This window comes from Leuciscus leuciscus, assembly GCF_965113295.1.
Source record: "Leuciscus leuciscus genome assembly, chromosome: 21".
NCBI classification, from domain to species: Eukaryota; Metazoa; Chordata; class Actinopteri; order Cypriniformes; family Leuciscidae; genus Leuciscus; species Leuciscus leuciscus.
This window is the reverse complement of record NC_138745.1, coordinates 27,265,755-27,326,702: the sequence shown is the minus strand read 5'-3', so window position 1 is coordinate 27,326,702 and position 60,948 is coordinate 27,265,755. Positions and strand designations below refer to the sequence as shown.

At 37.8% G+C, this 60,948-nt stretch overlaps 1 protein-coding gene across 1 annotated transcript; it reads left to right on the top strand.

The window, feature by feature from the left end:
• Positions 1 to 310: 310 nt before the first annotated feature.
• grin2cb (glutamate receptor, ionotropic, N-methyl D-aspartate 2Cb) lies at positions 311 to 47,453 on the top strand. The gene is made up of 13 exons (XM_082152973.1): positions 311 to 1,483; positions 11,253 to 11,691; positions 18,012 to 18,607; positions 21,443 to 21,557; positions 28,578 to 28,789; positions 35,051 to 35,219; positions 36,861 to 37,014; positions 37,378 to 37,503; positions 38,412 to 38,641; positions 40,808 to 40,968; positions 41,382 to 41,569; positions 42,061 to 42,293; positions 42,676 to 47,453. Exons 2-13 carry the CDS (start codon positions 11,269 to 11,271, stop codon positions 44,053 to 44,055), a joined length of 3,987 nt encoding a protein of 1,328 aa, XP_082009099.1. The 5' UTR covers positions 311 to 1,483; positions 11,253 to 11,268; the 3' UTR covers positions 44,056 to 47,453.
• The last annotated feature ends 13,495 nt before the right edge of the window (positions 47,454 to 60,948 follow it).

Here is a 60,948-nt window from a genome sequence, read left to right as displayed (position 1 = left end):
AGGTTGAAGGATGTGGAGGGACAACTGTAAGAGACAGAGAGAGAGAATCAACAGGAAACTTGCCTGTTGGACCTGCTCATCTCTGAGCGACAGAAAAGCAGGAAAGCTTGAAATGAAAGAGAATTTAGATTGCGGCAGGAGGATAGTGGCAAAGACGGTGGGAAAGACAGACAAAAGCAGGAGTAATAGAGGTAGAGGGAACAAACAGGACAGGGAAGTAAGAACAGACATGGCGAAAAGGGACTCAGGATGGAGAGAGAGAGAGAGAGAGAGAGAATAAAAGCATGAGAGTATGAGGAGGGGGGAGGCAGGATAAATCTGTACAGCATCATGATTAGGTATCAGAAGCTTGTTCTGTGGTCTGGAGAGCAGAAGGCAGATCACATCAAACAGATGAGACGCTCAGCACATCTGCTCTACAAACTGGACAAACATCATTTGTGAATTTGTATTTATTCATGTATTTATTCTGGAATGCTTTCGTGCTTTTCTCAGCTAGCACTACAAGAGCTGCAAACTTTTTGGAAACCGGACTAAAACCAAAAGCGGCACCTGCGGATATAAAAGATTCGGAAGATAAGCGACACATTTCGACTAATTAAGAAGCATCTTCATGGACTTCCTTCTCAAAATCAGCAGACTACAACTCCAGAGACGGAAAAGGTCACATACACAGCTCCAATCTTTCATTCCAATCTATTTTAATCAGCTGTGCTCTCTTCCCAGCATCCTTCTCATTTCATCATGATTATTCCCCAAGGTTGGAGAACTAGGTTGGTCGCAATGGAGCGGACGGAGGCTATGGATGAGCGGTTTGATTGAGGATGAAGGGTTAGTCCATGCCAAAAACTCTCCTTTTTTTTGACTGACGCACTTTTAAACGTACTTTTCAGCTTCCAGTTCACATGCTACAGGCATATCACAACTTTAGGCGTAGGTAAACAAGATCCACGTGAGATTTATTCAAGATTTATAGAGTAAGACACCACCTCTCGCATTCGCACGCCAATCCGTGAGCACAGGGAGTCACCGCCACGCGGCTCCCCACCTGCTCTCACACCTTTCCTCAGTCAGAGATCACAACTGCAACTCTCCAGCTGTCTCTCATCTGCGTCACGAGCCGGCGAAGCTGCCAACAGCTGTTTCTACTCTTTTTTTGGAGACTTGTCTCTCTATTTCTCGCTAATTCTCTCCATCTCTTTCCTCACCGTGTCACTGACACCCTCTTCAGTTTGACCCTCTTTGCCAGGAAGAGCGAGGGAGAGGGAGAGAAATGCCATCACCACAGCAGGGTCTTCAGCTGCCACACAAGTAGACTCACACAAGTGTTGAGAGAAGGAGAGAGAGACAGTGCGAAAGATAGAAAAGGCCAAAAGGAGGTGAGAGGAAGCAAAGGCGAGAAGAGGAAACAAGAGGAGGCGGAGACGCACAGCTGAAGAATGTACAGCTTGGGGTCGGGCTCGGATGCATCCGGACGGCACAGGTAAGGAAACTCCCTTTTATTCAGTCCACTGTTGACAGATAGTGTACAGCTTCGCTCGACCTTTGTGCATGAAGAGCGGCTTTCCGTCTCTGGGTCTTGTGTGCGTAGCAGGGGGAATGCCTGCGGGGCTAAATCTGCCATAGTTAACAGGTGGAGCGCCGCTCTTTCTTGTGGCTGCTCGCTCGCGGAGTGCAGAAACAGTCCTCGAAAGCGTAACCGGGAGAGTGAATGAGGCTCTGGAGAACTGAATGCTTTCTGACACCCATACCTGCACTGGCAATTGGGAATGTCAGAGGCGTGCATATATCAGCTTGCAGTCTGTGTCAGTGACGTTGGACTTATTTACACACAGTTAACATGGGAGAAAGAGGGAAACTGGGTCATTCATGACAAATTGGGTTAAAAAACACCTGTTTTTAATCTTAAACTCTTTATATTTGTAGTAAAATTATAGCAAAGGTGGGTCGAAGGCTTTTTTTAAACTCAGTAATCATATTTACATATTATAGATATAAACATACAGTAACTCTGTTCCATCATACATGAAGATCATGGTAACCCTCTAGTAATGACTCAAATGTTGTTACATCCTTCTACAGGAATGACTAATTATTTGGATAAGTATTCTAAAGTGAAGAATATGGTAACCCACTAGTAATGACTCAAGTGTTACCAAATCTATCAGAATGAATTACTATCCAATACTTTACAAATGCCTCAAAAGCTTACAATGACATCAATCATTGTTAGTGGGTTACCATGATCTTTACTTTAGAGTTATTTATATATTATGCCTTATTCATGTTAATTATGAAGCTGTATATAGTAGTTCTTAGTAGTCTTCTGGGAGGTATGAAAGAAATAGTAGTTATTGATTAGATAATAGTTAACTACCTCATTCAACTGAGCGCTATTACTTACTATTTCATTAATCAGAGTTTCTTGGTAGTTAATAGCAGTTTCTAGAATGTTAATATTGCGTTACTCAGTTTTTCCTGTATAGTTATTCATTAATAACGAAACATTATTCTAACGGGTTACCAAATATACATATTGGAGACAGGAGATTGGCCAAGGTCAAAGAAGGGAAATTGATTTTCTGGCTGTCTTGATGTTTTTCTTATGATTTATTTTCCTCACAAATGGAATGTGACGTCCTGTAAAGTGTGTGTATGACAGTGAGAAAATGAGGCTCACCGTTGACATATGTACAGTATGTGCGTATTTATTTATTCATATATTTCAATTTGTCGTCATAATGCAAAATAGATTAGAAGTGATAGAAAGTGAGAGATAGAGTCAAAGTATGTACATTCATAAACATTCTGAGTCATTTATCACTCAGGTATCATCTGTTGGTGTGTGTGGTTTTGTCTCAAGAGAAAACGAGAGCCTACTCGAAAGGTCTGACATCTTATTGTGATTTATATATTACAGACACTTCGGCCCCTCTTAGCATTCATAAGACTGAACCAGTGATTGTTGCCGAAAAGCACATCCGTTAGTGTCCAATCACAACTGTTTGGAGTGTGACTAATACATCACTATTAACATCCGATTCTGTCTGCGCCGCCACACAGGTTACAAATGCTGGCAATGGCGATACTACCATCTGTATTTCAATGTCAGAATCTGACTCACTGAAACCTGTATGATTATGGCTGAACAGGTGAGATCACAGAGGTTTGGAAAAGTCAGCTGATATGTGATACATGCAGATTCGGGGAACACTAATGTCTGCTCCGACCGTGACATTTTGAGCTCTCTCACCTTGGATCACTGTTAAAAATGTATACAGCATGGGATGGATTTGTGTGGAATACTAAATAAGCATGTGATCTGTTTTTAAAAGAGTTGCTGTACGCTTCACTGCTAACAAGTAATGGTGTACCTGTGTAGTTTATAATGAGTTTTATTAGTGACAAATATGAGGTTTGTGAAGGCAAGATATGGAACTTAGCTGCTTCTTAAATACTTACCTCATAATGTTTGTGTGTGTGCGTCTGCTGTCCATTGAGTTTGTCTCTTGGCGGAAGCAGACGGTAACATCTGGACAGGAGGGATTCTGTCGTAACCTTTGTGACCACAGCTTAAAAGGGAATCTTTCCATGATCCCACTCTTCTCCTGTGTAATTGAAGACCAATACAATAGCAGGTAGCCTGTGTCCCACATTACAGAAAGCAGGCATATCGAAAGCCACGTTGAGACTAGGAATTAGCTTTGTGTGAGTTAACATCACTCAAGTGAGAATGTGTTTGGGATCGTTGCTAGAAATAGCAGCAATAGTGTAACTCCAAATGTAATTCAGCTTTAAACTTACTAACACTCTTGTTTGTGGTGGAATTTTACCTCGGAGACACATACGTCGACAGAACACACAAGATGTTACTTCGGTGCTAATATAACACACCATCTGGCTGCTGTGTATGACAGTCTGTGTATGTTTTATGGCTCTTTGATTGTGTTTTTGACGGTTGCAGATGTCAGTTTAACCACAATGCGATTAGTTCAGCAAAATGTCTAGTTTGTAGTTGGAGTGATGCCCACTCTACAACCATTTGAAGTTGTGCCGGATGGGACATAAACCTATATTTGTTTTACTTTACCAGATGCGAGCAGTTTTTTTTTCAGTCCTTTGAATATTTTCAGATGATTTTTTTATTCAGATGTTTTGCGGTGAGGAAACATTACTGTAACTGTTATTATTTATACTATTCTGTCCAAACAAATAGTTTTGATGCTTTAACATTTTTTAATATTTTTTTTTTATATGCCCATTCTTGTTGTGGAGGTAGTTTAATATTTCTGTTCATTTGACTACCATTTACAGTACAGTTTGGTTTATGGTCTAAACTGAATGGTGGATGTGAAGGTTGTAGTTGTAGAGGTAAAATGTATTAAAAGCCATTGTGCTTTAATCAGCTTCACTCATCAGATGCCGCGTGGCCAGCTGGCACCCACATCTGGTGTTTTACTTTGAAAATATTTCTATCTGCGATTATCTACATGGAAGGTGCAGATTAAATTTTGCGATGAGTCGTGTTTATGTGTAATGCTGTGAATCCAGTGAAGTGCCTTACAGTAACACAGACCCCCCTGCGCATTTATCACAGACCTGCACGATCTCTATCATAAGAAATATACTTTCTGCCTTTATATTATTTCATAACAAAATAACTTTATGTATATGTATATATATGTGTGTATATATATGTGTGTGTATAAATATATATATATATATATATATATATATATATATACACTCACCTAAAGGATTATTAGGAACACCATACTAATACTGTGTTTGACCCCCTTTCACCTTCAGAACTGCCTTAATTCTATGTGGCATTGATTCAACAAGGTGCTGAAATCATTCTTTAGAAATGTTGGCCCATATAGATAGGATAGCATCTTGCAGTTGATGGAGATTTGTGGGATGCACATCCAGGGCATGAAGCTCCCGTTCCACCACATCCCAAAGATGCTCTATTGGGTTGAGATCTGGTGACTGTGGGGGCCATTTTAGTACAGTGAACTCATTGTCATGTTCAAGAAACCAATTTGAAATGATTCGAGCTTTGTGACATGGTGCATTATCCTGCTGGAAGTAGCCATCAGAGGATGGGTACATGGTGGTCATAAAGGGATGGACATGGTCAGAAACAATGCTCAGGTAGGCCGTGGCATTTAAACGATGCCCAATTGGCACTAAGGAGCCTAAAGTGTGCCAAGAAAACATCCCCCACACCATTACACCACCACCACCAGCCTGCACAGTGGTAACAAGGCATGATGGATCCATGTTCTCATTCTGTTTACGCCAAATTCTGACTACCATCTGAATGTCTCAACAGAAATCGAGACTCATCAGACCAGGCAACATTTTTCCAGTCTTCAACTGTCCAATTTTGGTGAGCTCGTGCAAATTGTAGCCTCTTTTTCCAATTTGTAGTGGAGATGAGTGGTACCCGATGGGGTCTTCTGCTGCTGTAGCCCATCCGCCTCAAGGTTGTGCATGTTGTGGCTTCACAAATGCTTTGCTGCATACCTCGGTTGTAACGAGTGGTTATTTCAGTCAAAGTTGCTCTTCTATCAGCTTGAATCAGTCGGCCCATTCTCCTCTGACCTCTAGCATCAACAAGGCATTTTCGCCCACAGGACCGCCGCATACTGGATGTTTTTCCCTTTTCACACTATTCTTTGTAAACCCTAGAAATGGTTGTGCGTGAAAATCCCAGTAACTGAGCAGATTGTGAAATACTCAGACCGGCCCGTCTGGCACCAACAACCATGCCATGCTCAAAATTGCTTAAATCACCTTTCTTTCCCATTCTGACATTCAGTTTGGAGTTCAGGAGATTGTCTTGACCAGGGCCGGGTTTCCCGATAACGATGTATCTTAGCTCTTAAGAGCGCTTTCTACGTGCAAGGTTACGAACGCTCGCAGCAATTCCACGAGCGTTTCCCAAAAGTGCACTTAACATGAACGCGCGAGAACGCGTTTTACGTGCTACTTAAGAGTCGCTGTCCATTCGCGAAGTGCTGAAATACAACCTTATATGGAATCGTATTCTGAACGTTTAGCCTTAATTATTAGGTTTAACCTAATAATCATCATCTGTGGATTAGCAATCAAGACAAGTCTAAAGTCTACATTCAGGCAGAGATAGCCTACTGACAAAATGTATGAACAAAAAGACAAACAAGAAAAGATACCTTTCAAAAAAGATTAAATTAATGTAGGCCTAATTTTAGAGGCGAAACAAAGATGTTATTTTTAACAGATTTAAAGGACACCATACAAATAAGGAAAAACAAAACATCTGGGTGGACATTGCAAACTAACTGCAACCCGGGGTGTTCAAAGATCAAGGAAGGAGGTCCGCAAGAAATGCCCAATACATGGCTGGTTTTCGTGCACGTCAGCAAGTCATTGACCGATTTTTTTATTTATTATTCATCCATATTTTGCCCAGTCTTTGAAGTATATTTCCCACATTGCTTCGTTCTTTTATGATTTTATTTTGTTCATTAATTTAATTTAGATGTGTATTTTTTCTTCCCTTTTTTATTATTTAATTTATACATTCATTAAAAAAAAAAGTACAATAAAGTGTACAATAAAAAAGTACAATCAAAACCTTATATTTGTACTCACTTTGCAGTGTAATCTGTTAAATCTAGATAAAAGTGTAATCTGCCGGTTGTCCTGCAGGTGTCCTCATAAATCTGTCTTCTTACGATGCACTTGGGGATGTACGATTACTCCAGAGCACTCGTAGTTCTACGAAGATTTTCAAGTGCTACTTAAGCTACGATGCTTTTGGGAAACAGACCGTAATATTAAGATCAGTCGTACGATCGTTTTTACGATCAACTTAGGCTTACGATGCTTTTGGGAAACGCAGCCCAGGACCACACCCCTAAATGCATTGAAGCAACTGCCATGTGATTGGTTGATTAGATAATTGCATTAATGAGAAATTGAACAGGTGTTCCTAATAATCCTTTAGGTGAGTGTATATATATATATATATATATATATATATATATATATATACGCAAATACTAAGAATGGGACACCAATCCAGTCCAATGATGGCATAAAATAGAATGGATGACAGCTGTTGTTGTTGTTGTTGATTTTTTTGTCTGACATTGATGAACTCTTTCATTTTCTTTCTTTTGTTGATTTGTTTGAAATAAGAACACGTGCTCTTACTGTGTGATGTGATTGTCCATGGGATCTATGGTCAAACACATATCAAAGTGGCCATTTTAAAAGAGATCTGAAGACTTGAAAAGGACATGAGAAGATCACTCCAACAGCAGATCTAACAGACTCAAAACAGGAGGGTGAATATATTATCGTGCAGAAGCCTGACTGTGTGTGTGTGTGTGTGTGTGTGTGTGTGCGTGTGTGTGTGTGTGTGTTCCATTTGCTGTCATCAAAGCAAGGCTGCAGGTGTCTCACTGCTGTTCACAGTGTCACGTGCAACAGGCCAACGAACACACACACTCTGAAGACATCCAATATAGGGGTGTTTCTTCATCTATTGGCACTTATGTCCCAGAGGTTGATTGTTATTAAAACTTACAGATTTCCACTTTTTTTCTTTCTTATATTAAGGTCAATTAAAAGTGTCTGGGAAACTTTTCACCAGGCATTAATTTAGTTTTGCTACTTTTTAGTTACCCCCCCCCACACACACACTTTTTTATAGATTTTATTTCTCTCGATCCAAGACCTAGATTTTCTTTTCATATCATAACATATTATAATTTTATATAACTATAAAAAGTCAAATAATGATTAACCAGTGTTATTTTAGTATTATTGAGATATTATTTAGTTTTTTTTTTATATATTTAGAATTTTCCATTTTAATTTTAGTTAAAGTTTTGGTAGTTTTTTTAAGTTTTATAGTAACGTTTTTTTTTTTTTTGATATCTATATAGTTTTTATAATGTTTTACTTTAGTTTTAATAATTTTTGTACATCAAGTTAAACTAGCAACTAGCTGAAATTAAAGTTTTTATTATTATTTTAGTTTCAGTCAACATTTTTCATGTTTTTTTTTCTATATGTCATAATCATTTGTTAACAAACAAGTATTCATTACTTGTAATGTGCTCATTGTTTCTGCCTTAAATTATTACATTGTTTAAATTAGTAACTTTTTAGCTAACTGTGATTGTATATGTACATTTCTTAAATACATAACTTAGACAGTTACAGTTCTCTGATAACAGATCACTCTAAGTTGTAATGTGGACTAATTTTCTGTACAGCTGCTTGTGAAAATACAAATAAATGTGAATTAAATTGAATTAAATTTTATTTTTAGTAACCTCTAATAACCCTTTAATAACTTAACTATAATTACCCTGGATGAAATATCAAAGCAAAGTAAATCTAAGGTAATTATGGACTGAACTTCTTTTCTTTCTTTTTTTTTCATTTTTTTTTCAGGCAGGCTGTAATTTTGTCAAATGAAGTATGAAAAATATACTTTATTTAGGATACATAATATGTTTTGTTTAAATGTTTAAATTAGTCTTTTACACCATAGAATGCTATTGCTATTAAACACAATGGGAAATGACATTGTGGTGAACCTCATGATATCAACTTTTGAACATGGTTAGAAGACAAATAAACTAGTGAGAGTTTGCAAAGTTTTACCAAACTCCACAAGACCTGAAGTGTCTAGTTGAAGAAACACCCTATGGATATTTTTGAAATGAAAGACACTCTTCTTTTTTTTTTTTTACCTTACTCCTCTCTGTCGTGTTCCCTAGAAACTCGTACAGCTGTTGCTATGTTAACTCCTCTGCTTGAGTAAGTGTGAGGATTTCATTGAGTTACAAGCATACAAATATGCTCATTTATGCTTTGCCAGTATTAAGTGGAGTTTGAACAGTGTCTTTTTAATGAGGATTTTTAAAAAAGCAGACAGAGAGAGGACAGAGACCATGACGGGTTTAACTCTTTCTGAGTGTCTGGGGTTTCTCATGGCAAGTCTTGTGTTTGGTTTTTGTTGCTTTTACACTCGGAATGCATATCTCCTTTCTTACTTAACCATCTGTCTTCCACTTGTGCAGAAAGTCCCACATTGGGTGAGGAGCACTACTAATAGTGTCGGTAGCAAAACAATGCAGTACAAATCATAAAAGCGGACGAGCGAATCCTCACGCATTATATACCCTTAACGTAGCAATTAGGTTTATTAGCAGCCACATGTATTCATGGGAGCATTTTAAGGAACTTGATAGCTATCACAGTGTGAGTTATGCATTTTTCATGCATAGTAATTACAGTCCATGGTCCAACAGCAAGCTCTGATAGTTTAATAGGCTGCGGTGTCACATTCGTAAGATGCTGGCATGGATGGATGGGCCTAACCTTTAAGATTCTAATTCAAGTGCATCTCATCAGATTCTGGTTTAGTTTGCTGTTGAAAAGAAAGTCCTTGCTCTTTCCTACAAGCCAGTTTAATTTGTGTGTACTGTAACACACTGAAGTGTAGCGGCCGGCAACCTAATGGTTAAAGTTCAGCACTGGCATCCCAAAGGTTGCTGGTTCATTTCCAAGTAGCTACGACCCAGGAACCGGAGAGTTACTGAGATCACTATCATGGTCTATCACCATGGTTACCAGTAATGCACTTGACCCGAGGTCGCTCGACTCGCTCCGAGGGGCCTGTCCTGGAATTACTAGACTTTAAGGTCTATATGGTCACTTAAGATTAAGACAAACAACATATGCTATAGACCTTTGCACTGTAAAGAAATCAGTGGTTCACAAACTTGCAGTGGTGTGAATTGAAATCGTTAAACAAGCATTCGTCAGGGTTTTTTTTCTCACTAAAGGTGAGCTTTCAATGACCCACACCATCTGCGGGTTGGGAGATCAGGGACCGGCCCCTGTGAAGTGTTGAGAGCTGAGTTTAGATGTGATTCCCTGCTGGATATATTGTAAACCTCCCACTCAGCCTGCTAATGGCCTGTTGTTTCACGAAGGCGCATGCACACTGCGACCAGAACACATGCGATCCGAGATTATGAGTGACAGAAATAGACATTCAGACCACATGAGTGGTCTTTAAACACAGGATTACTATACATTAAAGCACACTTGTTCTTTAGTTATGCTACACGAAGAAACATTTTCGTATTGTGTGCCTGTCATTTGTCAATTTAAATTTAATAAATTACATTGTTTGTGTTAAAATTGAACCTGTCAATCCACAAGGATTTAATCAAGATTATTCTCATAATTTAAAGGGTTAGTTCACCCAAAAATGAAAATTATCCCATAATTTACTCACCCTCAAGCCATCCTAGGTAGGCTATATGACTTTCTTCTTTCAGCCAAACATAATCGGAGTTATATCTAAAAAAAATTCTGTCTCTTCCAAGCTTTACAATGGGAGTGCATAGTAACTGAGATTTTGAAGAACTATCTTGTGAACTCGCGGATGGACATTACCGGAAGCTAGTGATTACAGTTTATGAAGTTATAATTATGGTTATTTTTCTTACAAAACCGCATCACTTCGATTCAGAAGGCCTTTATTAACCCCCAGAACCATATGGATTACTTTTATGTTGGATGGATGCACATTTTTGGATGCACTATTCACTCCAATTATAAAGTGTGGAAGAGCCAGGATATTTCTTAATATAACTCTGATCGTGTTTGGCTGAAAGAAGAAAGTAATATACACCTAGGATGGCTTGAGGGTGAGTAAATTATGGGATAGTTTTCATTTTTGGGTGAACTAAACCCTTAAGTGTAGTGATTACAGTTCCTTTTTAACAACAACATTTTTTTTGTGTGTGTAATTATTAAGTTTGGATTTTGTGTGGATGGCACTTGTAGGATATTATTTGTGTGCGCATAATATAGATTTCTGCTGCAGTGCTTTTTATTTGTCACTCTTCTTCACAACAATGCAACGCTTTGTCCTATTTTCATCTCATGATGAATGCACAGAAATCAATATCGCTGAATAAATGAATCACTGCTGTCTCCCCTAAGTCTCCACTTATAAAAATGTAAATGTACACTGTGATTCAACAGTTGTGCTGCTTAATATTTTTTGAATAAACTGTGATATATATATATATATATATATATACTTATAAATAAATTATACACACTTAGAGAGAACACAAGTCTGACAATTTATAAACTGGCAAACAAGTAACAATTCTGAAATGCTAAGTGTTTGCTCTCTTTCTTTATCTCTGTCTGTCTCTCAGGCTCTAGGAGGCTGAAATGGCCACTCCTCAAGGGTGTTGGGGTCCCTCTCTTCAACTCCTCTTCTTCTTTCATCTGTTACTCAATGTAGTGCCTCCCTGCCGGGGACGTCCATTCTTTGGCCCTCCTTCGGTCAACGTGGCTGTGGTTTTCAGTGGTATGGCTCACCACAGTGAGATCAAGGGCCGTCTGAGTCCAGAAAACTTCCTAGACATGCCCCTGGAAGTGAACCCCATCACCGTGCTTGTGAATGACACTAACCCCAAGGCATTATTCACACGTCTCTGTCAGACTATGGCAGCAGAGAGCCTCCACGGAGTGGTGTTTGAAGATGACGTGGACTCAGAAGCTGTGGCACAAATCTTAGACTTTATCTCCTCTCAGACGTCCATCCCCATAGTAGGCATCAGTGGAGGTTCTGCAGTTGTCATCCCACATAAAGTAAGTGTTTGCAAAGGTGGCTGTGGTAGATCTTAGGGATCTGTCAGCTTAAAGGAAGCAGGTTTAATAAGAAATGGGAATTACCTGAGATCACAATCCATTCAACATTTAAGTTACTACGAAAGGATTGTCCTTGCAACTAGATAAAGGACCTTTGGATAACCTAAAATTACATTTTAATTAAGTTGTTTCCCATTATTATTTAACCAACTACAGAAAAGTGTATTCATTGGGTCATATATATGAAACACAAGCAGAACAAATATCTGTACAAATTATTCATAAAGCTTTTTATATATAAAACATTAAAAATTGTCACATTAAGTTGAATGCGATGGAAAATTACTTTTTTTTACACAGGAAAATTACACAGAGAATCATTCATAAAACTTTTCGGCCTCAAGTATTGTCTTTAAAAAAAACTTTTTGTATATACATTTTCACATTGAAATGAATGCAACAACTTTCACTAGAAATTTTTTACAAATAATTGTCTTTGTGACAAACACATTTCTATGTAAATCATTTATAAAACGGAATCATTTGTTGTTGCATTCCGACAGTGTATTAAAATTAATTAAAATTGTAACATTGAACTGAATTACACCAATTTACCCACACAAATGTAATGATTAACACTGAAATGTGTTTGTTACACAGAACATCGTGATGAAAATGTAATTAAATGCATTAAGTGCAATTAATTATGCATACAAAACAACATTTTGATTATGTTTCATGAATTAGGTTCAATGTGTGGCCAGCATATGACTTAAGTTTCAATAACATTAGCCTTCATTCATGACCATAAACAGTACATTTATTAGAATTATGACAATGTAACAGAGTCCCCTGTGCTTTACTAGGAGTACAGTTAAGACTCAGCATGAAAGAAAAACATAGAACATTTATTTCAAATATCAAATCAAGATTTAATCAGGGGTATCTGTGAAGTAATTTCAGGGACGCTGTTCTCACAGCTCATATTAGACACAGCGAGTATAAAATAACTGCTGTGAGGTCGACAAACGTTAGCATGTGCATGTGGTTTGTGTGTGTATTTTCCAGTGAGCCCCCTGCACTGATATGCTATTGAACAGATGCGTGGAAAAGGGATTTTGTGAGGTGTGAAAATCAATATGTGTTATGATGTATAACCATCACCGAACAGTTGTGTCTCATTTTCCACTGATTACTGAGGTGTGGAAACTTCTGAATAACATCAAAAAATGATATAAAATTACAGCCGTTCAATGCACATTTTTAAGGCAACTGCGTATAAGACTTCCATGACTGTAACTTTACATACCACGTGTGTAGTGAAGGCATTTTGTGTCTCGTCGCAGCTACAAATTACTGTCTTATCTATTGGAAAAAACACAATGCAGTCTTAACGGTCACATCGATTTTTTGGGTTTAACTTTTGAAAAACCTTCACCAACACAACTTTATGCACAAAAATTATGACAAAATGTTCATTTCTGGCTTAACCAATCCTCTCAATTTGAACAAGCATTACTAAAGGCACGTGCAGTTGTGTCGCTTTTTCTCTATTAGTGCACGCTGTGCGGATTTTGCAGCATCTGATATCTGAAATCCACAAAAGAAAAAAGTAAACTTTTAAGACAGTAAAACAATCATTATGCGTTCAGACTGGCAAAAGATTTATATCTTTAAATGAGAAACACAATAGCCCTTGATTTAATGGGACAGATGAGTATCTTCAATACCAGCTATAGAGTGGATGACTCCTTCCTGCACAGCTGTCATTTTCAAATGCCTTTCAGACTTGCACGGATTGCAGAAAAAAAAAGGTTTATAAGATGTATAAAGTGGAACAGAAAGCCAAAAATATGCGTTTGTCTCCAATGTCAGATAATTTTGTAAGAACTGGATTAAAATGAAGCGTCCTGGCAGGGAATAATTTTTCAGGAGTTTAACCATAGAGCATTAAATATGAAGAACCTGAATATTTTGCCAAATCTTTTGAACAACCCAATGACCATGTTCCTATTTTTATTAAAGAGCACTGAGGGAAAACCTGAAAAGAATCTCTTGCATCCTTCATATTTATAATTTCCAATTCTCTTTCATGTAATAAAGTCATAATATTTCGGACAGCACACTGACTTCAGAGATAGACTTCAAAGTAAGGGTTAAACATAAAATATCAATCAAATTACAAATTGCATAAAGCTATGAACCATATTTCATACCACATTTCCAGATTGTGGATTAGGCATTTAATCTCCTTTGAGAAATGCTTGCATATCATATCATAGATTTGATGTGATTATACAATTCCTGTTGTATAGGCTTGCGGTGAACGGAGGCAGAGATATGCGACATCCTGTTCTACTTTGTTCGAATCTGGTCATGCTATAGCAAGACAAACCAATGTATATTACTCATGTAAATCCCATGCAATTGAATTAGCTGTGGCTGATTATTTTTTCTAGTTTTAGGGATTGGACTGTAGGTCACAAACATCTGCTATGGGATTTTTTCATGAAATCCCAGTAGCATCGGACACTGTCAATGGCCAAGTGCCTTCCAAATAAATAAAGTGAGCTTAAAATATCACTTTGGCTCTTGATGTTACAATCTGGGTGGAGCTTCCCTTTTTGGTAAGTGGGTGCCAGCTCCAGACATTAGATTAAGCCTGTATGAAAAAGAACATGGCCTGAAATGTAATGTATTAATTTAATACAGGAAATATTAAATATCATTATATATTTTAAAGGGTTAGGTCAGCCAAAATGTATACTTCTGTCATCATTTACTTGTTCCAAACCTATAGGACTTTCTTTCTTCTGCAGAACACTATAGAAGATTTTTGGAAGAATGTTGACTTTTTAAGAATTTGCTTTCATTGTAAGGATAAAAAATACTGAGACATTCTTCAGAATATTGTCTTCTGTGTTTCACGGATGATAGTCAAACATGTTTGGAAAGAAAGAGGGTGAGAAAATGATTACTTAATTTTAATTATTGAGTGAACTATACAGTAGGCTACCTTTGAAGACAGGGGCTATTATCTCTGGCCCTCGAGGTCCACTTATACCTGCAGAGTTTATCTTCAACCTTTATCAAACTAACCTGCCTAAAACTTTATAGCAGAGATGGTATTATTATTGGGAGACATTGGGATCCATGGCTCTACCATTGGAGAAAGCGTAACGGCTAATTTGGATCACGTGTGCCTTGAGACACATTACAGCCTTGACGTCATTTAATTTTGTACAACAGTCAATCACTGTTTGCGAATACCATAGAAATTATTTTTTTTTCTTTTTCAGTTAAATGAATGTTGAATGGCAAACATTTTGGAGATTAGCTGACAGGTTGTCAAATCATTAAATTCTAAGCTGTTTTCCTACAAAAGCAGTGTATAAAGTGTAAGCCTCTCCTCCATTAACATTCATTAAAAAAACAAGTACTTTTTTTTTTCTAAACATGGAGGCTTGCCTTAAATCGGCTTTGCTTTCTAGAAATCCTTAAGACCTTGATTAGCATGTTCAGGTGTGTTTGATAACGGTTGGAGCAAAACCCTGCAGGAAAGTGAACCTTGAGGGCCAGAGTCAAGAATGCCTGGTTTAACGTCATGTCTGAATTAGTGACTGAGGGTGCATGGCACCTATCGAAACACATGGGACTAAGTTCATGCCCAAAGTGCACATATAGGGAAAGTCCATGAGGGATAATCCCATTTTTCTGCGAATGCAAGTTTTTTCCAGAAGTTTTGACGGCTATGGCATAACTTCCAACTGGTCTTGCTGAGGCTCTTGAGTGCTAATCGCAGGAGAGCTGAGTCTGGGTGAGTGTATAACTTTTTAAAGAAAGAAAACTGGTGGAGAAGGAGGACCGGTGAGTCCCAGGGCACCTGATCTCTCTCTCTCCTAGAGGTAGCCTACTTTAACCACAGAAGTTATTTGAAGGACACCGGATCAGTGTGTCAGGGAAGGGGAAAGCTCTTAGTCAGAGAGGAGTCTTGGGAGAATGTCTCTCGGCTCCTGACACTCCCAGACCTCCACACCCATTTTTCTCACTTTGAAACTTAATTGGACACCACCTCCTCCGGTACCTTTGAGTCATCTCATGCTGTGCGGTGGAAGGAAATGCGGTTGGCAGTGTAGGGCATTAGGAGGACGCTCGCTTGTTTGAAGTTAACTAAGTGCAAGTGAAATTAAAACAGCACTAATAGATCATTTTGGGTTTTTTACACGCACAACTGTGGCTTGATATTGACGCTAAGTGATTTTTTTACATGCAAATATAATATTGCAATTTTTTTTCAAACAGCACATCACACCGGCATGATATTGAACAGCTGCGTGGATAAACGAGTATTAGGTGTCAAGTGTAAATCTATTCAATAGGATTACAGAAAGAGGAATAATGGTTGAAAGTCAGGCAATAAATCAAGTCCCTACGTGTGGCTGTGGTACAGATAGGATCAATAGTCTAGTGAATTGTCTTTGCGTTGTAAATCCAATCCTCGTATCTCATGCTTTGGAACGTGTTGAAGGTTAATGTTGCTCAGTAATACGTTATTTCAATGGTATGAGAAAGTCCCATGTACCATGATTGAGTTACTATGGATCTCCTGTAAATGTGTGCAACCTGTAAAACTGAAATGCAGAACAATTATAGTCCAACGTGAGTTATGGGTCCCATCAGAAGCTCATTCATTGGTCAATCTAAAACATACTGTACATACACTACAGTTTAAATGTTTTTTATCTTTTTGAAAAAAGTCTCTTTTGCTTACCAATGTTCCATTTATCTGGGAAAAAAAAGCCAGTTATTTTCTGCAATATTTTTACAATTTAAAATAATGGGAGTAAGCCATTATTCCAATCTTCATAGTCATATTCAGAATGCAGTATTGGGGAGCTACTTTGAAAGTGAACACTAGCTTGTGTAGCTACTTTTAAATCGCTCGTAATTTAAAGTAGTTAAGCTAGCCTTTTGAAATAGTAGTTAGTTACACTACAAGTAATTTTTTAAATCAATCACAACCATGTTTGTCTGGCTCAACAGCTCTTGCAGAGACTTGAAATGGTGAATCATTTCTTTTTGACCTGACTGAATTAGTTTAAAAAATGACTTTAAAACGTCCTCTCTATTTTGGAAAGTCTGATTCCTTATAAAATCAGTTAGTTCAAAATGAATCACAGTAATGAATCAAATTTTCCAACGATATATATATATGACAGAGGATGTATTAAAAGCTTAAAGCAGTATAATGTGAATAGAAAAACACTTGTTTGAAAAACCCTACTGTTAGAAAAAGTAGCTTGTTTCACTTTGGAAACAGCTGAGCTAATGGCACATCAGTAAACAAGAGCTAAAGGCAAGTTGCTACTTTTAATTCTTCCACAGCACTGCCAAAATGCTTAAATTACTTGGCATTGGGGTAGAAACTATTCCTGAATCTTGTAGTGCATTTTCGTTTGCCAGATGGCAGAAAAGAGGAAAGTGCCTGTGGCGGGTGACTAGTCGTTCATGATGCGCTTTGTCTTCTTGAGGCAGCGTGTAATGTAGATGTCATCAACTGCTGGTAGTTGTGTGGCAATTATTTTCTGAGACTTTTTAGCAACCATTTGTAGGGCTTACCTTTCATGTGTGGAGCAGCTGTCATACCTGGATGCAATACACCCTGTAAGGACAGAAAAGTGAAAAAAGCTTTCTTCAGACGCCTGAGGAAATAAAGGCATTGATGAGCCTTTTTAATGATGGATGCTGTGTACTCAGTCCATGTGAGTTTAGAAGTGAGGGTGACCCCTAAGAATCTAATGTTGTTGACTCTCTCTACTTTGTCCCCTCTGAAATAAATGGGTGCATGTACCTTATTATGCTTCCTAAAGTAGATCACCAGCATCTTAGTTTTACTGACATTGAGAGACAGGTTGTTGTTCTGGCACCATTGTCCCAAAAGCCTCACCTCTTCTCTGTAAGCTGCCTCGTCATCGTTGGTGATCAGACCCACAATGGTGGTATCGTCAGCAAATTTAATAATGGTATTGGAGCTGTGAACAGCCACACAATCATGTGTAAACAAGGACTACAGCACAGGGCTCAATGCGCTTCCCTGTGGTGTGCCAGTGTTGAGAGTCAATGAATGTATAGTTTTACAATTTTACTTCAGATATTAGCATGTTAATTGTAACATGTCTTCAGGTTTGGTTATTTTGGTAGGTCCATTCCTTGGAATGATTGCATATATCTCGTAAAACGTCTTAGTGTCCTTAAGTAATAATTTCATGGTACCCACACAAATGATTGTAGTTCCTTTATCTTCTGTCTTGATTCTGCAGGCTGAAGGCTCTACCTTTCTCCAGATGGGATCTTCTATAGAGCAGCAAATAAATGCAATGTTCAAAGTGATGGAGGAGTACAACTGGGGTAACTTTGTGGTGATCACCAGTTTGTATCCCGGCTACGAGACCTTCGTGGACTACATTCGATCCTTCACGGACACCAGCTACTTCCTGTGGGAGCTGAAGGATGTGCTGAGCTTCGAGATGTCCGTGGGGGCCAATGACATCCGCACACGTAGACTACTACAGCAGGTGGACTCGCAGGTATATCTAGTGTACTGTTCCCACGAGGAGGCGCAGTACTTGTTCAGGATGGCCTCTGATGTGGGGCTTCTGGGGCCTGGATACATCTGGGTCATCCCCAGTCTGGCTGTGGGGAACCCTGAAGCGTCCCCTCCTGACAGTTTCCCAGTGGGCGTCATCAGTATTATCACAGACCGCTGGAGGAAAACACTGCGCCAGAGGGTTCGGGAAGGAGTGGCAGTCATTGTAAAAGGGGTGTACAGTTTCCACAAGCACAGAGGATTCATTCCTGAGGGTCACAGTGACTGCAATAGTCCTGCCAAATTGAATGCCAACAATTCTCTATTCAGGTAAGACTTTTTCAGACTGCCAAGTTTAGTAAAGGTATTTTTGAAAAGCACCTTTAGATTATTTATTTAACAAAAAAAGGATTTAAAACCCATGTCTTCCCTTGTGAAAAATAAGTACACTTTAGCATACTTTTAAAAAGAGAACAAAGTACAGAATTAGTATACTTTAAAGGGGTCATCGGATGCAAAATTCACTTGTTTGCATACAAATGTGTCTTTGCAGTGTGTGTACACAACCACCATACAATGAAAAAAATCCATTCACTCCTTTTTTTTTTCATTCTTCAAAAGTTTCAACACATATTTCTGCCCTCAGTCATTCGACACCCCCCATGGAAGAGAGGGGTGGGGTGAGCAGTTGCTCATTATCATTTAAAGAGACATGCACCGAAACAGGTCACTGTGAACAAGGCTGTTTTTGAGGAGGTAAAAAGGGTGTTGTTTTACACAACCATTGAGTAATTTTAACCAAAATATATTACAAACTTTACATGAACACCCTAAAGAATCACACCAACTTGTGGAAAATGGGCATCCGATGACCCCTTTAAAAGAATGTTGAGTGTGAACAGAATGTAATGTTTTCGGACTCTTCATTGAATGTTATTTGTTAATGAAAATGTATTGTTGTGTAAATTTATATTAAATGCAGTTAGCTGAACTTTAGAGTGCTTTTTTGACCCACTTACAGTATAGGACTTAAGTACATCTTTATATGTCATTTCATAATTACTTCTTTTGAAATATGGTTAAACTGTTCTGCCGAGCAGTAAATGTACTGACAAGCATTTATGATCAACTAAAATATATGTTAATGTAATTTAAAATTTAAATATATTTAAATATATACATTTATTTAAATATACTTGTAATTACACATTTCTAATAATGAAGTTTAAGTTGACATTTAAAATATACAGTATTAATGTAATATCGAATAACAAACTACTGTTCAAATAATTTTCAAGTACCTTACATGTGTTTTAGTATGTTAGACCACACATCTACATGTGCACTTCTTTAAAGCATGAGAAAAGATTATTAAAACATAATGATTTAAAATGTACTTTTAAGTAAAACTTTTAATTTGACGGGCACTTTGTATAAATTGTGTTAAGAAACAGTCATGATGAAAGTGTATTCTTTTTTGGACCTTTATATTAATATTATATTATCTCTCATTATTGTGGTTTATTGATCTTTATCAATAGCATGTCTTAAAAGAAAGAGAAAAACAATATCATAGACATCCCTTTGGAATTTCTGGAGTACTCTGACTGCCAGTAATGTTTTATGAAGCTGTCATATATTTAGTCCTCCCTTGGCCAGCATTGCCCTATTTTTTGTCAAAAATGTTGATCACATCAAATTCAACAGGGAAGTGTGGGTGGCAAATTTACAAATACTCAAAGTCCTGACAATTTTAATTCTCACAGCTTAGTTGGCCGCTGGAGATTTCATCATAAACAGCTTTCCAGACAAAACATTGCATTTTTTGCACTTTTTCTTGTGGTCTTTCTCCCTTGTAATGAGACTGGGAGATTCTCCAGATTTCCTTGTTAAATCTGCCATTCACCTGGGAGTCACCGTCCTCATTAAATAGTGTTCCAATTGCCTCTCCGAGCTTTCTGTGATCAAGCGTATCAGAGACACATGAGTGACTGGGTTCTCCATCCGGAATGTTCCCAGGCTTCGGTGCTGTTCAGGTGTCTGCCCGTTTCTCTGGCATAAAAAGAAACGTCTGTCGGAAGACAGTTTTTAAATCTTTAAAGAACTGGCTTTTCAGACGTGTGACTAGTTGGGCAGTATCAAAGGATTCATCAGGCGGCAAAAAGGAATGTATTCTCTTGGGGGGGGGGAAACGGTATATTAGTAGGATGGTCTGAGTTGACATGGTAAGAGAGGAAGGAATGAAAATTACATATTTGCTTACCCTCATGTTATTTCATGTAGCCTATCTTCTTCACATGGTTCTTTTCAATACACAACAAAAACCGACAACGAAAAAATGGCAATAAAAGTAAGTTAACTCAAGAACCACTGTTGCATGTTGTGTACAGTGAGTTGAACTTGAGAACTGGATCATTGAATGAATTGTTCTTTTCAATGAATTGTTCACAAAACTGACTGATTCGTTCACAAATCAGAGTTCAACTCAGTGACTCAATGATCAAATCTCAGCAATTTGAAATGACATGAGGGTACATAAATGGGCTATAAAATGTATTTAAAATCATATTTGGGCATATTTGTCCAATATAATGAATTCTCTTGCATAACTGAGATTGAATAGTTTTTTATAAGCTTTGTTGTTTGCAAAGGAGCTATAAATCTTAGAGAAGGTGGATAAGATGGATATAGAGTGGTGTATTTGAGTTCCTCTGAAGATTTTGTTGTTGATAGTTGCATAGTCATGTCATGATTTTAGCCATTATTGAAATGATGTCTGAATAATGATAACTGCTACTGCACTTTTTATCATTAAAATTGAATGACATTGTTAAATCCTGCCTCATGTTCTGCTCCACCAGTAGCTGGTTCTATAAGTGAGCAATTCGTTTAGTAAAAATGTTCAGGTCTATGAGACAAGGAGGATTAAAAGAGAGAGAATGAATACTGTAAATGTATTAGTGTCTGTACGCTCTGATTTATATTCATTTGACTCGGTGGGGAGAAAATATTATAGGCTTGTATTTGAAATGTCCTCCTTTCTACCTAATAGTCTTCTGTCTCATTTCAGAGATTGATAAAATCCAAGCAATTGTACAATCACTTAAAATTTAAATCGACTATCTTTTTGGTTTACTAATTTAAAGCTACTAATTTGTTCTACAGGCATATGCTAAATGTGTCATGGGAGCATAAGGACCTCTCCTTCAACGCTGATGGCTATCTCACTAATCCTTCCATGGTGATCATTGCTTTGGATCGAGAGAGACACTGGGACAAGGTTAGTCTTATGATTAGATGGAACAATAACAATAATAATGTTCACCACACAAAGCTGGAATATGGAACATAAACAGATCTGGAGATACAGTTTCCTTAAGTGTTTTATCTATTCCTTATAGAAGTAAGTGTTTGGAAGTCATGTCTATATATTTCTGGAACACCCTTTAGCAGTGGTCTCAAACATGGTGCCCGCGGGCACCTGGTAGCCCACATGGAGTCTGGAGTCGCTCGCCAAGCACGTTCTATAAATAGCCAGAAATGTAATCTTTCATTTTCTTTCTTTTCTTCATTTCATTTTTTTTCATGATAATAACATAAAATGAGAAAAATAACTAATGGTAACATTTCATATAACATTAAAACATAATCAAATCATTCAATAATTTTTAATATTTAAAATCTGAGCGTATTGACATACGTTACGTTTGTGCTAAACAAAACCCGTTACATTTATGCTATTATTCTGTGAGTTGTGGCGGTCACGGGCAGACGGCATGAATAAGAAGATTAATTATGGATGATGATGCAGGTCATGCAAAAAAGAAAAAGACTTATTATTTTAACGAGGAGTGGGAGACAGAATTTCTCTTCACTAACGTTAAAGATAAAGCTGTATGCATCATCTGTGGAGCTAGCAATGCGATTGCCAAGAGACACAATGCGGAGAGACATTTCACCACAATCCACAAGACCTTCAATGTCTGTTATCCACCAGTTACATCACTTAGAAAATAAAAAGTTAGTGAGATGAAAGCAACATTAAGCAGGCAGCAATCATTTTTTATAAGACCCGCTAAAAAGTCACTGGCTGCAACCGAAGCTTCATTTAGAGTTGCTCATTTTTTGACAAAACACAAAAAACCTTTCTCGGATGGTGAAATTGTCAAGGGAGCACATGTGTGTTTTGGGAGGAGAGAATCAGTGTAACCCGAATTGGTTTATTTATTTTAGTTTATTTGGTTGAAACATTCAGTAGCATATGTGTGAGAGAGTATATATATATATATATATGCATTTTTATATTTTTTTAGCTTTTATTAATCACAGATTTTCAAATGAATACATAAAGAATCAGAAATTCCTGCCTCATAGGTTCCTCCAACACTGGACATTTATTACCGTCCACACCAGGTCATGATGCAATTACACTTGGCTTTCTGTAACAGCCCTTTCTTCCTCACATGGTCAGCTCTCCAGCACTTTGGCCTCTGTGATAGGGACATGTGTAGGCCGCCTGGCAATGTGTGAACACCACCTGACTACAAAAAGAGATTAGAGGAATAAACAGAGATCAAAATGACATCCAAATTTACATCCGGTCATCACGCCCTCCTCTCGGTGGATTAAAGGATACGGATCTTAGAGGATGTGTGTTGTCATCTAAATCTGCATATAGAAAAAAAAAACGTGCTCAGATTCTCTGTCCTGTTGATGGCTAGTAGATGACAACTAAATTGAAAGAGCTTTTGTAACCTTGTTTCGAAAGTAGAATGTAAATGTTTTCTGTAAATTTCAGGGGCATTTTTTTTTTGCCACTTGTTTGTGTTATTTCAACAATCCAGATGCTGAATGTGCTGCAATTAAAAAGAAATATTTAAATTAGTTAACTCGCTCTTTTTAGCTCAAACAAGCCTCCTTTCTATGGAAATTAGGCTCATACATTGTCCTTATTCACAAAAATCATTGCTTTTTGCCAGGCAGAACTAGCATTGTGCTGTTAACAGTCATGTGTGGGAATTTAATTTAAAAGAGATGTTTGAGTACATTTTTAATTGATCATGACAGCAGTAATTCATCAAATGATAATCAAATGATGGAGAAAACCATTATAATTGGGCCTTTATCCAGCCACACTGTCAACATGCACTTGTGTTGCACGAATCAAGTGTCTGAACCTGTGCAGTTCCAGCATTGTATGCTAGCTTTTGCAAGTGTGCTCTATTTAGCTTGACATGCAAATAATGTTTTTGCAGGTGCGTTTGCTGATTTGCATAATTCCTTTAGTAAATTAAGCACTAACACAATGCAGACAGTGTGTGCAAATAAACCGCACAATTAGTGGGAGTAATTCGTACAAGTACATGACAAGTAGGTTTACGTGTAAAGGAGCCGCTAAGAGCTTGTGTTATTTTCGAAAAGTTTTGATCGATATTTCTTTTAAAGAAAAAGTCTTTAGTTTAAACTCTCGCCTCTGGCCTTCATGGCTCACCTGACCCCCCTCTGTGTGACATAACAGTTTATCTATATCTGGCCACCTTGCTCTGTAGCCCCTCTCACGCTCCCATTGACACTCTCTGCACCACCTCACTTTCCCATGCTGTGCACACCCTGCTCATGTTGTGTGCTGAAGTCATTAGCAAGATGAATCATTGCTTCCCTTTTTTAAAGTACAGGCGCACTGACAGCACCGAGACTGTTTTTCTCTGCTGGTACCATGATAGCATCTCCAAGACAGACAACACCCAAATGACATAGATCCTTCTGGGACAAACACTGCTTTCGAAAAAACATCCTTGTGCATCTGTGCTATTGTGAGATTTGGAAGGAAATGCTTCAGGATCCAGATAATTTGCATTGGACATCAAGTGGCGACCTGAAACAGTATGAGACGTAAAACACAAAAGTAGAAAGTAAACAATGGCATCCTCTGAGAAATCTGTCTAATTTGTTTAGCTTCTGTCAAATATAGAGTTTGATAGAACACTCTGCCTACAAATACAAAGTTCTGTCCTTAACTCAGTCTGCTTGCAATCACATCATCTCTAAAGCCGCGTTTCCACCGAAATTACCCGGAACAATTTGTCCCAGGAACTTTTTTCCCAGGAACTTTTTTTGCCCCAGACCAGTTGCTTTCTGCGTTTACACCGCGGTCTAAAGTACCGGGAAGGTAAACTGCGCGCAACTGCTCCTCCCAGTCTGCGACGGACAGTAATCAGTTTTGAGCGCCACATTTATAATAAGTATGGAGGAGATTCAAACTGTGCTGCAGTTATGTATTAGTTTACTAACGAGGTAATTAACAAAACAAAATAGATGAGCACTGATACTAAAGCGTGTTCAGAAAGCTCGTATGCGTATAAAATTAGACAACGTATGTTATCAGTTATTGTGAGATGCCTGGGACGAACGCGCAAAAATTTCCTCTTTCGCAAATACGCTTAAAAAAAGCCTGAACCCCGTCTATCAATCATAAATAGTGAATAGTCTTGTAAATAGTTGTTTGTTACTGACCTCAAAGCGCTATTTCAATCCTGTTATAGTAAATTTGTAACATGGTTTGGAGTGCCTTGCAATAGATGACAATGTGTAAACACAATGACTTAATAAAAGCTGTGGCAGAAAAGAGACGAGCACTGATAAAGTGTGTTCAGTAAGCTCGTAATGCTAACGTTAGATATAACATTTGTATGTTATCAGCTATTGCGGACTTAATAAAGCCTGAAACTCGTCGCCAGTCCACCAGTTTTTTTTATTAAATTCCATATTTGCAGACAGACAACTCTTACTGCATGAAGCCACGACACGAACCGCAATAGATTTTTTAAAAAGGGAGGTTAAAAATAAATAAATGCTGCGTGGAGTCATCCAACCAAAATGCGGCGTGAACACAACCAGTCAGCTTGTGCAGCGCACAAGTCCCACCCCTGAAAGTTCCTGAACTTTGAAAAAGTACTACCTCATGAGCAGGGACTATCGGAGGGGGAAATATTTACCCCGAACTTCATTTAGACCCTGGTTCCTGCGGTGTAAACACATCGAGTACCAGCCCAAAGTTCCTAGTTCCTGGGGAAAGTTCCTGCGGTGGAAACGCGGCTTAAAGGGCACAGCTGATTGGTTCCTGCTGTATCAGTAGCCAATGAGCTCACTGCTCAAACTTCAAATACTGGTCAGCATTTTGTCTAGCAGTTGCAGCGCGCTTTCAGAAACCCTCCACCTTCCCCAGCTCCACCTGTAGAGATCTGCTACGGGTAATTAATGTACGCTATATTGTACAGCAGCAGCACGTCTTACATGCTCACAGCAGCGTGTCGTGTATGTATTGGCACGGCAGTAGCAAATCCTGTACATTATACCATGGTCTGGGTGAATACTCGATTCTGATTGGCTGCAGGGTGTCCATTAAAATGTGATAGAGGACACCTAGTAAAGGAGTTCTGGTGAAACTGACTGTTTACTGTTCGAAATTAATAAATAAATGCGCTGGCTACATCAGCTGTGAGTAACCATAGCAACAGGCAGTCAAAGTATCCGTTTACAATTTATTGTATCAAAACAAAACTGAAGGGTTCTACGAGCTGAGCGGACTATAAATATCTCCGAAACCAAGTTATTGTTTGTAAAAACTTTAGATTTCGATTGTAAAACTAATTAAAATATAAACAAATTTTTTTAAAAGTTGTTATTTGGCAAGTGACCATGGTATAAGCGGGTTAATGCCCTTCGAGGTGTCCATTGTCAGGTATTAATGGACCTCCGCTGCACGTCGGACGGTTCACGCCTCGCCGTCGTCCATTAATACCTGACAATGGACACCTCGTCGGGCATTAACCCTTACATAACCAACAGCAGCAGCAATAACAGCAGCATCAGTGTAGCAGATCTATTCCGCCAAAACCAAACATATCAACATTCTCAAATCCATTACCATGCCAAACACTCAGAGAGTTGTCTTAACAGAACTAAGTATGTATATATGGGGAGTATTTAATGGTGTTTTCTTCTCATTTAAAGGTAATAAGGTAATTTTACTGTCTTAACTATCCACAATTATATGGTTAGTTGCATTTTATATATGCATTTAAAGCTTTTTTTCCCTTTTTTTCTGCTGTCCACAACCCTTTCAGAACAGACCTGCAACCCATTTTCGGTTGTGAACTGCAATAGACAAAATGCTGTTGTAGTTTAAGTACATGATGACTTGGTTAAGTCTTAGACCACTGATCTGTATGATCAGTGGTTTGGACAGACATTGGCTTTTGAAAATCTCAGCTAAAGAATCTCAGATATGCTAGGCGGCTGTAAAACGAAATAGGCTATTCCAAATAACAGATATCTACTCCGACCGAAATCTGGTTTGCGCCTCAGAACGAGAATAGAATACCCTGTTATTACAGCCATTATAGTCTGCTGAATTACTATACCTCTCACTTTCACTACACAGCCTATTTCAGTTGCTAATCTGAAAGTGCTCACTAAAACAGGTATAGACAGAAATAACTGCTGGGCTTTGTCTGGATTCATTCTTTACACATAAAGAACAGTTTCCACGACGCAGCCCTCATTTAATGTGCAAATAAAATGTTCTTTAGTGCTCTTGTCGTCATTGCTAATGATCAGATGTGATGTGCCACCAGGCTGTCATGTTATCCACACCTGGAGTCTAGAGATTGAATCTATTTGTTCTGCTGAAGTTTATGAATGATTCTTCTATAAATCCCTGTTGCCGAGGCTTATCACGCTCACTTCCCCTCACAGCTAATACCATAACCAAACATGGATTACAATTCCCAAGCTGAAAAGCCTCGGCTGCATTTGGGAAAGGCTGTCAAACAGCTGCTGCACAATTAGTGGCAACACTTTCTTGAGCTTTCCTGTCTTTTGCCTTAAAAGGATATGCAACAGTGCATCCTTCTTTAGCTCTTTTACATTTTTCTTTAAAAAATATGCTGCAAAAAATGGCTGTTTGCTCAAAATCTGTAGCAGGGGTCACACATTCAAGAGGCAGTCAGGTAATAATAACCCCAGCTAATGGACTGCAGCTTTTAGATAGAGGAGTGTATGTTCTTCTCTCGTGTAACTTTAAAACAGGGTCACAGAGACGGACAGCAGGTTCGTACTTCTCCCCCCTTGGTATTTGGGTGTGACGCATTGATTCTTGGGAAATTTCAGTAGAGGCGGCCCTGAGTCAGACTCTCCATAGTCTCTTTTAAGCTGAGCTGGGCCAGTGGGTTGAGCTCTCTCTGGATAATAGGGCTTTTCCACAGTCTACAAACAGCTCTGTAAAGATTCCCCATGAGCCTCTGAGCCCTTGGAGATTTACGGCTTTGTGCAACACCTTCATTACTGGAGTAGTATAAATTCTAACCATTATTACAAATTCATTTTAAGTTCAGAGGAAAACCCCCCCAAAAATAAGAGCAATAAAAGAGAATAACATAAGAAAGCTGTAGGATATTTATTTGATTATACATCACGCTGATGATGTGACAAACGAATAATGCATTGTATTGTACAGTGAATTATAAATACAACATACCCGTGAGGAAGACACCGTGAATTGCACTTCGGAACATTTTCCTTTATCACCTCTGTCGAATGTTTGCTTGTGTGGTTTTGCCTTTCCAAAGACAAGGATACAAGGTGATGGAATCCCCTACATGGATAAAATTAAACCAGAAATTACAAACATTGTCTTATACCATGTATGCACACAATCTACTACATGCCTATCATCTGATGTATTGTTTTTCTTTGTCTTTTGTTTTTTTTTAGCAAGTAAAAGGCCTCTTAATATCATTCTAAAAGCGTCCACCTTCAGGTTGTGGTACATGTGTCTTTTCGCTGTGAAATCTTTACTGTTTTGGTTTTTTAACTAAACGTAAGAATATATTTTATATTGTTAGTAATATTTGAAGATTAACACTTTTTCTTACGTTTCGGCCTCTGAATAAAATTTAGTTTTTTTTTTCTCCTCAAGTATGAGCTCTTTATTATCCTATTTCATACCAAAAATGCCAAATGCATCAAATATGACACTCAACTAAAAAAACGTCTTCTTTCTTTTTAACCTTTTCTGACAGCCATTTAAAATGTCAGGTTTTATGGTTAATGAAAATCTAAAAATGCAAAAGGATTTATGTGAGGGATAGCTTCAGGATTAAGGCATAGAAAATATAATTAGTATTAAAACAGTAGAAGTCAATAAAGAAATGTCTATCTGTGTATGTTTTAACCTTTGGTTTGTTTGCAATTCGTAAGGTTTAATCCACATTTAAACCTCTTCTGAAACCCTCCACAGGTAGGAAACTATGAGGGAGGGATTCTGCAGATGCGTTACCCTGTATGGCCCCGTTATGGCAGCTTCCTGGAGCCCGTATCTGACAACCGCCACCTGACTGTGGCCACGCTGGAGGAGAGGCCTTTCGTCGTCGTGGAGAGTGTTGATCCTGCCACGGGCACTTGTGTGCGCAATACTGTGCCGTGCCGCCGGCAGTCCAACCGGACTGAAAGGTACACCTGTGAATGTGACTTCAAAAGGTCAACATCTGTGGCTGTTGTTTATGAAGATATTCATCAAATGGGGTTGTTTATGAAACCAATATCTAGAAAATTTCATAAAGAGCACAGTCTCCACATTACATCATCCTCTCTCTGCTGCACATTGCAAATGTACTATTTGATTACATTGATCTTTAAAATGAATTGTCTCTTATTAAGGGGAGCAATAAAGAGTGTCCACTGGATGGATTGTACCTAGTACAGGGATAATAGGTACCCATTAATAATTATAAAATAAGCAGCAGCAACCTTTTCACTTTCTAGAATGAGTCATTATACAAACACAAACAAGAACATTTGAAACCGAGAAAGAGTTTTACTAAACTTTAGGTGGAAACGTCTAACATTTAATATTAAGACAATATTCACCGCATTCTGCCTACAGTATGTACCACTGTTTTATATAGTATTTGCCATTTTTTTCTGATGTTAGAAAAAAATAAAACCCAGACTGCTAATTAAAATGAAAAGTCTAATAACGCCTACACAAAACTGGCAAACATCCCCGTTTAGCAATATGCCACGAGAGTCACTTAGCATATGCAACTTGTTACAGTTCAGCAAGCCTATTACACACTTTATTGGGATGTTGCATCTGCAAGCTTGTAGAGAGTTTAAGATGCAGCTAATTACTGAACCTTAGTTCACCTACAAAATGAAAAAAAATGAAAAACATTATTTGTATGACTTACTTTCTTCTGTGTAAGAATCTTCAGAATCTTAGTCCTGTTTAGTTGCTATGTACTCTAACTCTTTTATGAGAACATCACCTTATAGCAAAAGACTGTTAAAAGGACTTACTTACTAATGGAAATGAGACACAACTTAAAGGGATACTTCACCTCTGGAAAGATGAATGTGTATTTAAAATAGGTCATTTATGTAGAAGAAATGTGATATTATTTTTGAATTTGGAGCTTTCTAGACTGAGAAAAGCCAGAAAATGTATTTTTGGCTTATGTGGATGAAAGACAACAACTCCCAGAATGCACTTGCTTTGCTGCCCTAGGAGGCCACTCCCAAGCCCCGCCTCCCGGTTAGAGATTGCAGTTGAAAACAACAAGGCTAGGCTACTAGTGAGTCTCTATGACGAGTTTGCCCGGGATTTCGAGATCGCCCAAAATGTCCGGGATTCGGCTTTTGCGTTCTACAGTCGCCATTCATTATGTTTACTGTGGCGAGCAGGACGAGACTGAGGGCCGCGGGAGAACGGCGCGAGGCCGGTGGCGTCATTACTGAGACGCACCGGTCTCGTATCTCTCACGGAGGAGTGGGAATTTTCTTAGCAATGTTAAAACGCACATATACCGATCACTTGTTTAGCGTTCATGTAAACACTACATTCAGACTCACCAATCGGAATGAATTCAGTTAGATTGAAACAAAAGGTGTGCATGTAAACAATGTATGGCGACTGCAGAAAGCAAAAGCCGAATCCCGGACATTTTGGACGATCTCGACGGCCGGACATGTCCGGGATAAAGAGTATGGTAATGTTAACCCCTACTACTCAGCTTTCTCCACAGAACAAGAGCCTGCAAGCTTAGCTTCGGCTGATACTGTGTACATTCTGTGAGTGAGATCCCACCCTCTATGGGCGGATTGAACACATGCGGGACAGCCCCTACTACTGGCTGTAGTCTCTCGCCTCTGGCCAAAAAATCCTCCCATGACGCAAAATGACAATTTTTGCGTCATCGGAGGATTTTTTCCAGACAAAAAATACATAAATCTCTCATCTCAGGGGGATATGAGGGAGGAAAGCACAGTAATTCGAAAATACTACAGGTTTTCTACTAATACAAAGCTTAATGCTAAATCCTGAAGTATCCCTTTAAGCACCTTGGAGGCTCCCAAACTCGGCTACTAAATTTTGGTGTTCTCATTGAATGCCAACAATTCTTATCTTGATTTACCAGAGGGCTTAATGATTTAAACAGAAGCTCATTGGACTGAAGACCCGAGACCTATTATTAGGAATTGTTTTGCTCATTCCACCAATTAATCCCTCAACCCTCCTTGCCCTAGGCATAAACTTGCTATTTAAAACATGTGACTCCTTGATCACTGTAATTTGCTTTCCTCTGTCGATGGAATTCCTAGACATGAACAATAAAATAGTGTAATTCCAAAAGTTGGATCCTCCTGGTAAATGAAAGCAGATTCAGTGAATTGTGTAGCTCTGGAGGTAACACATACTGAGTGAGGAGTGTGTCATGCCCAGAGAGAGAGAGAGAGAGAGAGAGAGAGAGATGACAGGCTCATTATGGCTCCATGCTGAGGGGAGAGAGTGTAAATAAATCATAAAGCAGAGTAATCACCCCTTGGGGAGCGTGTGATGGCTGAAGGGGAAACAATGATCAATAACTGTAATGGTGACGTTCTGCTCTGGGCCCATCACACACCTTCATGCTAATTGGCACCCATGTTCAGAAAGTTCTGAAAAGTATGACAACTGCTTTTAATTGGACCTGAGGTAACAATGGGCATTTTTGATGTTCGAGTGAATTTATGGATTTATTATACAATGATTCCCAATTCTTGTCAATGTGTTTTACACATGTCAATTAGTCATTTATACAAATGGGAAAACTATTATTCAGGATTTAAAGTAAGTGTATACCAAAATATGGTTGGGGAGAATGGGGTTTGTTGTCACAAACACAAAGGTTTTGAGTCAAAAGTTCAATTACACAAACACACGTTTTCTCTAGCACTGGCTTTGTATATTGGTTTCAAACAGTTAAATAATTTGATAATTCTCTCCTTAAAGGGATAGTTCACGCAAAATTAAAAATGTTTGTCATCATTTACTCACCCTCCAGTTGTCCCAAACCCTGAAGCTAATATTTCTTCTGTTGAACACAAATGAAGATATTTTGAAGAATGTTGGTAACCAGACAGTTGACAGTAGCCATTGACTTCCATAGTAGGAAAAAAAAATAGTATGGAAGTAAATGGCTACTGTCAATTGTCTGGTTACCAACATTCTTCAAAATATCTTTGTTTGTGTTCAACAGAAGAAACTCAAACAGGTTTGTAACAACTTGAGGTTGAGTAAATGATGACAGAATGTTCATTTTTGGGTGAACTATCCCTTTAAACATAATTTTTTTTACATAATTTTGTCCAAATGTATCACTTCCATGCATTAGGACAAGATTCAGCCCTTAATATTGTCCCACATGTTGCTGTTTTATAGAATTAATCGGTAACACTTTATTTTGATGGTCCCTTTTGAACATTCTGTTGACTATAAGTAACTTTGCAACTACATGTCAACTAACTCTCATTAGAGTATTAGTAGACTGTCTGCTTAATATCTGATAACTCTTTATTGTGATGGTCCTCCAACAGACACTCTACTGACTATAACTTTGCAACTACATATCAACTTATTCTAACCCTAACCCTACCAGTCTACTAATACTCTACTAATACTCTAATGAGAGTTAGTAGACATGTAGGTGCAATGTTACTTCTAGACAACAGAATGTGTTAAAGAGACCATCAAAATAAAGTGAAACCAATTAATCTGGTGGCAAAATCAATAGTTAACGTTTCCATCATTTTTGTTATTACACGAACTACATAATTGTTTTAATATTTAAATATAAACTATAAGTATCATTTATTTATACATTAGAATTTTGGATAATACACAAATATACTGTACAGTACATTACCGTTAAAGAGTTTGTGGTCAGTAAGATTTTTTTAAAAGAAATTTATTATTTTATTTAGCAAGGACACATTAAATTGATCAAAAGTAAAGACTTTTACATTGTGACAAAAATAAATATTGGTCTTTTGAACTTTATATTCATAAAGAATTCTGAAAAAGTAATAACATTTCCACAAAAATATTAAACAGCACCAGATTTTTTCTTGAACACCAAATCAGTATATTGAATGATGATCATGTGACACGGAAGAATGTAGTAATGGCTGCTGAAAATTCAGCTTTTGCCATCAAAGGAATAAATTGCATAAAAAAAAAATAATTTAAATAGAAAAAAAAAAAATCCTGTATTTTTTAAGAAAACAGCAGCCTTGGTGCTTGAGCATAGGAGACTTCTTTCAAAAACATAAAAAAATCTTACAGAACCCATACTTAGTAGTGTAGTGTGATCTAGGTCTCCTCTATATATGGTATACTCTTTCTAAAGTTCAGCAGCACCAGCGGTCACTGGCATTTATGATGCCATGTATATCAAGGTCAGTAGACTGTGGCACTAATGTGGCTCTGTGTTTGGATATGAAATGCATTACTCTTCCACAACCAAATCGATGAGCCATACCCATTTCTGCAATACATAGGTCAAGCCACTGCACATCTCTCATACAGCTGTTTCACAATAACTGACTGTATGCAACGATAACAAAGATCCATATGACTCAATGTACTGTAATTAACTTTGTTTAAAGGAGAAATAATTGATTGACACTCCCTAGGATGCAAGTGTGTCTGTGTCCATTATACCAGTAAACTGATGCACTTTGTCCCTCTGTCCCTTGTGCTTTGTGTGCGTGCGTGCGTGCGTGTGTGTGTGTGTGTGTGTGTGTGTGTGTTTGTTTGACTGATTAAACATCTCATCCTTAATTCACATCCCACTTAACCCAAACCGCCAGCGCCGTTTGCAGGTGGTGAGACAGGCTAGAAAAGAGACAGGCTTGTTTATGTTATGTCCAGATCGCTTGCAGAGGGAGACTCTCATCTTTCCAAACACTTCATTTGTCTTTCTTTGTTATGGCTGCTGCCAGTGCCGCACACCCTGCATTGCCGGCCCTCCGCCCCAAGTCCACTCCCCGTACAGCTCATTACGCAGGAGGTCTGGGGGAGGTTAGAGGTGATGTATCATTATTGCTCTCAGAGTTTCTCTGCTCAGTGCCTCCAGCATCTAACGGTTAATGGAGGCCATCGCTTTTTTCCAAACATTTTATTGTGAATGCTCACAACCAAGCATTCCGTTTCTATAGATTCTGGGCTATGGGTTTTTAAATCGCAGCAGTTTGCTGAAGAGAGCCGTGTTTATTTGCTTTTTGAGCCTGTATTCATCTACTTATATTATTGATATGAGTAAACATTATTATGTAGGCTATTTATTGTTCTTTTCAGGTCAAATAAGAAAGAAAAGCCCTCAGACGTACTATACATTAGTGGCAAAAAGTGATGTCTGGCCTTGGAAAAGTTTCATTCAAATAAATAAGCATATTTGTAAGCATATTGCATAGTTGTGCTTGGAGTAATTTTTTATTTATTTGTGATAACTCATTGAAACATGCCAAATTGCAAATTGTGCAAAATTTTGTCAGATGAATACCATAACCAAGTTCAGTGTTTTGTTCCTCCCTCATATTTATAATATATAAAATATTTTCCTCTTATTTTAATTGTTTAATCAAACTTGTAATTGTTTAAAAACAAATGACCCTTCCGTACATTACCGTAAGGATTTCCACCATAGGCGAGTTGTTGAAGTGACCCTAAATGCAGCTTTATTTACAAAACTTGAACAAATACAAATAAACAAAACACGACATGACTTGAAAATGTTGTTTCAACTTAAAAAAGTAAGTGTTCGTGCTGCCTTAAACATTTTAAGTTTAGGCAACTTGAAATGTGAAGTTGTACTAAGTTACAACTTGGATATTTGAGTTGACTAAACTTAAAATTTAAGGCGGCACTTACTTTTTTAGATTGAAACAAACCCAAAACTAAACGTGACAATCAGTTTTGGCCACTACTGTTGATGCCATTTTACCTCTGTATATGAAGTCTTCTTCATAATCTTTTATGGTAACACATATCATTTCCTCTCTCCATATTCATGTCTGTATTATTCCAGTTATGATTAATTAGTCTTTCTGTCAGTAATCTTTCTTTCAGATGTGTGTCACACCATATGTTTTGCCCTAGAACCATGCGCTTTGATCCTCTTCACCAAATGTTCAATGGGAGCATGTGAATCATAACCTTTTTATATGGTTTCACCCTAATAATAACATAAAAGTGGTCCATATGACCACGATTTTTGACACAAATTCTCGCAATAAGCTATCATTTGGCTTCTGAATGCTTGAAATGTAGCATACAAGTTGCTTGGAACAATGTTTCTTTTTGGGGTGAACTATTACTTGTTTTTAAAGAAAGATGAAAAATTTTACTAAATATTTAATATATAATTATTATTATATATTTTTTTTTTGCAGTATAACTGGTCACACTGAGCCTTACACCAAACTCTGCTGCAAAGGCTTCTGCATAGACATCCTAAAGAAGCTCTCACGCACAATCAAGTTTTCATATGACCTTTATCTGGTCACCAATGGGAAACATGGCAAGATGGTCCGTGGCGTCTGGAATGGGATGATTGGAGAGGTATGAAATGGCACATTTTCTCTCTCTCTCTCTTTCTCACACAAACACACTCACACTTCAAACATGTCAACAGTTCAGTGCTCATGGGAAATGAGCTAAATTAACATCTGAGAATATAAAAATAAAACAGCTTACAGCGTGATACAAGAAATAAATCAGCTTCCTATGACAGTGTCAACACGTTTTTCCTAACATTACTCACACCCTGTTTTCTTTCTGTATTTAACAGATCTCCTTAAACCACCAAATATTGCAGCTAAAGTTGTTAAGAGCATTCATGGAGCATAACTGGCTTTAAAAGCGATCTCGACACATTCCATCCTGTGACCTCCTGCTGCGTGTAGTGTCACTTAATCCGGTGGTTTAGTGTCTTCCACAGCTGCTGATCACTTCATCGGTTTTCATCACCTGCATCTGCTAAAACGTTGATGAGTTTATAGATAGCAAACCCACGCTCCACATACAAAGCTTAAATGCTTTTCGCACTGCGAGAGAAATAGATCATTATATGAGATAAATAATTATTAAATAATAGCAAGACAAAAATTACGGGCTGACATGAGTGTGATATAAGGAATTTTATTCATGAGCCTGATTGCGGGTGACGGAGAAACAGATCTGTCAACAATGATTTGCGATGTTAGCGATTTGCGAAGTTGTGTAATGAGACCTAGTGGTTCATGTCCATTTCCATTCCTTGGAGAAATTGTAATCTGGAAACCAGAGGCTAATAATAACAACAGTTTTAATTGTGATATCCATAAAAAAACGTTCAGACTATGTCAGGTTTATAGTGGGTATTAACCAACTGGTAACACTTTAGTTTAGGGTCCAATTCTCACTATTCACTAGTTGCTTATAGCATGCATATAACTAGGATATTGGCAGTTTATTAGTACTTATAAAGCACAGATTGAAGCCTTATTCTGCATAACCATTTTCTACATCCCTTAATCCTACCCAATACCTAAACTTAACAACTACCTTACTAACTACTAATAAGCAGTAGGAGTTTGAGGCAAAAGTCATAGTTAATAGAGAATTGGACCCTAATCTAATCTAACCAACCTTTGTATTATATTATATTATATTATATTATATTATATTATATTATATTATATTATATTATATTATGTTATATTATTATATTGTGAATAATAGTACATTGCATTTACTTGACTTTAATGTTGTACAGAGACATTCTCCATGTCCAAATATGTGTACTTCTCAAGGATATAGCATATAGCATATGCGAAAAGCATTATGCCAAATGAGTAGTAAGTATAAATAAGCAGTATGCAAAAAATACCCATATGACCTACTCTTTACGCTGAAATCTGAAGTGCACATCCAATGGACACTTTGCTAGCCCACAAGGCCATGGTAGAGTGGTTATAATTGTAACTGGCAAAGGTGTAGGTCACAAGACAACGTCGACATGGCATATAGTATGTCAGGATTGTATTCATGCTACACACATGCATATTATATAGAAATTACTTTCTTAATGGTATGGAAGTTCTTCATTGAGTGTAGAACATAAGTTTGAAATTTCCACCCTGAAATTGCACAGGCCTCCATTATTTTGCGATGTTTTTGATGACTGCTCTAAAGTTTTCACTCACTTTCCCCTTGTTCAAGGTCTTCTACAAGCGTGCAGATATGGCAATTGGCTCTCTTACTATCAATGAGGAGCGGTCAGAGATTGTTGACTTTTCAGTGCCATTTGTGGAGACTGGGATTAGTGTTATGGTGGCCAGAAGCAATGGAACAGTCTCACCTTCTGCCTTCCTGGGTGAGGAGTCATCATTATCCATCCATTTTCAAGGACACACTCACACGGTTTATGAGAGATGCTTGCAGGCGGTGTTAAATATTTCCTACCAGTGGCATTTTGATTAGAATGTGATTAGATTCAAATTTTATGCCTTTGTTGGATTAAATCTAGAATAAATCCTAGATAGGACAAACATTTTCTACTGAATCACCAGCTCTGCACACAAACAAAGGCATTTTGACTCTGCTAAACATCAATTTGTTCGTTATTTTTGCTAATTGCACAGCATTTACATCACAAACAAAAACACCATTATGTGCAAGATCTTAATCAGATAATCAGCTGATTTTTGTATATTTGGTCTTTCTCTCTGTTTTGCAGAGCCTTACAGTCCAGCCGTGTGGGTTATGATGTTCGTAATGTGCCTAACTGTTGTGGCAGTCACCGTGTTCGTCTTTGAGTACTTCAGCCCTGTTGGGTACAACCGGAGCCTTGTCAGTGCCAAAGGTCAGCCTTGGTTTTTCAAACAGTCTTTTCTCCATCAGGCACAAAGCTAGGAGAGGAAGAATAGTTGTGGAAGCAGCCTAATCAATCCACATAAACCGAGCTGACAGGCTGTGTACTTGTCTCCTAGTGTAAAAGGTCATTTTTCTGAGGTTTAATTAACGTTTGTCGCTTTGCTAATTTGACTTTGATTGATTGCTTGGCTTTTCTGTGGCTGTGTGTGAGATACAAGAACCACATTAAGAACTGATGCCAAGGTGGGAAAAGAATTTCTTTGCCCATGTAGACTGATCTATGACTAATTCAATCAAAATGGTCAAGAGAACAGCTGTTATATAGGATGTGCATATGTGTATTATAGAAATAATTAACTCATTAAAATAAATATACACATTAACGTTCAAAAGTTTTTGAGTGAAGTCTCTAATGCCACCTAGGCTGCATTTATTTGATAACAAATTTCAGTAAAAACACTGATATTATAAAAAATGACTTTTAAATGACTTTTCTATTTTATTTATTTAAAATGTACTTTATTCCTGTGATGGCAAAGCTGAATTTTCAGCATCATTTCTCCAGTCTTCAGTGTCACATGATCCTTCAGAAATCATTCTAATAGGCTGATTTGGTGCTCAAGAAACATTTCATATCATTAGTGTTCAAATTTTTTTTTTTTTTTTTATCTTTTAAATGGTGATTTTTTTAAAATGTAAAATTAGCATTTATTAGAAATACTTTTTTTTCTAACATTGCATATGTTTTTATTATTAGCTTTGATCAATTTAATCCATGCTTGCATTAAAGTAGTCATTTCTTTCAAAAAATGTACTGTTCCCAAACACAATTATATAAATTATTAAAATTAAATATTGATTTATTTAATACATACTACAAATGTATCTCTTTTATAGCCCCTGGGGGTCCAACCTTCACCATTGGAAAGTCCGTCTGGCTCCTATGGGGAATCGTCTTCAACAACTCTGTTCCTATTGAAAACCCCAAAGGCACAACCAGCAAAATTATGGTCCTGGTTTGGGCTTTCTTTGCTGTGATCTTCCTCGCCAGCTACACAGCCAATTTAGCTGCCTTCATGATCCAAGAGCAGTACATTGACACCGTGTCTGGGCTTAGTGACAAAAAGGTGAGTTGTATGTAATTGTAAATGAGCTGCTTGACAGTGGTGCTGTATTTGGATGCATTTTGATGTGTTTTTCTTTGTGTAAGAGCATATATGGCAGAAACAAAATGAGTTATGAAAGGCCTTGTCACACCCAATATGTACATTTGGAATATTAAATATTCAAGAAGATTTTAAAATAAAGTAAACTGGCACTTTTCTAAGTTCACTGACTCTCACTAACTCTCATTTCTCAAACACCTCTCATGATTACACACATCTCATGATTACTGATATTTTTGTTCATTTATTTTTATAGTTATACACTATAAGCGACAGAAATCCATAGAATTATGCAAATGAGAAATTAATTGGACCTTAGGAAAGAACAACAACAGATTAATCGTTCATAGATAAAAATAAATAAATAAATAAATAAAAACAAGTGCGTGGAGGCATGGTAATATATAATATGCTAGTAACAACATAATATAGAAGTGTTATAGAATACGCACTTCTGGGTTCTTGAACATACTGACTTTAAAATTGACTCCTAAACCCAAGGATTTGAGAGGCTTTGGAGGAAAATTAGCAGTACTGTATAATACAGGGGTCTTCAATGTTTTTAGGGTAAGGACCCCTTAGGCGACAGAGACATGGAGCAGAGACGCCCGATACAAATGTGTCAAACAAAGATACATATTAAGCATGAAGCCTTCGATATTAATAGAAACCAACCATATTATGATAGTTATATTATGTTAAGACAGTAGATTAGAACTATAAATAGTATTGTTGTAGTACATGCATCATTTTCTGTATATTACTTTTCATTGATAAAATTAACTGTCGCAAAAAAAAAAATATTTTAAAAAGTATTGTATGCAGCATAAACACACAGTACATGTTGCGGTACAAATCACAATTCATTAGTTGTTCAGTTGTTTTAATCACAATTATTTGAATGGTTTACGGAGTCATATATTTTAATTTTACTGTCAGAACTTTAGCTAGACCTATAATTAAAAAAAAAACTTTTTAATTTTACTGTGATATGGACAATTAAGAATCAAAGAAATTAATGAGGGAGCTCTAGTAAAGTGCAGATGTAATATGTAAGCAATGGCTCAACCATAACAAGAATAGCAATGCACAATGAGACATTTAAGATTATTTACAAGTCGTTACTTTTACAAATAATTGGAATAGAATTAAAAAAATATTTTGATACAGATATTTTTCAATGAATATATTAGTCTGCATTTAGATTGCTTAATGTGTATCTACAGAATTTTGACATGCCATATTTTTGTCCCATGCTATGTTATCACTATGTCAACCATTGCAATTTTGTGAGTGAATCCAGCATTTATATGTAGATGTCACTTCCGAAATTTTGCAGCGTGTAATTGGCCCTCGGTCCTCTTAGCCGCATGAAAAACAAAGCTTTTATTCAATGGATTAAGCGCAAATAGCGCTTTCTTTATAATCACTAAAAAGGTATCACTTAGTTCATCGCAATCTCACAACGTTCTGTTATAATCAATAAAGCTGTCTACACTGCACGAGAAATCTTGTTTACACTTTTGTTAATGAGAGGATTCGCAAGCGTGTAGAACTCAGCATTGAACAAAAACTCTGTCGTTTTAAGCGGTGAGTGGATTCTAAATGAAACCTCTTATTGGCCATTGTGTTCAAGAGATCAACAAACAAGTCAACAAACACAAATACGCTCGAGCGCTAGCCAAATCTGTTCAGCCAATATGTTATTATTACAGTATCAACTGAGGGTGCTCTTGCTTTCCTTTGAGGGTGCTTATCATTTGACTGTTTTAATTTTTTAACAAAAAAATATTTATAATCAAACATGAATTGGACTAGGGGTTTCAGACTCCCAGTTGAAAGACCCTTTGTCTAATATGGTCACTCAGAGCTAATTACTTTATCCCCTATGTGCATTGCGTAAAATGAGTCAACTGTTGCCAACTGTTCAAATGCAACAATCAGTAAGGAGAATAAAAATAAAAAAAGCAGTACTTCGATTTACTTTTCCAAGGTCAGTACTACCTGGGCAGTAGGAGATTCTGTGTAAAGTCCATGTAATCTGTGTTGATCTACACTATTAAGGTTAAGACGCAACCTGCCTCAGCTAAACAATTGAAATGTCATTTATTCCTTTTTTTGTTTCAGTTTCAAAAACCCCAGGAACATTATCCTCCTTTTCGCTTCGGGACAGTCCCAAACGGCAGCACCGAGAGGAACATTCGAAGCAATTACCCTGACATGCACACCCACATGATAAAATACAACCAGAAGGGTGTGGAAGAAGCTCTCAACAGCCTTAAGACAGGGTGGGTTTCAGCAATAACATTTTATGTGTGTGTGGTTATGTGGAAGAGCTCTGAACGCTAACAAAACTGTACTATGGTGGTACAATTTACGTGGTATTTTTAAGGTGCTTCAAAGAATATCATGGTACTACCGAAGTACATGTCCAAAAACATGCTACTTTTCTGTTAGTGAAATGTTTTGTTAATAATCTGTAATGAGATTTACTCCATTGGTCATTATATGCATCATTTAAAAGCAATTTTGTTAGATCTAAGGGTCAGTGAAACACAGGTGGGAACCATAAATAATGTATCATCCACCATTTGTCAAGGGAAAGGGGAGTATAAATTAACAAGAGCTAATTATTTACTTGACATAATTACGTGTAATTACTAAGCCATTTGCCTTGGGCTCATTTCTGTCCTCTGTGTAGGAAGTTGGATGCCTTCATATATGATGCAGCAGTTCTTAATTATATGGCTGGCAAGGACGAGGGCTGCAAGCTGGTCACCATTGGTAGTGGGAAGGTGTTTGCTACCACAGGCTACGGCATTGCTCTGCAGAAGGACTCCCGCTGGAAGCGCCCCATAGACCTGGCTCTCCTCCAGTTCCTGGGAGATGGTAAATTGCACTTGGGGGGCCGAAACTGGTCAACACTTAATATCCTCCGCCCCAGCATGGAATCTATAACATTCCCCTCTTACTGTAAAAAAAACTTGATGTGCTGTGAATTAAGAGGTTATGAAATGTCAGAGCAAACTACAGGCTTAAGAAAACCTCACTGAACAGTAGACACTGACTCTGTTCTAAAACTAGTGAGCTACATTTTATTTATTGATTTATTGATTTTTTCATTCTTGACACAATGTATGCTTAACCCTGAAGAATACATGCAATATTTCCCAAACTAAGAAGCTACTTTTCGGAAAAGCCTTCATGTCGGCAGCGCACAAATTATGCCTAAAAATGTTGTCTAGGTAGGAAGCTTACTAGGTTTTGGAGCAGAGCACATTTGTGGTTCTTATAGTATCCGCTTGTTTCTGTCATAGTTGAGTAGACTTTGACTGCCGCTGTTTCTGGCATTGTTCCTGACCCTGTTTCCTTTCATGCAGGGGACACACAGAGACTGGAAACAGTATGGCTGTCTGGAATATGTCAGAATGAGAAAAACGAGGTCATGAGCTCTAAACTAGACATAGACAACATGGCAGGTGTTTTCTACATGTTGCTCGTGGCCATGGGCCTCAGCCTGCTGGTCTTTGCTTGGGAACATCTACTTTACTGGAAACTGAGGCACTCTGTCCACAAGTCTGATCACTTAGACTTTCTACTGGCCATCAGCAGGGTAAGATTGCCTTGTAAATTTACATTTCAATATTAAGTCATGTTTAGACTCAGACTAGGCTAGGTATCATACTATTTTACACTGGTCAAATATTTTTACCCAGCCCAAATCATAATGCACAGTCTGTTGTATTTAGGCTACTTGTTTACTAAAAGGGATATTTGGGTAAATTCAATCAATCAAATAATTCACCATAAGGAGGCACATTAAACTTTGACATGAAACAATGAACTGATCTTTGTCTCTTACAAAAACATAATCTGGTACATTAATCATTATAATGGAGAAAAATACTGCCATGACACAAATGAATCCAGTGAAACGCCCACAAAATAACATTTCTCTGTAGGAATACACAGTCACTATTCACTTTACATTTCAGGGCATATACAGCTGCTTTAATGGTGTTGAAGACTTTGGCAGATCTACCAGCATACAGAATCCAGATCTCACTGCCAATTACGCCCAGGCCAACATGCTGAAAATGCTGCAGACAGCCAAGGACATTGTCTCTTCAGCCAAAGTGGAGAACTCATTGGATAACGCCACCAAGACCATTGAGAACTGGAGCAGACACGGCGGCAGCCTCCCAGCACGTATCCCACTGGTGACCACAACTGAAAAAGTCCCTGGTCACTTCTCATACATCACTAACGTCACGGAGAACCACATACCTCACATGCAGCGTTCCATAACTCCACCTTTCATGCAACACACCAAAACCACTAGCCCACCACCGATGGTAAACCATAGAGTCCTAACACGGCCCACTCCTCTTCGCTACACACTTCCAGCCAGGACCAGGGGTCTCTACGACGGTATGCTTCCTGTATCCAGTCTAAGCACACCTCATCTAGCCATGCATGATCCTCCATCCGACCTGGCCCATCCTGGTTCTTCCTTTGTTCCATATAGAGACATGTACACCGAACACCACAAGTCTTGTCACAATGATTTGTCAGATGCCGTCAGGAGGAAAAAGAGACCCCAAAATCTCATTGTGGAGTCCATGGATCTGAGGGGGCTTCACGATTATAAGGACCAATCAACATGTCATACCGAAGCAAACAGTTTTGCTGAAAACCACTTGTCCTCGTCCTTCAGCGAAAATCCTTTTGTAACAGCGGACACAGCTTGTAATTCCTGTGTCAAAACGTACTTTGACCCTGCGTTCGATGACATACCGTTGATAGGGAAAAGGAAGCTTCATCGCAGACCGTCGTTCCTGAAAGCCACTTGGGGCCCCGACAGAGTCCGGTTCCCGAATGACAGATCCACTGCAGCAGCCTCTTCACGAGTAGCTATACCTGACCTGTTCCCTTGTGTGGACGTACACGGACGGGTGAGGAACACCATGTGTTACGCCCAACCGATGGATCACACCTACCTTCACGCCTTCCGACGAAACACCAGGAAAAGTCAGAAGCTGAGACACAGCCAGTCCACCAGGCTTCCCACCTACAAGGAGGCGATTTTCCACAACGTGGCAGCTGTCAGGAGGGCGTCAAGTTTGGTGCATAGACCCTACTCCTACCCAGAGCTGCCAGTCTACCAGAGCCCCCTGTCATATGGACCAGCTGAATTATGCAACATCTTCCCCTGTATGGGACATCCTAGTGACAGTGTATATGGAGGGTATAGGGTACCCACACACCTACAGGATAACCATCTAGTGCCTGTTCCAGGCAGCAGGGTGGTTCATAGCAGCCCTATTGTGCCCATGACATGGGGCAGAATTTCCAGTTTGGAATCAGAGGTGTGAACTTGTCCTTTCATGTGCCAATTATGAACTATTTGGCCCACAAGCTTCTACTGACCAATAAAATTACTTTGCCTTTAACACAAGCAGAAACACAAACCGGGTTTAATTTGTTTTAATTTTTTATTTTTTTTATTAATTTAATAATATTATTATTATTTTTATTTTTTAAGTGCAATAATGTAATAATTGGGGGAAGTATTTAGGGAAACCATCAAATGCCATCCTAAATTTTGAATGAATGAATTTATGGACATGTAGAACTGTAAATGATTAGCCGTTCTTATCTCTTTAGTCCACAAAATGCAATATATTGCTATATGTATTAGACTGGACGAAAGATATTTTTCTTCAAAGATTGTAGTAGAGAAGTCAAACTGAGACACTAAACTATACGAAGTGTTCATTTTGAAGTACATTTGGTATTATACACTATGTAATTCTCTATGATACTGAATTTTGTAAACACTTAAGACATATTGTCCGATATTTTTTATTTTAAACAGCAGGGCTATATAAGTGGATTTTCAGGCTCTTACATTCCCTTTCTGTCTCACGTTCAATGTCCAATCTCCTCTCTCTCTTACTCTGCTGTGAGCGGGCTTTTGAAGAAGAGCAAATTGAATGGTACTCTAATATTAGCATCATCAAGGATCTTCACACTTTAATAAATTACAAAGGACCATCAGTTAGTCCTTTGTAACTGCTGTCTTCTTTAGATGGCTGACGGATATAACTCTTTGAACACTGCCTTTTATATGCAGAGCCACAGCATATTTTAGACCGCTTTTAACAGGGATTGGCTGTTTGCAGTTGTGACACGACGGAAAGAAGCATTACCTTAATAATGTCCACACACAAAAAAAAAAGTCTGCTGACACCCATAAGATCAGGTTTGGGGTAGAGTTTTGCTGTTGCCATTGGACGACTGCTACCAAGTCTGTTTGACCTGCATACTGAACCTTACATACCCACGAGGAAATCTGTCTGTGCCTCAAAATAAACTTGTGATGCTCCAGAGTGTGAAAGATGGTGCAACGGATGGAAAAGAAGAGAAACTAGGAAATGAGAAACCACACTTCCTTCAGTTGGGATTTAAGCTACAATATCTGAATGTTTATGAGCTCATAAGGCTCATTTGAGGTTGTCATGAGTTTCTCATTAAAGCAACTCTGTGGAGTGATTATACAGGAGGACGTGTTACCAAAAAGTGTCCTTTACTCTAGGATTTCATTATTTCGGCTGTCTCCAACGCACGTTGTTCTCGCGACGCCCAAGGTGACCTAGGCTGGGGTAATTATGCTGTAAGGCTTTTGTTATCTCCCGATAAGGAGCCCTCCTTTCAAGCAGTGAGTGAGGAGCATTTTTAGAATCTAAACATCGAGAAACTTAAAAAAATGTCATCACAAACTTTTCTGTTATTGCCATATTACAGTTCATAGAACTGCAGCAGTGATTTAATCTTCAATACCGCCAGCGTGCACAGATAGATTTATGTACCACAGGATAATTGTACTTTTTTCATAATGTTTCACTCAGTTCACTGACTGACATCAAAAAAGAGGCCTGCTGCAGAACGACCCACATTTCGCTTTCATAAAAAACCAAGCACGAGGACTGAGGAGAGGCAGGCTAAAGCCATCATCATCATCATCATCATCATCCCAGCAAAGTCTTATTTCTCTGTGTTCCTGAAAAGCGTATTATTGAATGATCTCGCGAGTTGATAAATGATTCAATACATGCATATAAAAACATCAAGGGAGGCTGGGGATCGTCCTCTGGAAGAAATAAGCAGCAATATATCAACGCCACAGGTAGCTGTGGTGAAAAATGAAATGCATTTAAGAGTCAAGGGGACCTAGTATCATCCAGCTTTGAGAAAGATGCAGTGGAATGACGAGGCAGACATGTGTTTTCGGGAATATTAATAATTCAACATGTTGATTTGAATCAGTCTGATCGTTTTAAGGATTTGCTTGCAATTTCCACTCAAGTGGTAAAAAGAGCTGTATTTTTGCGCTTTTATCATAGACTTTAACACAGGGAAAAATGTTTAGTACAAACAACTTTTTCACTCAAATAATTACAAAGAAACATTGGATCAAACATAAAATTTCAAAGTAGAAAGAATGAAATAGTATTTTCTTGCAAACATACTTTGTCTTATTTACTGTAAATTCTTAATTGTCACAGTCAATTCCTTTTCTCTTTCTTTCCATAATGGCTCTAAGGAGGAAAGGAAATGCACGCATTTACAGACACGCTCACAATACAATTACTCACATCTCTGCTGTCACGCCTTCATATCATTGCATTTCTCTGAAGCATCATTTCAGGGCTGCAAAATGTCCCAGATGCTGCTGGTCACCTTGAGCCAAGGGCTTCACAGCCTGGCGGGAGAGGGGAAAGGCGATGGAGAAAGACACCACAGAGAGGCTGGCAGTCTGAAATTCCATCAATTAACAACCGAACAGGCTAATAAACGAGAATAACTCGCTGCCCGCAAACAACAATGAACAACTGGAAATATATACTTTTTATACTCTGTGTTCTGTTGGTTCTGTCGGTACGGTATTGAACGTGGTTACAACATGAATGATGTAAGTTAATGTAGGTTACCACACAATCACAAGTACATTGTCTGCACTGAGCTTATCCAAATCAAATGAGGTGATTTTTATCAAGTTGCTAGCACAATGTTAATTAACCTATATGAGTATTACGTGTACTATGCTGTTCTGTGTGTTTTATCTCATCGAAGAGTAGCAGTGATATCAGGAATCCAGGGTCTGTACTAATCTATCAAATCTATAATTAAAGAGCTGTAACTAAACGTTGCACATTAAAGAGAATTATTCAAAAAAAAAATAATAATAATACATTGTTATTAATCTTAATCACTACTTGAAAATGGGTTCCAATGGTATGATCAATAGGTTTTTATTTTATTTAATTTTTTTAACTGGTTGCTGGATATTTCGTTGTTTTGTAAAAGTTTACATCTGTCCATTGGGTTAAGCTCTACAAATGTTTTGTCTTCTGACTGTCATATCATACTCATGGAGAGACCTAGTGCTCACTGTTTTAATTAAAGGAAGTCTGTGCTGTGTGAATTGATAGTTCCCAACCTTTGTACTTATCATCTGTTCTAGCTCTCGTCTCTGCTCAAAGGGATGCCGTGATATGACAGCGGGTCACAAACGTTCATTTCTAACTGACCTGATTCACTGCCTTTTCACCCCAATCCTGCCGAGCCTTCAGACCGGGCTCGTGGGAGAGGTTGTGGGGTTATTAGCTTTGGTTAACCATCCCATTTGAGACGGCTCCGTCGAATCAAAGGCACGTGCACTGTCTAATTATTTAAAAGCGTTGTTTCAAATGACAGCTCTGTGATAATAAAGGGATGTTCTTGTCATTGGAGGCTGGTTATCTTTGTCTCTCCGTAATTAGACTGATCTTAAATGATAGAAACTTTGAGGTAATCTTACCTCGCAGAAAAATGGAAAAGTTTTAGGTGTAGATTGACCCATTTAACTAAAATATGTTATGGCCTGAACAACACAAGGATTGTTTAAAATGAGAATGTTGATAGCGGTGTAAACTGATATTTCAGTTCTACTGTTTGCAACCATTCTGCAATTGCCAGAGGTTTTATCTTTAGATGGAGTTAAAAATGTGTTTGAGATGAACAATTTCACCTTGTGTCAGGAACGGCTTGACTAGGGCCATATATAAGCAATAGATCATCGGTTGTATGGGCAGCAGAGAATGAAGCAATATAGGATGTAAGAAATGGATATACTTGTGTGTTGGCCTCCAGACATGGAATTGAACATATGGATGAACAGCAAAGTCTGAAACTTTTTTCATTTTCTCCCTAAACTTTATACATTTTACTGATGATAGCAGCATCGTACACTCAAAAGTACTGTTTTCAATTTATTTTTTAAATGAGCTAATGCAACTATGCAAAACATTTATTTTTGTCACAATGTTGATTAAATGACATAATTACAAAAACTACATAATTATACTATATATGCTTATGATTTAAATATGTAAATTATATGATACTTGTGTATTTGCCCCTGGATATGGAATTTAACCTATGGATGAAGCGGAAAATCATTTTTCTCAAAACAAGTTTTTAAGTTTTCCTTGTTTTTGTTTTTTTCACATACAACAACAATGTTGTCAATATGATCCCTGTTCACACGGATCTGTGAAAACTACAAAAAACGCATTGTGCATGCCAGGCCAGTAAAGAAACACTATGCGCCTATAGACTGAGCACGTACGTGCATGACGTCACTGTTTTCACAAATTTGCGTTTTTGTAGTTTACAACAATAACGGTTTCGTTTTCTGAAACTTGCATTTTGAATCCGTTTTCAAGTGTTTGTGTATTTCAGGCCCCCAATACGCCATTGTTGTGTAAATGAACGGCCAAAAGTTTTCCGTTTTTAGTTGAAAATGGTGTTGTGTAAACGCCCCCTAAATAACACAAACTAATAATTTTTTTACAATCTAAAAAGTAGAATGTTTTTATTTATTACTCGGAACAAATTATGTTGACCCAATGCAAATCGCTTTAGTAAATTACAGATTTATAGTTAAATTATACACATCAATTAAATATTTAAATCATAAGTACACACATCTAAATATTTTAACTTAAATGTAGATATAATTTAAATATGTAAAAAAGTAGAAGCTTACTCAAGCCATTTGTGTTTGTTCTAAGAAATAAAATAAAATAAAAACAATTATTTTAGTATTCAGCAAAATAAAAAAAGAACAACAACAAAAACATTGTTTCAAATTCTGACAGACAAATGTCAGTGTGTATTCCTGTCAAAAGGTTAAAGTAAAACCGGTCTGAATAAATCCTGTATTGTTTATCATCGTTCATTTTGTCCTTCCAAGGTGACAGCCACAGCAGTTGGCCGTGGCTCATAACATGGCAGCAAATTAACATCCCCTAGGTTGCCATGCCATAGGCCGTGGTTTGAGTGAGACTTCACTTTAGCAGCTTGCCAGTGAGCACTTGGATACATATTCATTTCTAATTAAGAAGGGCTTGAGTTTGAACCACCGACAGAGTTTACAATTAAAGCCTTTATTTAAGCAGCGCATTTACTCACCCTCGTGCAGTTCCAAACCTCATGTGATTATCATTACTCTGTAAAACAAATGATGAGAAATATTGGAAAATATCCTGGCACAACTCTTTTTCCAGCAATCCATGTTTTCACTGTTATGTTAGGGGGTGCTATCACGCTACTTCTGAACTATTTCAGAAGTAGCGTGATAACACCCCCTAACATAACACCCCCTTATCACGCTACTTCTGAAATAGTTCAGAATCAGATCCAAAAGCAAGCAAAGAAGAATCAGAAACAAGCGGTAGAAGATTGTTTACGTAACGTTACATGTAGCGAACGTGAATAAATCAATCATAAATCGGTAGGCTATCTAAGATTCCTGAATGAAATCCGGACTCTTTGGCGGGAAAACACAATTGTCTCAGCTTTCTGTTTAAAATGTTGCTTTTTACTGAAACTTAGCTACAAACATTCAAGTGTTAATAAAAATAAAATAAAAAAATGCATGAAGCTAGAATGAAATGTTTAAAAGCTGAGGCTTTTTTCTTTTGATACAGTGTATTTTCAGATATTCAACAAAATATTCTGGGGGCCATTTTTGTGAAAATGCTGCTGCTGGCTGGCAACTTAAAAAATTAAAAATTAAAAAATGCTGGCAGGGAAAGAGTTAATAGGCTACATTAAATCCCAAGACTTCTGAAGACATACAATAATTTTGTATCATGAACAGACTTAAATTTAAATCATTATTCACTTATAATCTTCCCCCTCCATTCATTTACAATACAAAGGGTGTCACTTTGACATTAATATCCCTTTAAAAAAAAAGAAACTGCAGACAACCCTGTCTAATATGAGGATACATTTCTTTCAGACTTAATTTAAACCTTGTGTCTGGAAGAAGGAATGAGTGACTGAAATACTAAATAATAATACGTGAGACACAAGTGGAAACAAGAAACCCACAGTACATCTATTGAGAGGTCCTTAATTTCTAGAGTCACAGAGACGAGACGGCTGTCCTAAAGGAAATCAGTTTTGGGGGCTGGATCCATTATAGTGTCCAGCACCGCCTATTGTAGAAATTATCTATGAAATCAAGGCAGGTCATCCATGTCCTTGACAGAACAAAGGCAGTATAACCCTTGGTCCATACAAATCCATCTCTCTGATAACAGAAGGCTATAATGGATTATAGGCTATGCTTTTTTAAATTAGGATCATATAATGTCCTGTTGTATGTGGCCTGAATGAGTCATATTAATATATAGGGTAATTTCCTCGCCATAGCAAAATGCATTAAATCTTGACACTTATATGTATTACACTCAGAACAAAAAATATAGCACTATTACAAAGTCCAAGCAATAAATCGTAGATTTTTTTAACTAACATACAGTATGTGTAGTAGCCTAACTGTTTCTGGCTATAGATTTAGAGCTATTAAAGTCAAGTTTTCCCACTGAAATTTGTTGCTGAATGCGAGATAATACAAAGGATTTGTTTATGTTTGTTTACATGTGCCTGCATCAAGCTCTACACCAAAATACAACATTCTAATGCTATAATTTGTCAAGAATTATCGTCTTATGGTCTGATAAAAGAGTTAGTCTACCACTAAGAAACATGCAGTTCCTGTAAAATAAATTCAATTTATTATTCAAAGCATGGAAATGGGTTGCCGCTGTCCCATCTTATCAGCTGGTCAGGATGATGTTTCTAATGAACTAGGTCTTGAATGAGCACTTAATTGAATATATGGTGCATAAAATCGCCCAAAGATGTCCCGCTACAGTGATATTTCATTCATCTTAATAAATTAGTAGACCATGGGGAATGGATCCATATGACACATGTTGGCCCCAGTATCTTACAATTCATAAGCTGTTCTGTTGGATTTATGTTTGACATTGTGTGTAATCTGATCTTTTCTATTACTAATAGAAGGAAGCATGCTGGGTAAATAGATGGTGCAGGGATGACGTCAGAATCTGGAAGTCTAATTCGCCGCTGGTTCCTTCGAGATTTTCCCATGGGGTTTTATTTTTCAATTTATGAGTAAAATAAAGCCTATGGCAAACATAACTTGACCATACTTTGACGTTTTGTTCTACAACACTGCACACATTCACACCCCAACTGTCTTATGTACTTACTTAAAGGGATACTCCACTTTTTTACAACTCCCCCAGAGTTAAACAGTTGAGTTTTACCGTTTTCGAATCCACTGGACTCATGGTACGGCAGCAAAGTTTCTTGATTAGAGAGTCCAGCAGGCGTAAGGATATGACGCAGCGCCTGAAAATAGTCCCCAGCTCGGTAACTTCCAACGTGACCGGGACTAAGTTTGTCTAACCTATTAGACCTATTTTCATATCATTACGCCTGCTGCACCCATACGGGAGCAAAGTTTCTTGATTATTACTCAGGAATGAGAGTATAGTTCCTAGCCATATCAGCCTAGAAAATCGCAACTTTACATTTTCCGTCGGTCTTAGTACACGATGTAACTACAGAAGAGTCAAGTTTTAAATAGGAAAAATATCGAAACTCTTTGGTCATTTTTTTGAGAGAGATGCTAATGGTCCTGTCCGATTCAATGATCTATGCTAAGCTATGCTAAAAGTGGTATCACCAGACCCAGAGATCGGCTGAATGGATTCGAAAACGGTGAAACTCCACTGTTTAACTCTGGGGGGAGTTGTAAAATGAGCCTATTTCCCCAAAAAGTGGAGTATCCCTTTAATTAGAAACATATGTTTTCAAAAATAAACATAAATTCTTCATAATTTGCGTGTTTGGTACAGGTGTGTGTAATTTACAAGGAAAATGCTTCTGTTGCATTTTTTTTATTTTAATCAAAATGTTTTTCATTACAAATTATCAGCATAAAAACCGAATGAACAATTAAATAAAAAATAACTGAAATTGAATAAACAGTAGCCTATCATTTTCAGAAACTTGACCGTTTTGAAAGGTTTGCTTTTTTAGGTCCCCAAAATGCTGTTGTAGTGTAAATGATTGGCCAAAACGCATAAAAAGTTTTCCATTTTTAGTTGAAAACGGAGTCGTGTTAACGGCCCCTCAGGTACTGAGAAACCCAGTATCAACTCTAAGTCAACTTATTTTGCATGGTGCAAATCGTGTTTCATCTTCGCGCTGTAGTACATCAGGGTTAATGTATTTCTGTAAGGTTAATGAAAAGATTTGTCCTGTAGCACCGTCCCATGTGTCTCAAGTTGTCTAGATCTGTTTCTGTTTTAATTATTACCCATTCACTTGCTCTTTGTGTTGACGTGGACTACAGAGGCTTCCATTCATCTTGGCCGGCTATTGATAGACTTCCTTTGATTAGCGTTCAGCTGAGATATGGAACGGGGAGGTGGAGGCGAACAGAAAATACACACAGAGCAGCCGTTTTTCAGTCCATAACTCTCTTTCTCACTCACCCAATTTCATTCACTATTTCACTCTGTTTCTTTTTCATATCTGCTCAATTAATCATTCTCTCTCTCTCTCTCTTTTAATGTCCCATTTCTCTTCTTCAGTTTTGTAAAATCAGTCTGTGCAAACAGACAATTCAACTCTATTAATGTAGTTTAAGAACTGTTCCATTACTCCCGCTATTGTGCCATTGTTTGTGGTTCTGTATGAGTCAGTGTGCTGCAGTCTAAGACTTTTTTGTTTTTACAATAGTTACATTAATTATGATGTTATCAATGACTTTGATTTATTTTGTGATTCCACAACTGCTCTTCTTCTCATTAAATTTTGAAAAAGAGCAATTATAGAGATGAAATGAATGCTGTGTAATTCTCTCTAATTAAATCACTTTTTCCACTGCAACCGTGGAATTCTGTCTGAAATGAAAAAGCCCATTTCAGCATGATATTTTCTTTGCCAATAAAACATCCACATTTTCAAGTCCAGGTGGGCTAGCAAATGCACAGAAGTCTGTCCCTCTCAGTGCCTTAATAACACATATGTACACTGTTTTCCTGAATGGACTGAACAATTACGTATATGGCCACAGCGGATTCAGAGACAGCCCAACCGGCACTGTTTTCCTGCAACATAGTCATAAATGATAATTTAGAGTCCAGGAACAATTTTGATCCAGTCATGCTCCACAAATCTGACCCATTTTCCGGCGCTGTGAAACCCTGTGGAACTAAATGTAGATGAACAATCCCAGGTCATGAGAGAAAAAAAAAATCCATCTGATCACTGACAGAAATGCATGTAGGGATAGGTGGATTAAAGTAGGCTAATACAATACAAATATATGTCAGTGATAGTTTGGAGTTCGTAAAGCAAATTTGGGAACAGTTATTTAACAACTGCACACGGATTATAACAGTGTAGATTTAGTTGAAATTATCTAAATTGTAACCATCAAAAAGTTACATCCTAATGTCCATTTATGCATTTTATCTAAAGATAAAGAACTTTTATCAATGCATTTTATCAGTCCATGCATTCCCTGATAATCAAATCCATGACTGTGGCATTACTAGCATCATACTCTTGTTGAGCTATACATGAGCACATACCATAGTAGTATAAAGAGCATGCAATTGTAATATTCCCTTTCTCTGGATATTTTAAAGAATAGTGTCCGTGTGGTATCATAACTTGTTTTATGTTTCATTCTCATTAGAGAGCACTGCTTCCTACTGTATCGTTAATGCAAGAACAGCTTGACTCTGAAGCCCTGTCCTGAATATAAGTTTGCACACTGGCAGCCTGAGGCAGGACCATTTAATAGTGTTTAAATTCATTTCAGCGCTCTTAAAAGGCACAAAGGGCTATTAACACTTGTCTCCCAAGTTTTAAAGATATGTGCATTAATGGAATTTTTATTCTCCTTAAGCAAATACTTGCAAGTATTTTGGAAGGAACATGAGCTGCAATATCTCAGCAAGCTCGACAAATCTTGGTTAATTGATGCAAATACCTTATCTCTATTTTTGCAAAGAGAAATGGAGGCTTCAGTCAACAAATGCAGTCCCCCTGTAGTCAGTAATATCCCTTAAAACTCATCTTTGATCACCAAAATCATATATTGCAACTTTTTTTCCTTAAAAAAAAAAAAATGTATTCATGCCTTAAAATAGCTTGAATGTAACTCTTGTTTCATTTAGTATACGTGGGTCTATGAATATGCAAATTAACCTCATCTCCACTCACTCACACCAGCTCAGAGATCCACTCTTGACGATCACAGGTTGGCATGATTGGTTACAAGGTGTAAAACACCAGCGATTTCAAACCGGGTTTTTGAGACTGTCTTTGGCTCACTCACTGCAGTTTTAAGGAAAAAATACTCAGCAATGGTGCTGGAATTTACACATGGTTTGTCTTAAAGCATATTAAAAACACCAAATAGACAATAAAAGATTGATTTTCACCAGGGGGACTTTAAGCCTATCGAAGACATAATAGAAGACATTAGCATAGGCTATATTATTGTTATTAATAACAACATAAAAAAAATAACAATAATTTTATTTTAACCTAGTGGTAAACTTTTACAATAAGGTTCCATTTGTTAATATTAGTTAACTACATTAAACTAATAATGAAAAAATACTTCTAAACCATTTATTAATCATAGATCATTTTCACGTCAATACATTAAAATCAAAAGTTGTATCTGTTGATATTATTTAATGGACCTGAGCTAACATGACCTAACAATGTACAGTCGTATTGTTATTAACATTAACAAAGATTAATAAATACTGTAGGCAAACTAATGTATTGCTCATTTTGTTAATGTTAGTTAATGCATTAACAAACGTTACCTAATACGACCTTATTGTAAAGTGTTATTATCATCATCATTATTGTTATTTATTTACTTATTTATTTATTATTCATAATAATAATAAATCGATGTTGTTGTTGTTGTTAATAGAATAGACTAAAACAAAATTGAATTGATACAAAAACATCTGAAATGTGATTTCCAGGACATGCCGAATCAAGTTCAATGTCTTATTCCTACATATTACTTTAAGATTGTTTTACTGCACACTCATGCACATGGCTCTGCATCCTGGATGGACCATGTGCTATTCCATTCTGGGAAATTCAGGAGATGTGCAAAAAGCAAGGTGCGGTCCAAAGCCTCTCAGCAAATTTTTCATTATCGTGATAAAGTGCACAAGGCTCTGATGGTCCGAGCTCTTGCCAGGCCTAATACACTATGTAATAGACTGTGCAGCTTAAGATCCATTCACTTCTGCCATACGGATATATATCCCAGGGAAAATTGCAGCACCCCCAACACAATATTAGATTGCATTTTGTGGCAAGGAGGCATTCCCAAAGAGGACCTGGGTAATGTATATCTGGGGGTCCAATCAGCAATACTGTCCCCCAATAGAGCAAGGTGGTCAGGTGAGACTGGACGAGATATACAAAGATACAAGGCAAAGGAATATAGTGTGTATGGTATAGTGAGAATGGTGAGGGAAATCATGCCCACTGCTGCTGTTGTTTATTTGCACACGCTGTCTAAAGGAATTACACCCAATTCACTAAATTAATTATGCAAACAGTGCAGCCACGCCCACTTAGTGAAAATGTTTATGTTGTAACACAATTTGCACTGCATATACTGTGTATATCTAGGCCCTGTTTGTGTGCAAGCATAGGACCCTTTCCATTGTGTTGTGGCTTATTTCTGTGGTGTTGTGCCGATTTCATTCGGTTATGCCGAGGCGATTTCATTGTGTTGTGGCTTGTTTCTGCTGTGTTGTTTAAATTTTGTGTTGTGCACTACTGGGCGACCTTACTTTAACACTGTTACACCAGGGCTGTGTCCGAAATTTCCCCCACACCCTTAAATAGGGCACTATTTGAGGGGACAGCCATTTGTAGTGGTGTCTGAAACCATGGTGGACGTTATCGAGTGCACTCATTCAGTCCCACAATGGACGCTCAACAGCTAGAGAATACCCATAATGCACTGTGAGAGTCGTGTATCGAATGAATTCCCGCATCTGACCAGAAGAAGGGCGACCGCAGCTGAATCATCCATCAATCCATTTTCCAAACCGCTGGTCCAATTTGGATACAGCGTAATATCATACAGGTGTACATTTCCTTTTAATTGATTATTAAATTGTTTAATTAAGGTTTATATGTATAGTGTCCATGACAGGGTTCAAGATAAATATTTTCATCTTACTACTGGAGTTGCCAGTTTTCTAAGTTTCAAATGATTGTTAAACAGCAAGCACAAACTATGCAAAGCGGCAACTCTTCCGGCACACTCAGTGTCCGAATTCACTCCCTCAAGTGGACCCTTAGGGCGCTTTCACACTGGCAGTTTAGTGCGGACCGGGGCACGGTTCGCATGAAAAATCGCTAATGTGAACGCTGTCATCGGACCCGGGTGCGCACTAGAGTACCGAACCCGAGACTACCTGGAGGAGGTGGTCTGAGCTCGGTTGCTCCCGAACCGTGGCGCGGTTCGCGTTAATGTGCAAGCAACACGGACTCGGGTGCGTGCTTGTTCAGGAAGTATACTATCCCGCGCATGCGTATCACTGTCGCATCAGTGAAAAATCTTCTGCGAGCAGCAGAAACACGGCGTCCCCTGGATATGTGCTGAATTACACCATGTAATGAACATAAACGTAGTTGTCTCTCACTATGTTGTGCATAATAGCACCAAAAAAACAGACAAATTACAGCTATGCTCAGTCGAGTTGTATTCTCCATGCGTTTTCCGTGTGCGTTTGCGATGACGTAAGATCACTGCAAACGCACCTGGGTTCGATACAACTAATTGAGTGTGAAACCAGACCAACGCTGCGGGGGGCGCCGGGAACTAGCGCACTCGGGTTCGGACCGCAGCAAACGAACCCAGTGGAAAAACGCCCTCAGTGGACTAATGTAGAGAATAGTGGATGAGGGTATAGGGGCGATTTCGAACAAAGTACAGCTTTTAAATTACAAGTACATTTTTCTACCCGGTGTTAAAAGCAGCGTTTAGAACAACGATAACCCTTCTGTGTCTTAATTGTCTAATTGGGAAAGATAACTTTAAATTGATGACAAATGCATGTAATCAGTTACAGAGGTGGACAAAGTACACTTCCTAACTTGAGTGAAAGTACAGATACTACTGGTGAAATATTACTCCGTTACAAGTAAAAGTTGTAAAGACCAATTTTTAAGTAAAAGTAAAGAATTACTTGTTATGAAAAGTACTTAAGTATCAAAAGTAAAAAGTAAATGTTATTGCATTGTTGCATTGTTGTATGCAATACTTATACAGTACCTTATGTCTCTGAATCTATGCCTGGCTACCTACCCTCATATCAATATCAAATTTATTTCTAGAACACAGTTCCAGTAGTGGGAGTGAATGTGAGATTGAATAAGTGCACTCAATAACGTTCACAATGGTTTTGGACCATAGACTGTAAAAAAAGATGGACAACGCCCCTTCGCTCTCTTCCATTGATGAGAACTGAAGCCGCCAGTGTCCCGAATCCCGATATGGCGCTGACATATTGGAACTTGAGTCTGCGCAGTAGCGAATTCGGGACCAGAGCTGCGCAGTAGTGAGCAGGAAGTAAAGCCGCGAAATCAGCGCTCCGCCCTCACTCTCGCAGAATGCCCTCAGGGAGAGTGGATTCTGCACACTTTTTAAAAAATTGATTGCAGTACGACAAGAGGCTTGTTAAAATAAAGTAAATACAATCTCCTCAGTCCTCCGAAGATCCTGAAAAAAATGTCCGTTGGTGCTTCAGTGACTACTTCGCTCAGAGAACCTGTCAATCACAGCTGTCAATCATGACGTTACACCACCGCATCACGTAACTAACTAAAAACCAACTTATTTTTGAAACAAACACTTGAACTTACATCAGCGTGATAAAAACGACAGCAAATGAAAGAAACCACCTTTGGAAAAAAGATATTTGAAGTGTAATTTAATTGTTTAGTTGGTCTCACGTCCCGTTGAATAACACGGGGAGGCGGGACTTATGACCTATACTAGGACCAGTCACCGGGGGGCGATCGAGACGTTTTGACTTCACTTTTCAGGGCTTGTGCGGCACGCTTGTTTCGGACAAAATTCACATTTAGAAGACCAAACCCAACGTTGAAAATGAAAATCAGGTTGATGTCAGAATCCAACGCCAGATTTACATTAATCTTCAATGTTTGACGTCGGGTTCTGACGTCAAACCGACATCGGGTTCTTCATTTTCTTTATTTTCCAACCAAAACGCAACCAAAATCATCCCCTGACTGACGTTACTACTTTCTACTCAAGGACCTTAACAGAATTGTAGTGGAGTAAAAAGTACGATATTTGTCTTTCAAATGTATGAAGTTAAAGTAAAAAGTTTCCTGAAAAAATAATACTCAAGTAAAGTAGATACTCAAAAAGTGTACTTAAGTACAGTACTCAAGTAAATGTACTTTGTTACTGTCCACCTCTGATCAGTTATTTCTGACAGCTTTATGCACTTTGTAGTCTGAAATAGTGAAGCATGACTGATATAAGCAGTTTAGTAAATAGCCACTAGAATTAACTAAGGAGAAGTCAGTCATCCTCTTATAAATGGATAGGGTATTATTTCTAATTGTGCTGAAGGACCAAGAGCGTCTTGCTTGATATTCATTTATTCAGTTACTTGCAAAAATAATGAGCCATTACATTATGAACAGAATAGATTTATTACTTGTAACTGAGACCGGAGGATTAGTGTGGGCTTTCAATTAATGCAATGTAATGCAAAGTACCAGTTTTTGTTGATGTGAAAATCTTGAATGCTCTTACCCTGACAGACAAGACAAGATTAGACTGCAATAAATTAGTGTTTTACCCAAGCTATGGTGGGTGAAACGACGTGTTCTAAGCCTTCGGCAAATAATTTTTTTTTTTTTTTTTTTTTTTTTTTTGAGCTTGGAAGGCTGGATTCTGACTGAGCTCATTTAGCATTTTTGGCTTTGCCCTCTGCCATCTCTCTTTTCAGAAGGAGCTTGCTTTACTCAGAGTCTTTGAACATCAAGACAAATCATGCTGAGACTTTTCTCAGCCACCAAGGGAGATAGCCACATAGTGAGTGCTAATGAGGTAACAATAAATGTATTAGATCTGTACTGTCAAAAGGGCAGAAATGCTGAGATTGAAACCGTGACCATTAAGAACAATAGCTGGGTGTTTCTTCAAGCATGGGCACTTTTGATCTTGTGGGCTCACTTAAACTCACTGGGATAGTTCACCGAAAAATGAAAATGATGTCATCATTTACTCACCCTCAAGTTCTTCAAAACCTTTATGAATTTCTTTCTTCTGCTGAACACAAAAGAAGATATTTTGAAGAATGTCGGTAAAACATTGACTTCCATAATATGAAAAGAAAAAGAAAAAAAACTATGGAAGTCAATGTTTAGTTTAACCGACATTCTTCAAAATATCTTATTTTGTTAAAATTAGTTAATGCACTGTGAACATTACATTTTTTATATCATTAACAAAGATTAATACATGCTGTATGCTCACTGTTAGTTCATGTTAATGCATGTACTAATGTTAACAAATGAGACCCTATTTTAAAGTGTTACCAAAATATTGTTAAAAAGTGATAGTTACAGTACCTTGATTTTTCTTTCTCCATATTATTCACAGTTCACATCTTGTGTTTCATCTCAAGCTCTTTGCTGACACTGTTGTCTTCTTGGTAACCATGTACACAAACATTAAAAAACTTTATTATTGCCAATTTTGTGGGGAAAAAATGATGGCAAATGTGTGAGAGTCATAATTTCTGAAAAATGTATATAAATCAATTTCACTCTGCATTGGCTTATATTTATTTCACTATTTGCTTAAATGAACAATTTAAGAAATACATAAATGGTGGAATATATTTACAATAGCCAACAATATTTGTAAATAATTAATATATTTAAACTGAAATATTTTAAGATTAAAAGTCAATAAAACAATAAAATGAATATATAAAAGACATTTGAAAGGTATCTAACGTAACGTAACATAAGTTATTTTAATGAATCCAGCTCCAGAGAGCCAAAATGAACTAAAAAAAAAAAAAAAAAAATTGGGATGGTGAGTTACACCACAAACATTGGCCGTTTCAGGATGAAAGACAACATTTGTTTTAGCAGCTTAACACTCCTCTAACCCAGTTACTCAGAAGGTGGAAATGAACTGTGTTGTTTGTACTGGACCTCTGAACTGTGATGCCAGTCACACACACACACAGACTGTCTAAATAGGCTGAAATGACTGTGTCACCTGACAGACAGACAGCAGACTGTAGATGTAGGGGGCTATTATAATATTTATGAAGAATTTGAGGTGCCCTTCCTGCGGCAGCTTTGTGTCTCCTCTTTGCCATCGTTGCACGGAGGGTAATGTGTGGTGGACATGGTTGTGTCACACAGGAACTAATTAAATGTGAAAACATCAGTTGGCAATCAATTTTCGAATTTGACACGAGAGGACAGCGAACAAGACGGTGGAAGCACTGTGAATGACAGAGACGGACAAGAACTAAGAGTCCACTAGACTGCAACCTCTAGCCTAACCTGAAGGAGACTGCAGTGGAAGAGATTAAAGTAAATGATGCCACATCAGTGTAGATGTAACTCTGTGAATGAATGCCCCTCTGAGGCGAATTGATCTTAAAGGAATGGTTCGCTCACAAATGATTCACTCACTCGTGTCCTTCAAATCCCATATGACTTTTCCGTCCTCCATGGAACACAAAAGGAGTTATTTATATTTATTG

Bases quoted from the DNA above. Each gene is read 5' to 3' on its own strand.
- grin2cb (XM_082152973.1), top strand. From the start codon at position 11,269: ATGGCCACTCCTCAAGGGTGTTGGGGTCCCTCTCTTCAACTCCTCTTC. The intron at 28,790-35,050 runs GTACACCTGTGA...TTTTTTTTGCAG, and splicing joins CAGTCCAACCGGACTGAAAG to TATAACTGGTCACACTGAGC. The intron at 38,642-40,807 runs GTGAGTTGTATG...TTTTTGTTTCAG, and splicing joins CTGGGCTTAGTGACAAAAAG to TTTCAAAAACCCCAGGAACA.